At 39.1% G+C, this 64,528-nt stretch overlaps 5 protein-coding genes across 10 annotated transcripts; 3 read left to right on the top strand and 2 right to left on the bottom strand.

Annotated features, from left to right (window-relative positions):
• The first annotated feature begins 4,254 nt into the window (after positions 1 to 4,254).
• On the top strand, positions 4,255 to 6,879 carry LOC103708613 (leucine-rich repeat extensin-like protein 3). Of its 2 annotated transcripts, none has more exons than XM_039129221.1 (3): positions 4,255 to 4,710; positions 5,240 to 6,230; positions 6,339 to 6,879. In XM_039129221.1, exons 1-3 carry the CDS (start codon positions 4,284 to 4,286, stop codon positions 6,661 to 6,663), a joined length of 1,743 nt encoding a protein of 580 aa, XP_038985149.1. In that variant the 5' UTR covers positions 4,255 to 4,283; the 3' UTR covers positions 6,664 to 6,879. The 2 variants fall into 2 exon arrangements, with proteins under 2 accessions (XP_038985149.1, XP_038985150.1); XM_039129222.1 differs by having other exon boundaries at positions 4,256 to 4,695.
• A 4,265-nt stretch (positions 6,880 to 11,144) lies between these two features.
• Positions 11,145 to 13,230, bottom strand: LOC103708619. 2 transcript variants are annotated; one of them, XM_008793639.3, is made up of 2 exons: positions 13,099 to 13,230; positions 11,145 to 12,562 (listed from the first exon to the last, which is right to left on the bottom strand). In XM_008793639.3, the coding sequence occupies exons 1-2, from the start codon at positions 13,104 to 13,106 to the stop codon at positions 11,521 to 11,523; spliced, it is 1,050 nt and encodes a 349-aa protein (XP_008791861.1). In that variant the 5' UTR covers positions 13,107 to 13,230; the 3' UTR covers positions 11,145 to 11,520. The 2 variants fall into 2 exon arrangements, with proteins under 2 accessions (XP_008791861.1, XP_008791869.1); XM_008793647.3 differs by having other exon boundaries at positions 11,145 to 12,556.
• Positions 13,231 to 19,147: 5,917 nt separating this feature from the next.
• LOC103708634 (trifunctional UDP-glucose 4,6-dehydratase/UDP-4-keto-6-deoxy-D-glucose 3,5-epimerase/UDP-4-keto-L-rhamnose-reductase RHM1) lies at positions 19,148 to 23,006 on the top strand. Of its 2 annotated transcripts, none has more exons than XM_039129220.1 (3): positions 19,148 to 19,359; positions 20,419 to 22,016; positions 22,143 to 23,006. In XM_039129220.1, the coding sequence occupies exons 2-3, from the start codon at positions 20,442 to 20,444 to the stop codon at positions 22,614 to 22,616; spliced, it is 2,049 nt and encodes a 682-aa protein (XP_038985148.1). In that variant the 5' UTR covers positions 19,148 to 19,359; positions 20,419 to 20,441; the 3' UTR covers positions 22,617 to 23,006. The 2 variants fall into 2 exon arrangements, with proteins under 2 accessions (XP_038985148.1, XP_008791880.2); XM_008793658.4 differs by having other exon boundaries at positions 19,150 to 19,354.
• Positions 23,007 to 26,156: 3,150 nt separating this feature from the next.
• Positions 26,157 to 27,582, top strand: LOC103711026 (heat stress transcription factor C-2b-like). The gene is made up of 2 exons (XM_008796998.3): positions 26,157 to 26,555; positions 26,892 to 27,582. Exons 1-2 carry the CDS (start codon positions 26,334 to 26,336, stop codon positions 27,501 to 27,503), a joined length of 834 nt encoding a protein of 277 aa, XP_008795220.1. The 5' UTR covers positions 26,157 to 26,333; the 3' UTR covers positions 27,504 to 27,582.
• A 5,699-nt stretch (positions 27,583 to 33,281) lies between these two features.
• LOC103708647 (MADS-box transcription factor 3) lies at positions 33,282 to 46,787 on the bottom strand. Of its 3 annotated transcripts, none has more exons than XM_039129219.1 (9): positions 46,440 to 46,784; positions 45,966 to 46,247; positions 40,310 to 40,391; positions 34,467 to 34,528; positions 34,288 to 34,387; positions 34,145 to 34,186; positions 34,023 to 34,064; positions 33,741 to 33,901; positions 33,282 to 33,563 (listed from the first exon to the last, which is right to left on the bottom strand). In XM_039129219.1, exons 2-9 carry the CDS (start codon positions 46,145 to 46,147, stop codon positions 33,560 to 33,562), a joined length of 675 nt encoding a protein of 224 aa, XP_038985147.1. In that variant the 5' UTR covers positions 46,148 to 46,247; positions 46,440 to 46,784; the 3' UTR covers positions 33,282 to 33,559. The 3 variants fall into 3 exon arrangements, with proteins under 3 accessions (XP_038985147.1, XP_038985146.1, XP_008791911.1); XM_039129218.1 differs by having other exon boundaries at positions 33,285 to 33,563; positions 33,700 to 33,901; positions 46,440 to 46,787; XM_008793689.4 differs by lacking the exon at positions 46,440 to 46,784 and having other exon boundaries at positions 33,285 to 33,563; positions 33,700 to 33,901; positions 45,966 to 46,282.
• Positions 46,788 to 64,528: the final 17,741 nt, after the last annotated feature.

Raw genomic sequence — 64,528 nt, 5'->3', positions numbered from 1 at the left:
TGATGAAATGCTCCAGTTTCGAATACCTCCAAATATACCTTCTGAATTCATACTTTTAAATCTGTCGATGCTCAATCTTCATCTGAGAACACCGATTTACCTTTTCCTCGAGTAGGAGAAGACTTTGTGATTCCGTCGTAATAAAAAATAAAAAAATAAAAAAAGGAAGCATGCCGCTAACTCCCGGTGCGAAGGAAAAGTGTTCTCATTCCTCTTGCTTTAACCGATCACCAGCCTGCAGTTAGTCAGTCTCAGAAGAAGAAAGAAAGAAATGTGGATGAATGGAAATTAATTTCATTTTCATCAAAATGATAAAACCCCGTTTGATAATAAACTTTTTCCCGGAACAGGATAAAAGATTCACACTCTCCATTTATTAAACGAACTGAAAGAGAAGGGATCCAATGTAGCATTTTTCGCTAAATACAAAATCTAACAAGTTAGAAATCAACCTCATTCATAAGATGCATCGAATGAACTGCAAAAAGCGGCATTCAGGACAAAAGCCACCAGTCCTAGAGAAGCCCCTGAAACAATTGCCGAAACAGAGAGAGTGGAGGAAGAAGACGAGGGAGACGACGAGGGAAGACTCGGACTTGATGGCACAGTTGCCAGCGGCGTAGATGAAGTGGAGGATGGCGGTGGTGGCGGAGGAAAGGAAGGAGAAGGAGACGAGGGTGATGGCTGGGGGCTGTGTCTTGTTTCTATCTGCCATCGCCACCACGGTCAGCTTTTGTTCCTTCCTGCATCGGTCGGGAACGCCACCGATGAAAAAGAACGGACCCGACCGATCGACCTGGAACACCGAGCTGCCATCATCGAGTCTTTGGATAGGCTTGTTGGCGTTGCACGAGTCATAGTTCTCTTTCTTCACCCCCAGAACTGAATCCTCCCCCTGCTTGTACTTGAAAACTTAAAATACAACACCAGAACTGTTGAAGTCGGAGAAGCGCGCGCTTCTTGCAGACTGGGTATGGGATTAGCTCTTCTTGCAGTTTATTTTTAATTTTTTCGATAACGAAAGGAAATTAAAACAGCATCAAGATATCCAACACTGGTCCATGGCAGGTCGCGAAAGAAACTTAGAAGAAAGAAAGATGGAAAGCTATAAGGCAATGATCAATAATATAATGTCAAATTGTCTATGAATAAAGGATACAATTGAAGATTTTGGTTCGTACGGCATTCATCGAAATTTGCAGTCCAACAAGCATATATATATATCCATCACGTAGGTGTGCATGATCATGTATAAGATCATATTATATGTCTAGTAAGCATAGATCATGGTGCGATAGAAAAGATTCAAACACAACTTAAATTCCAAATATGATAACACAAGAGTATTTCTATGATAATTTGTTTTCCTTAGTAAAACTAAGAAAGTAAAAAGACAGTAGACCATTCCAAGATTAGTTGTTTGTTGTGATGCTGTGATTCGGCCATGTCCGTGTCGCTCTCTCCAAATGACTGAACCACTCCCAAAAGAGAAAATGGCTAAGCTCATGCATAATGGCACACTGTATTTTGTTTTTTCTTTTTGATATAAACGGAGCAGGAGACGTCTAAACATACAAGTAGTTATTTACCATCCTAAGTGCTCTCGTTCGCTGATCGATCCTCGACAATCCACCCTATTAGTGGTGTCACTGAGAGATATAATCTAGCTCTTTCCGCACAACATTAGTCTTGATTGCTATTTCTAATGTCTAAGAGGCCAACTAAGTTCTAAACTTGGCTTTTCATTGCACCCAATTATTTATCAAGCAAAGTCTGCGCCTAGGTTTACTAACTGCTTAGTCTCTGCAAACTTAAGTGCCTATTATTAATTATGTTGTTGCTGTTGTTGTTTCGCAAAATTGGTGGCACAACCTCCATGATGGTGATTATCATTTGATACACTTCTCAAATTGCTAATTGATCCCAAGAACTCGGTCTACTAATTCTTCACTCACACTGTTTAGATGCCATCCATGCAAGGGTGTTCTTAAACTGATCTGCTGTAGGAACCGTCTTTATTCATCATTCTAACGTAGTTTTTTAACCCAGAATAATCATGCTAATATAGTAAGGAGTTCTGGATGTGTGTGGGTGTGTGCGGGTGTGTTTGTGTGTGTGCGTGTGTGTGAGAGAGAGAGAGAGAGAGAGAGAGAGAGAGAGAGAGAGAGAGAGAGAATGTTTGAACACTGACAATGATACAACTAGAAAAACTCAATTCAAACAGAACAGTTTAACTGATGGAACTGAATGGTTTAACACTGACAATGCTACAACTAGAGAAACTCAATTCAAACAGAAGAACAGTTTAGCTGATGGAACTGGGAGCTCTTCCATTGGTCCGCCTAGTTGTCACCATTAGGATACTCGCCTAGTCTTATACCTCCAGATCAATGAAGTGTCGGTGGGCGAAGAAGAAGAATGCAAAGAAACTCTGATTCCTTCAACCCTCCAAGGCCTACTATTTCAGACCTGTCCTCGATCTTTTCCATTCTCTTCTGCCTAAATCATTATTCAATACAGTACCATACTAGAGCAAGATGGGCAGGCATCCAAGACCATCAGCCAACCAAAGACAGTAAATGCTACAGAGAATACCTTGACCTTTCCTATCTTTTAGGACAGTCATGTACTACTCCATAATTTCCTGAAAAGAATGGGGTACACACTTTTCGGATAGCAGGCGAGATGATCTGGCTGCTCAGCACTCATGTCATTTAAAGTGGACTTGATCTGAGTAGAAGGAGAAGGGGACGCCCTTGAGATCAAAAGAACACTCGGGAATTACTGCAGTCATTTGTTACTTCTCCTGCTGTAATATACTGGTGGAGAGCTCAGATCATATTATTCTTGCAAGAGGAACCTGGCACCTGATGCATCAACACCCTGCCATGCCAGTGCCATTCCATCCTTGTGCTCGTGCAGTAAAAAAGGGAAGTTATTCTGTAACAAAATGAGTGCCATACTGGGAGTATAACTAATCCACTGGGTGTATAAACAGAAGCTCACAGAGAAGGTTTCTCCCTGTTTCATGATTGTCCGCTTAACTACAAATTCACTTCATGCTAAAGTTTTTAACGCATTACGAAAATATCGAAAATATGGTAACAGAATGAAAATGGAGATGATGTGCAAGTCCTTCGCACCTTTTTCTTGATCATCAATGCTGTCAGATTGGCATCTTCAGAGGAGTCCTACCAATTTTTTCTCAAAGAAGAAACTGAGAAATATCTGATTGTTATTCAGTCTCTTGTGAAAGAAACTTCAATGTTTACTGCAAGCACCAGCACAGATTTTGTTCTGATCAAACTACTACTACTCTTACATGCCTAAGATCCATGCTGGAACTTCTCTCTCTCTCTCTCTCTCTCTCTCTCGATATATATATATATATATATATATATGCTCTCGAGAAATCTACAGTACGTTATGTGTCTGCACAACTTTAAATGCCTTAGGGGCATCAGATTGTTTTGAAGAAGTCACCGGCCACACCTGATCTTGTGGTGCAACTTAGCTATGAATGATGTGGCGTGCGTACTCCAAATAAAGGACATTTGGTCATTGAAGACTCATGCTTACGTTGAATGCGAGAAACAAGGTAATGAATCCTGAACCAGACTAGCTATTCACCTGCATTGTTTCCTCGTGAAGTGGGAGATTCCTATCTAACCATCAAAACAAGACAAGGGCAATAACTTGCGTCTATTAAAATCAGACTGGAGTTCTGATTTAAGTGGCTCAGAAACTCAGGCCGGTTAACTGGTATAAGGTGCTGTGGAAATACTTGGAAGATGTAGAAAATTCGTAATAAGGATTGATATAGGAATTAAACCAGAAACTGAGAAACTGGAAAAAGAATGACGATTAAATTGGACGACAACAAATTTTTGATATGTTTATGATCTTGACCACTCCATTTACAAGCTGGGATCGCCAACCAATTGCTTTTTGATGGCTGATTCAACTTTGAATTTGATAAATTTCATATAGATAAATGGGATATGTGAGTTTTAGAACAGCAGCGACTCAGTTTAGCTTTGATAGTTTAGGCCATAGATTGTTGTTCCTTCTAATAAATGCATTCTGGCTGGCATGGTTAGGTAACATCATGTTCGATAATTTTATGATTCTTTTAATACTTGTCCCGTTGATGGGAAGCATGCTTCTAAAGCTAATTTCATTGGTCGCATGTACTTAATTTCTGAAAAGATGGCATGCTTCCCATCACCTCATGCAAGAATCTTAAAAACAAATCGTAGCATTAAGCATGGATATAAATATTAATGGAATCTGGCCACTTAAGGAGGTCCAAGCGGATCGGTAGTATTTCGTTGGATGGTATGCAGGAAAATATTAAATGTCACCCAACAACTCCCTGTCCTGCCCTACCGGCAGCATTTATGTTCATGAATGCAATACTATCCTTCCAATCGCCCCTTCCTGTGTGTATTTATAGGCATGGCCACTCAACCGCGTCGTTGCAGGATCTTGTCTCCAGTACTTTCATTTTTGTTCCTTCTTTCTTCCCTTTGTTTGCAGCAAGATTGATAGAAATGGAGAGGGAGAGTAAGGCGAAGGCTCATCTCATGAGTTTTCTATTAGCAGGTTTAGTTTTCCAGACTGTGATCACTCCGGTTGTGTCTCGGAGCCTTGAGGAATTCTCAGACCAGAAGAACTACTACTCCACCCCACATAGTAGGACTCCGAAACGTAGTCTCTCTCTCTCTCTCTCTCTCTCTCTCTCTGCGCGCACGCATGTATGTGTGTTCAAGTGCATGCATGCGCGCTCGTGTTTTCTAAGTGTTCTAGTTTACAGTCATCAAATGTAGGAAGCCTGCAACTAACTAGATTTTGCTACCAACCTAGTGGCTTTCTGGAGGCATGTTAGTGTAGACTCATCTGTGTTTTATTGTCATGGCCACCTAATTAATGAGCATTAACTTGACAAAAATACCATGCTTTGAAAATACCAGAAAAACTAATGAAACATAAGTTGCCCATATTTGAAGATGGGCTTCTAGCTGCAACAACAACAACAAAAACAGAAAAAAGAAAAGAAGACAAAGGCCATCACCTAATGTAGTTCTAGGTGTTTTACTTTCACAAGATATTTTCAGGACTTGAACACCAACTTGCTACTCCTTGACTCTAGATTATTTGATTGTAGTAAAATCTCTCCCATCAAAATTTACAGAAAGCTATATAAGTTATGACAATGCCATGGCTTGCATTCTTGCAGACCCACATAAGGAACCGACATCATGTTCGACTCCATCAAATGGTGGCCCATCGACTCCCTCTCATGGAGCCGGAGGCGGCCATGGCTTGCCAACACCATCACATGGAAGCGGATGCGGCCATGGGTCACCATCGCCGTCACAAGGAGGTGAAGGCAGCTATGGGTCTCCGCCACCGTCACAAGGAGGCGGAGGCGGAGGCGGAGGCGGCCACGCATCGCCACCGCCATCACATGGAAGCGGAGGTAGCTACGATACACCATCACCTTCGCGTGGGAGTGGCGGCTACCACAATGCGCCACCATACAGTGGCGGCCATTCCTCGCCAGCAATAATTCCTCCTTCGTCTCCCCCTATGGTTGTGCCACCCGTCACCCCATCACCAGGAAATGGAGGGAGCTTTGGTACACCAACACCTCGAAGCAGTGGTGGCTCGCCGCCGCCCTTCCCTGTGGTTCAGTCACCAGTCACACCACCTGTAAGTGGAGGTATCTACGGTACACCAACACCCTCCCATGGAAGCGGTGGTTACTACAATTCACCTCCAACTCCAAGCAGCGGTGGCTCGCCGGCCATCATCCCCTCTCCGCCCTCCCCCATGGTTGAGTCACCGGTCACACCACCGGGAAGTACTGGAGGTGGCTACGGTACACCAACACCCTCACATGGAAGCGGTGGTTCCTACAACTCACCTCCAACTCCAAGCAGCGGTGGCTCGCCGGCCATCATCCCCTCCGCGCCCTCCCCTGTAGTTGAGTCACCGATCACACCACCTGGAAGTGGAGGTGGCTGCGGTGCACCAACACCCTCACATGGAAGCGGTGGTTACTATAATTCACCTCCAACTCCAAGCAATGATTGCTATAATTCACCTCCATCCTCCCCTACGATCGAGCCGCCTGTCACCCCGACTCCAACCATTCCGGACATCACACCGCCGTCGCCCTTGATCCCGGATCCAAACAGCCATCCATCCTTCACCGGCACTTGCAAGTAAGAGCAACCGCCCTCCATGATATATCCAAAATTTTTATAACTACTGTTTTATTTTTCTTCTTTGTTTTTTTAACGTAACTTCAATTCTTTCTTGATCTGTCAAAGCTACTGGAGGACACACCCTGAAGCCATATTGACTGTACTGGGATACTTGGGCAACATCAGCCAGCTCTTTGGGGCGGCATGCGGCTTGGCTTTTGGGAGAGACCTCAGCTTGCCTGAAGCCTTGGCAAACACCAGGGCCGATGGGATCGGCGCCCTCTACCGGGAAGGAACGGCTTCTTTGCTCAACTCTCTTGCTGATAGGAGATTCCCCTTCACCACCCAACAGGTCACGGATGCCTTTGCGGCTGCCGTCACCTCCGACGAGGCTGCGGCAACGCAGGCAGAGCTCTTCAAGCAAGCTAACGAAGGACGTCTCAAGTTTTAGAAGCATAAATAATCGTGTTTTTTTATATATGTGTGCTTTTTTTCTTGGTTCTCTAGTTAGTTCATGGGTGCACTCCTGCGTCGGTGTTTTGTCGCGTCTAGGCTTCGGTTGTGCCTTGTAAGTTGGTTGTTTCAGCTGAAACTCCTTGTATTAGTGTGGTTGCTGGGGAACCAGAGTTGAATGAAAAGCTAAAACCAGTACCAGAGCAGAAAAAGAGTATAGATGGTCGTGTTCGGTGTGTTTTTCTCTCTTTTTTTTTAATAAAATGAATGGATCATACATCTTTAGTATAAATATATCCAATAAAGCATAATCTAATTAGCTGACAAGCCGGTCCAAAGCACCTCCACTAGAATAGAAGCAACCCATCCAATAAGACCAGGTCTGGATCAGAATTTGGTTCGTCTCCGGAACAATCTGATCATATTTGGTCCTATATCTTGGGTAGTTCCATTACTCAACTCAAGCTAAACTTGATTGCTTGAATGGGTCTATATATAAATCCTGATCTCTAATCGAGATCTGGTTTAGGTTGCAGCATTGCCAGTGGCTTTGATTGGAGCCAATATGAGAACTGTCGCAACATATCTGGAATGCGACAGCTCCGATCCAAATCTAATGCTTAATTTGGAGAGATGAGTGTATTTGAAGGTCCTACTTTTGTAACCCAATGCTAACCAGGAGTCTATCTGACTCAAAAAGCTTGATGTATCAATCATTCAGGTTTCTTGCTAATATTTCCGAAGTTTCCTCTCCTGCATCCAGGCTGTCATAAGCCTTCGACTTGCCAGCAAATTCATTTTGCTATTCTTCTCGGAAGAATGTGCATATCATCTTCATTGTTCTTTTTGCCATACATATCTCAAGTAATTGCGCCGTCTTCATCGCCTTATAGTTGATATCACTCTAAATTGCGAGCCTTGTTGTGGAGAACACACCAAACTGTGAAATCCACTCTAATTCATTCATGTTGCCTAGGCTGAGCATATCTAGTCATCCTTCCAATAACTCAGGTTAGCGTAAGTATTGACACTACTCACATCTAGTTCGGTACATCATAAATACGGGACCCTAAACACCACACTCTTTTCTCCCAAATTTTAGTCTTTGCAGTCAATCTTGTTCAAGTCTCGTCAAGTCACAATAACACAAGTAAAGACATAGCCAATCAAGAAACAGCAAGGCATGGACGTTAATTATCTTTTCTTTCAGCTGCAACTTCGATTGTGACGGCCAGACGTTCATGGAGTACCAAGTCCTTGTTACACCGCAACAAAGGGTTAAAGAAGCTTCAATACCTCATCAGCAACCTATACAACCTTCCTCATGCAGTTGTGGATAAAAGAACAAAACAGTCACTTGAAAAAAATCGTGCGGTATAGATGATCCTGAGTGGAAATTTCATTCTAAAATCCTTCCTATGTACCTCTTACTCATGACTAAAGCAAAAAGAATCACCTCTGTCTTCTCCCAAGATAGACAGCTTTCAAATGCCAGGAAGAATGAGCCACAAAAATACATTCATTAGCACCAGAATCAATGGATAAATTGAAATACAGCCATCAGAGATGAGCTAATCGTTCGCTTTGGTTAGCCAAATTTAAGCTACCAAGGAACAACTGGGTTACTTAATGGCCGCAAAAGCTGAGGCTTTTTGCCTCTCTGTAGTTTTCTCATGCCTAAGCTCTAGATTGCCTTTCAGGGTTTTCAGTAATCAAAGTAATTAGGACGTTGGAAGCTCAGTTTGGAACCAGTTCCTTTTCGAAGGAGGGGAAAGATGATTTCTCTGCTCTGAACCAGTTTCACAACAGTCAGAGAGCATCTTCAGAAGTAAAGAATATACACTGCAATAAGCACATATCTGATTCAGTAACCGTAACCCATTTTGTCCAGTAAGTTTCTAACAGGCAGGGTTACCCGCTTACATCATCATTGCTTACCAGCAAGCTGATGGGTTGACAAACTGAGACACTTAGGTGCAGACATAGTGTACACAGGGTTTCTATGTCCGATGATCTATCTGAGAGAATTATGGGGACATATCAACTGTACATTTTTAGAATAATTAGGTCCCAGGCGAAGCATGCACTTTAATCTCGGCTGCCAACCTAATTAAAAACTATCTGCAATTTATAAAGTATTTCAGGACATGAGCACTAGCTCAATCAAAAATGTAGTTCAGAAGTTGGCCAAGCAGTAAATACCTTAAGAAAACATTTGCCAAGAGTATCAATTTGTTCCACAAATTTGCTGATTAAGAAATCATTGGAAGTTCGCAACATCTCCACTGGGATAATTCATGGGGCACCAGGAATAAGATGATAAAAATGACTCTTTTCTGGATTGGCTATAAATCTCACCTAATCAAACTTAATGATATGCCCACATCTTGGCTTATTTTGCCCTTGAGGAAAGTAAAAATAGTCAAGAAATGACATTTGACCTAGGTTTCCAAAATCAAAAGGTCAGAAACTGGGATGCCGAGCAGTTTAAATGAGCAACCGTCCTTATCGAAATAGTTCTGTTTGGAAAACTAACTACTTGCAATGTTGCAAAAGCCTGTCTGGTAGCATGTTGAATAGAAACACATAAGGGTTTCAAGGATGGATACCATTAGCATCATGACTAGAGATAGCTGAATTTGAATCAACGGAGCCCACATAATATCTGCCTAAAAACAACTTTGGCAGGTTGTTCTCAAATTTTTCAAGAATTCAATCCATCAGACGTGCCTTTTCCTCATGTCCACTCACCAAATTTCAGATTATACCCATGAACATGAGATTGGTTTAGATGATTAAGATGATGGACAGAGTGTGGAACAGCTAAAGCTTATTTAGAGCATGAGGTTGGGAAGATCAAAAGAGAATTCTTGGACAGATAAGTTAACAAGTAGTCCAATCCTATCTGCAATCGGATATATAGACATTCCCATGCATATATTCAGTTAAGCAGCAAACCATGTTACATATGGTAAGATTTTTGCCTTGATAGTCTTGTTCCAACCACCTTGGCTTGTATTGAAATACTTCAGGAAAAGATCCCATTTAAGGAGGATGCATTTGCCCCTAACTCAGTAGTTTAAACAATTTGACATAACGAAAAGAAATCACTTTTCATCTCATTACTCACAACTGATAATCAAGTATTTTAAATAACTATATCCTTACAATTCTTCGCAATCAATGAAAACTTGTAAATATCACTCTTTTGACATCCCAAGGACTACACTCCTCTTATTTGTCTCCTCCATCTTAACCATACTTCAGATTTTTTATTGTTTCCCTGTCCACATTCTCTAGCATCCTTTCCTATTATTCATTCTTTTCATATATCACCAAGGCATCTTTACACCATTTTTCATTCCCATACATTGCTATAACACTCAGATTGGAACCTTTCTGGCTGGGACACTGTTATCCACGTCTTCAAGATCTCCATCACTGTCTACTCATCCTAGGATACTTCATTTCAAAGAAGCAATATGACTTGGATCCACTGATTTGCACCCCTCTCCTGATTGCATGCACTAGGGAGAGGTTTTGGTGTTGAGCTCAGAAGGTGGCATGCCTAATCTGTTTCTCACAAAAAGGGACAAATAGTGCTAGTAACTTGAAATGAGATCGTCATTTTAAGTAAAGCTCCAGAACTAGTCTTGTCTTCCTAGCTTGTGATCTGTGACCTAATAACCTCTCCCTACAATGGGTTTTCCATGGCCGCTCATTCAGAATTTCATAACTAAGAAAATTTATTCTATAAAGACACGTCTAAACTAAGAAGATTTATTCTGTAAAGACAGGTCTAACTAGGGATTTAACTATATCATACCACGTTAATTTTAGTAACCGGTCAGAAATCTTATGCCATCCTGTGCAGACACGCCGCAAGCACTGGCGCAAAACAGAACAACAGACACAGTTCACATACTAAGTACAGAATAAACATATTCGTTTTGCATATGCACTACTTCTAATTCCATTTAAAGAAGTTCAAGATTTTAAGCTATACCAAAGGTGTGTTTGCTGCTAATAAAAAGAGCAATATACATATGCATTGCATTACTAATGGATTCTAGCACTGGCAAAACTAATATAAAATTAAATTAGAACAAAAAATAAAGAGAAGAATTTCAAAAAAGTATCAAAAGAATTGGCAGAGAATAGTAAGCAACCAAATTCATTCCAATAGGGTAGATTTGTCTATATCTTAGTCCTACCATATATCAAGTTATTGACAAGTACTGGCTTACATTGTAATACACCATTCAAATTTGATATATATGAAAAGATATGGGTCTGTACATACTTTACGAATAATATGCTCTCCATGTACTATGTTGGTAAATTTGTGGTACTATATTTATTAAATGACACGCTACTGTGTTTAAATTAATAACGTAAAAGTCATGTGAACCAGAACTGTAGATTTCTACACAATCATTATTTAATGTTTAAGCAAAGAAATTTTCAATACAATAGTCAAGTGAAAGCTTCTTGCATTTTTCCTCTTCAGATAAATAAGACAAATTGTACACAAACAGACACGTCAAAACAATTGTCATTCAAGTAGAATAACTGTCTAATATCAACAAGTAACCATTTTCAGCCTTTCTGTAAAGCATGTTAGACTCAGAAACACTGTCCTACCCAACAATCTGCGCATCTTACTTCTAGCTTCACTGGAGGTTTTACATTTGTCCAATAAATGTTCTGTAATTAAAAAAAAAAGGAACAAAGTCTATGATGCCTTTATCAAACATGGAGATCTTCTTATGGAAAATCCTATATCATGTCATGCCCAGTGGAAGGAGAGACAGCAGTGTGAAATACAGAAACTTTGAGGACTAAAAAACATTAGTCAATTCATGTGAGACTCAAACCAGTCAAAAATATCATCTGACTGCAAACTGGTCATCTCATGGTATGCAAATGCAAGATTTAGCTCCTCTTCAATGTGCTTGACCAATTCATGCTTCTTCAGTAACAAATTCCTTTGCATAAGAGCTTGCTTCCATGGAATGGCCCGCCCATCATTCCTCATGTATCCATTCTTGTCGATGAATCCTTTCTCATGGAAAACCTTAAACAACCTAACAGACAAGGTCTGGTCTAACCCTGGAATTTTATCAGATAATAGCTCTGGAGCTAAAGGAAACTGCATGCATCTAATCTCTTTGACAGGAATTCCCTTCTGCCTTAGAGCTTCCATGTTCATTAGTATCAACTCCGCTCTGATGCGGTCCTTAGGCATGTGGACAAAAAGGGTGGGTGGGTAGCTTTCTGGTATCGCCATAGAATCAAACCGCCCTTCTGCAATCATAATCGTAATGCTGCTAAATTTTATCTCAGCAGCAAGTGCAGAAACAAAATAACCACCAGAAGATGCCCCAAGTGCTGTAACAGGGAGCTTCTCGAGCTTATTTTTTTCAATCCACCATTTAATAATCCATTTGACGTTTTCTTTCTCCTTCCCAAAGGACCAGCATCTTCCCAAACTAGATACCGATAGGACTGCAAATCTTCGTTCAAGAGCATGGAGCACGATGAGCCTCTCTTCAGGCAATCCGACACAATTTTGGCAGCTAGGAGACTTGTCCCAAAAGTTGGCAGCTTGGCCATTGCAGCCATGAGCTAGGAAAAGAACAGCCTTGGGTGACTTGGGTATTTGCCATATCAAATTGGTACCATTCATGAACTCCACAGAAGGCTGGAACTGGATAGAAGTATGAAAGCTATTCGATTTTAGATTTGAAACACCAGATGGGGAGCTGGGTTTTCCTTTAATAATTATTGTGGAAGTAACCAAAACCAGAACTAAGGATGCCAGAGCAACTGCTCTCCATCTCTGGGTGTCATGGAATGGCTTGGTTGGTTTGTGCCCTCCCATCACATTACTGAAACTATTACAAACTGACTGAATTAGCAACATATACGAGGGGAATTTAAAGCAATTGGCTTTGGAAACAGACAACGAAGAAGGTAAAGGAAAATAAAATTTCTTGACAGACAACAAGGAGAACATAAATCAAAGTAGCAATTAAAATTTCGAAAATTCTAATTCTATCAGCAGAGTAACAAATAGATGCATTTACTAACCAGAAGAACACCTACATACATATAAATTCACAGCATAACAGAGCGAAGAAATGGGAAACTGGAACGATGATACAACTTTTCAGCCCTAAATCATGGGAAATAACAGGAAAATGAGTAGAAGACCTTCAATCGAGTTGATGATCCCTTTAAATAACAAAGCAAGGATAAGATTAGGTGTTAAATAAAGTGGGCGAGAAACCACTTGATCAAAAATAATAACAGCACTATAATTCACCGGATTTGCTTAATTAAAAGAGCGAGGGATGCAGAAGTCACACTGGGATTATATTAAAGATGAAATCTTGGTAAATAAATTCAGAAATAGTTCTTCAGCTTATACCTGGACATCGATCCGCTTTGTTCTATGTCTCGCTTTCTCGCTCGCTCGCCGCTCTCGCGAGTCTTCACCCGCTGTAGAAGCTATATCGAAGGGAGGATTCACGGATGAGTACCTTCTCGCAGGTAGCCTACCATCTCCAGATCAAAGACGCTCTCCCCAGTCAAAGTAGTCCTATATGGGCCCGGAAGGGCTGGACCGGGCCGGGCCGGCCCAACAATGGCTGGGTTCGGATATGATAGGGCCTGCCCAAAGTTTTACTAGGACGGGCTTGCGGTGCGTGCTAGGACATCATGGGCTCCATCTGATTTAAAATGGGTCCACGTCATGCATGGCCGATCAACCGGTCTAATCTAATCCGTTGACTCAATGGGTTGAATTCATATTTTTAGCTAGCCGGTTTAATCTGTTTTGATCTGTTTAATAGCTGGATTAGGTCAACCTGCTTAATCCATTTAACATGTTTAAGGCATGTTCAAAGATATGTATGATATATTTAAAATAAATTTGACCTATTAAATATGTTAAGCCGATCTAGTTGGTTTATTAAAAAGGTCCGACCCAAGTTTAGAATTTTGACTCATTTAATAAACAAATGATGTTTGCATTTGATCCGGACCAACTCGAAGTAATTGCCACCCCCCTCATCCATCTTGGACTATTATTTGATGTCAATTCATCCATTCTTCTCTCTATTTTGCAGTGAATAACATCATTATCAATAAAACAAAGGGTGGTAACACTACCTCCTCCCATTTCAAAAACTCACACACAAAAAAAAACTTTACTTTGAAGTGGGAAAAAAGAAGAAAACTCAACTTCGTAGTATAGTTTAAGTCATGTTGTGCCAACCATTACTTCAACTTTCATGAGGAGCATTGATCGAAAGCTTCCATAATACCATTTTGATCTCACCATTATTCACTCTCTATCATCTATACCGCATTGTGCTACATTCAAGCAACTCATTAAATTATCAAGAATGTTGCTGGCAAACTTAAATGTTTCTAGTTAAATTATTTCCGAGTATGCATATTTTTATTTTGATTGAATGTCAAAATGCGGCTGCTAAAAATTAGGAAAAAAAATAGTGGCTAGTAGTCTAAAGTTGAAATCACATATTATTATAAATCAAGGTCACCTTATCTAAAATGAGAGCAAACCAAAATGACTGTATTATCTCGTGATATCGAAACTTAATTAACGAAACAATTGGCCAGCCTTCGTGTATGCTATATCGTCAACACGTGTCCGACTTGTTTTATGGACATATCCTCTCTTCTTGGCTGCAGCTAATTGATTAAATGAGCCCAATTGAAACATGACCATAAGAAAAAAACAAATCTAATTTAGAAACTCTACATTAAGAGTAATGCAATGGCATGCACATCAATAATTCTCACACACTTTCCACGAGATAGATACAACTTGTTGTACTTGCAGGCAAACAAAAATTTTAATAAATTATAAAGTTATTTAAATAGTAATTATAGATCCAATAAACTTTTCTTCATGAATTTTTTGAAGAACTTTTTTTATAATACTTTCACCAATAAAAAAATATATTAAATAAATTTAGCTACTTTAATTATATTAGATAAATATTTAGACTATTTTAAATTTATACGATGCCTCGTCAGTTCCAGTCACATGCACGTTTTGATCACGTGAAGGCCCAAATTAATTATTGAACTGGTCCCAATTTGATGCGTTATCCCGTAACTGGCCCCACAAATCACCCATAACACCTACCCTGGGAGCAGGACACGTATACGCTGTTGCCAGGCTAATCAACGTACGATTTTGGCAGCTATCTTGCGTCCCTTGGCAATAATCTATGAGGATCCGCACCCACCGGCCCTCTCGGGAAAGGGTTCGTGTTGGAGACCGACGAGAAATTGCAACGCGTGGTTTGACGATTTACTATTAAAAGAAAAGGAATTTAGAAAAAAAAAAGTTATAACTTATGAATACCATCCAAGAATTTGTTTGGTTTGTAGAGAAAAAAAAAAGTTAAATAAGAAATAAAAAAATATCTTATTTGGTTTATAGGTGTAAATAAGTCAGATCGAACTGGATCATAAGCGATCATGATCCAATCCGATTTTTTATACGGATTTTAATTTTGCATCGAGGTCAAATTCAATAGAAGAGCAGATCAGATTGGTTCGAATATATGGCTATAATTTTTAACCCAAGAAGTAATTCAAGTTAGGTCGGATTCGTGTATAACCAGGATCCAACTTAAGAAATTCGAGTCTGGTTAAAATTTGGGTTGGGTCCGATTTGGAATTGGATCTTCGCGAAAAATTTCATATTATTTGTAACGATAACAACTATTATTGTAAAGGGGGAGTTTTGTAAAATGGAATGGAAGGGACAAAGGGAGTGATGCGATGGTAGTGAAGGAGACTAGACTACCAAGAGATGAATGCAGTGTATTGCGAATGGGATAGGTGAACTGGACAGCATTCTGGATATGCAACGGTCACCAGCCGGTGCATGTCCACGGTGTTTTCCTTAGAAATGGAAAAAACGTGGACCTTGAGAATACCATCCAGAGCAAAAGAAAATGTAAATTTGTAATTTAAATTTATAATATCCGGTCTACTTATATATATTTTTTTATTTTTTAAGAAGACAGTTGCAAGATTAAAATGGACAACCCGAAAGAGGAAGAAGAGTAATGGCAAGTACTGTAGAAGGAGAAGAAATATCAACATTTTGCTCGAATAGAGTGCCAGGAAAAGAACCAAAACAATGCTTTGCGGAGCATGACGAACTTGTTGGGAAACCCCTGTGAACTGCAAATCGATGGTCGCAAGATCACAATAGATCTATTTTCAGATGACCAAATCCAAAGATCTTTTAAGAAAGTAGGCCCTTCTCCATCTGAAGTTGCATCAAGTTTGATGAAGTTTCAGATGGCAGAAGGGAAAGAGCATCAATAGAGTCTAGTCCCCTGAGCATAAATGACAATAAAAAAATTATTAATATTAATTTTTTTAGTAAACCGGAATCATTAAATCAAGATAGAGTAAATACATCCGTGAGCATTTGAAAATAAAATGTCCAAATACTTTAGAAGAAATATCTTTTGCAACCATCATGAAGTAAGTCCCATGTGATCAGCAATATACTATAATTGGTTGCAGTATATAGTGGTGCAAATTATTCTTTTGTTTTAGAACTCATATTGCATGGTTAAATAGCCGCTCACTAGGAAATAATATGATGAAAATATAAAATAAATATCAAGGGCATGAGATTAAATTTACTAGATTTTGCCACTACCAAGTAACCAAAACTTGTAAAATAAGTTGGGGTTGTGAATATTCTCACCTATAAATTGGGATTATATTTATGTATTTCTATCCCTAGTTTCATGCTACATTTTAAACTCATTTCTTATTCTAGAAACTCTATCTGGAGACCCAGATGGAGGAATAAAAAAATTCCAAGTGGCCATCTCTTGTTATCTTTCCCTACCTACCCACCATATTTTTGGAGCTACTCTATTCACACGCGCCAAAATCACATGCATTGGTAAAGCGTTGTCGGTAGAATCAGCGACTCATTTTGTTTGCTCCACTGCATCGTGGCTGTGCCACTGTGTGGCCAAATGTGAACTGGGCCTTCATTTAATAATAGATGCCTGCTCGGTTTTGGATCTTTGACCTCTGACTCTCCGGGCATAATTTCAATTTTCATAGGGATACATAGCTTGGGTTGAGTCTTAATAGAACTTGTTTGCACTCCGTGAATCCAAATAATTTTACAGATTCAGATTAGGTTAGATCAGGACGGATCGTAGAATTAAAAATTCAAAATTATCCAATTTTAAATGAGTCGGATCTAAATTTAGCAAATACAGGTCCGATCCGAAAAATAGAACAAGTCCAATTTTATCCCATAGGTCCTCCAAAACAGTCGGGCGGGGTCTAAGCAGGTCGGGTCGGGTCACGAGTCAACCTGGCTCGTTTGCAGTGTTAATTTGGTTGAAGTTTTTTATAAAAAAATGAAAAAGTAACATTTTTATATAAATAAAATTTTCATGCTTCGTGAAAAAAAAATACATAAGAAAATTTTATCTTGGTATAAAGATATTTCACACAACTTTTCTATAAAAAAAACTATTCTGAAACGTACCTTTTTTTAATAGTTAATCAAATATGCTATAGCCATTTTTTTCAAATATTATATTTTTAAAAATTATTTTTTAAATATAATATTTTGATGAAAATTTTTTTCTCGCGGACCGAATGAGTTCTAGAAAATCTCTTATCAGTCTCATTAACCAATAGTAAGAAAAAAGAAACACGACAATAAATCAATAAACCCAGATGATACGATGGTCTTTATTTTTCATAAGATCCGATATCAGTAGCTATTACTAATTTAGAAAAAATATTAAATGTGGATAGAAGATTGCGAGAATCCATCCAGTCCCACTACCTGACAAGCGTGGGCAGAGGTACTACATGGGAATGGGTGCACCACGTGCTCCTCTTCGCCCTCCAATGAACCGGGAATGGCATCTTTCTCACCCACCGAGATCCCCAAAATCAACCATAATACATGTCGCACTAATTTTCATAAGAGATACCACTATCCGTTGCTCCGCATTGCTAACGAATCCACCATTAAAATTTATTCAGATGATTGGATAAAGAAGTTTGGAATGTACTGAGATATGCACGGCTAGGGCTGCAAATAAGTCGGATCGGATCCTGAGTGACTCCGCTTCGATCCGATTTCTTATTCGGATTCTAATTTTGGACCCAGACTCAACTCAGATGAAAACCAGATTAGATCCATGCCTATAAATTTTGACCTGACGGATCATTCGAATTAAGTCGGATTCGAATTTATGTATTTTTATATTTAAAGTTTCACTATATAATAGCAAAAAACTGACCAAAAAAAAAGAATCGAATCGGATCCAGATCCGGATCAAAATTGGGTGGACCCGGCCTGACCCGAAAATAGAACGGATCCAAATTTAGGATCCGATCTGGCTCCGCAGATCCTAAAATTTGGGTTGGATCGGATCTTATGCAGGTCAGGTCGGATCGAATCATGGATGGACCCGATCCATTTGCAGCCCTATGCACGGTAGATGAACCCATGTAAAAAAAAAGATTTTTTTTTTGCGCAAAATATATAACCCGATTTCTAGCAACATAGAACACTTCACTCCGGTTAGAGACTTGGTGCATATCCCTTACTATTACTAATCCAATCAATGCTATTAGCTGGTTGACATATATCCAATCATTATCAAGTTTTCATGAGAAACAATTATAGTAGCAGTCCTATTCATTCTTAGAAGGATAATATTGCTGGAAACAAGTTTAATCATCTTTTGAAACATAGCATTCCATTTTTGAAAGATAACTATAGTTGAGACAAATTTGATCACCTTTCTATGATGGTTGCAATTACCGTCCTATATTATCATTATATGATTTTCTATTGATATTGTAACTTTTTCGTATCTTTTTTTAGAAGTAAATTTTTATTTATTATTGGGATTTGATTCTAACAACTTGCATATAAATGCAGCATTTCAATAAATATAATGAGCCATTATAGCTTGCCAATAAAGTGGCATGCAGTTTAATGTGCAACAGCAACTTATACCAAATTCAGCTGAACCATCACATAACTTGTGTTAGAATCTCATAAATTCTTCAACTTAGGCACCTCATAGCAAATCCTCATCATAATTCTTCTTTTTTTTTTAAAAAAAAAAGTTATGGTGTCTCTCATCACCATCCATCTGAATTGCTAATTATCTATTAATCTTGTGGCACGAGCCATAATATAAGGTAGCACAAATTTTTTTATTTTAGTGTGGCTAATTAAAAAAAAGAGAGACTAAAAAAAAAAAACCAAAGACAGAAATAGAACTAGGAAAGAAATAGCAAAGAACCAACCCGCGCTCCCTCACACGTGTCTGAAAGGGGCTTTTAACCACCTCGTCTTCATCCCTTTCTCTCTCGGTCGATCGTTCTCCCCTTCTCTCTCTCTCCCTTCTCTGATGTGAGAGCGCGCGCAAGGCACGAATATCTCCCCCAGCTCTCATTAAAAAAAATAGAAGAAAAGAAAGGAAATCTCCCTCTTGCCCTTCGATTTAATTCATTCCCCTACCTACCACCCTTTCCCTCTTCTGCCCGCGCTCTTATATTCCCCGCTCCTGTCTGAAAGGAAAGATCACCGCTTCCTCCCGCGATCCTCTTCTCGTCTCTCGATCGCTGTAAGGTTTTCTTTTCTTATCTGTTCGATCTCTCCGTGGATGTTTAAAGCTATTCGCATTACGCTTCTTCATCTGTTTTTGCTTCGTCTAGTTTCGATCACCGCAAAAAGTTTCCTTTCTTTTAATGCCCTAGATCTGAGCATCGTTCTTTTCTTTTGAATCCATGTAACGCAATATTTCGTTCCTTTTCTTGGTGATTTTGCTTGTAAAGTGTGATTGAATATGGTAATCTTTTTGTATTTCTTGTTTACGTCACTTCTTACTTGGATCTGGTTTTCTTGGATGCTTTGATCCCAGAAGGCGACAAGGTAATTCCAGGGTTTGTATTTTTCCTCTTTTTCCTCATATATGGTTATCTTTTTATGTTCTTTAATTGGATTAGCTTTGGTTGGCTCGTGTGATATGTTTCGAACTGCTGTGCGGTGGTTTTTGATCTTGGTAGATGGGTTTGAGATTGTTGATTAGCGATAGAAACATCCGTGTTCTTGATTTTTTTTTTGTGCGGATTTCATGGATTTCTGGATCTTAGATTGGAGCGATACGATGTAGATACATAGATAGATTACTTGTTACGATGTTCATAAGCCATGCAGTTCCGGCACTCACGAATCCACTATTCAAAGTGGAGACTTGAGATAGAATCTCTGGACATTGGCTATTCTGACCTACGTTTCCTTATTATTTTACTTGCTTACAGAGTAGTATATTTTTGGGTCCCATATGACGAAACCTAATGTTAAGCTTTTTGAGGTTAGCTCATATATATCTCCCAACAGCTTCTGATTGAGATTCCCCCTTTTTTTTATTTTTTATGTCTGATTGTTATTGAAAGTTCAAAATATCAGTTTTTCAATCTCGCCAGCATAATGGATGATCTATCGGCTTCTTATGTTAACATAATGGATGAATAAAAGATCTGATTGAAATGTATGGTTTTTTTTCTTTTGGATATGCGTCCAAGGTTCATGGAATACTTGGAAAAGGTTTGTAAAACCTGTTTGTGCAGTGAATTTCGTGCTATATGAATAATGAATGCGCTGCTCTGCATGTTGTGATTTCTGCAGGATTGGTTTTGGCAACAAAAAAGATGGCGGCACATACACCTAAAAACATCCTCATCACTGGGGCGGCTGGCTTTATTGCGTCACATGTTGCCAACCGCCTCATCCGAAACTACCCCGATTACAAGATTGTGGTTCTTGATAAGCTTGACTACTGCTCTAATCTGAACAATTTCCTTCCTTCCCGTTCATCGCCCAACTTCAAGTTTGTCAAAGGTGATATTGCAAGTGCAGACCTCGTCAACTTCCTCCTCATCACTGAGTCCATTGATACCATTATGCACTTTGCGGCTCAGACGCATGTTGACAACTCCTTTGGCAACTCTTTTGAGTTCACAAAGAACAACATCTATGGTACCCATGTGCTCCTTGAGGCCTGCAAGCTCACTGGCCAGATCAGAAGGTTCATCCATGTTAGCACAGATGAGGTCTATGGTGAGACTGATGAGGATGCTGTGGTTGGAAATCATGAGGCATCTCAGCTGCTCCCAACAAACCCATATTCTGCTACCAAAGCTGGGGCTGAGATGCTTGTTATGGCATATGGAAGATCCTATGGTCTGCCTGTTATTACCACACGGGGAAACAACGTATATGGGCCCAATCAGTTTCCTGAGAAGCTTATTCCTAAGTTTCTCCTCTTGGCTATGAGAGGACAGCCGCTCCCAATTCATGGAGATGGATCTAATGTGAGGAGCTATCTCTACTGCGAGGATGTTGCAGAGGCATTTGAGGTCATCCTTCACCAGGGAGAAGTCGGGCATGTTTATAATATCGGGACAAAGAAAGAGAGGAGGGTGATTGATGTTGCGAAGGATATTTGTAAGCTTTTCTCATTGGACCCTGACGAAGTTATCAAGTTTGTGGACAATAGGCCCTTCAATGATCAAAGGTACTTTCTGGATGATCAGAAGCTGAAGAATTTGGGGTGGTCAGAGAGGACAACATGGGAAGAGGGCTTGAAAAAGACGATGGAATGGTATACAGCCAATCCTGATTGGTGGGGTGATGTCTCTGGTGCACTGTTGCCTCATCCAAGGATGCTGATGATGCCTGGAATTGGAAGACAATTTGATGGTTCTGAAAATACCAAGAACATGGTCTCCCAGATAACTAATACTTTTAGTCCGATGAAGATGGCAATTCCTGCTTCAAAGAACACTGGTGGTTCATCGCTGAAGCCATCTTTGAAGTTCTTGATTTATGGAAGGACTGGATGGATTGGTGGCCTTCTTGGGAAGATATGTGAGAAGCAAGGTATACCATTTGTGTATGGAAAGGGTCGCCTGGAAGAGCGTTTCTCGCTCATTTCGGATATTCAAACTGCAAAGCCAACACATGTTTTTAATGCTGCTGGTGTGACCGGAAGACCTAATGTTGACTGGTGTGAGTCTCACAAGCCTGAGACGATTCGAACCAATGTCGTGGGTACTTTGACTCTAGCTGATATTTGCAGGGAGCATGGGTTGTTAATGATGAATTATGCTACTGGGTGTATATTTGAGTATGATGCAGTACATCCAGAAGGGTCAGGCATTGGCTTCAGGGAGGAAGACAAGCCAAATTTTATTGGATCATTTTATTCAAAGACTAAAGCAATGGTAACTACTAGAAGACCCTGGACAAGCTTAGGATTTGATCCTTTATTTTTACGAAGTGTCTATGCAGTTATAATTAGTTATATGTATTAAGTAGCTAATTTGAATTCTCCTTTATGTACAATGCAGGTTGAAGAACTTTTGAAAGAATACGACAACGTTTGCACTCTAAGAGTCCGCATGCCAATATCTTCTGATCTTAATAATCCACGCAACTTCATTACAAAGATCTCTCGCTATAACAAAGTGGTGAACATTCCAAACAGCATGACTGTCTTAGACGAGCTTCTACCAATATCAGTGGAGATGGCAAAGAGAAACTGTAGGGGCATATGGAATTTCACCAATCCTGGTGTCATCAGCCATAATGAGATCTTAGAGATGTACAAGACCTATATGGATTCTAGCTTTAAGTGGGTCAATTTTACACTTGAAGAGCAGGCCAAAGTTATTGTTGCACCTCGAAGCAACAATGAGATGGATGCGTCAAAGCTGAAGAATGAGTTTCCTGAATTGCTGTCCATCAAAGATTCACTTATTAAGTATGTTTTTGAACCTAACAGGAAGGTTCCTGTAGGTGTAGCTAAGTCAAGCTTTGAGTGACAGCAGAGTTCAGTTACTAACCTTCGCATTCTGCATTAGCTAGTACAACCTTCTCCATCATTTTGTGGGCAGTTTTAGTTATTATATGTCAGGATGTTCATCAGTGTGAGTTCTATTATTATTGCATTGCAGTTAGGGCAATTTGTTAGGTTGCCACGAAGCTTTTGTCTCCCGTTTTTTTTAATAGTCCTGTATTATTTATGGGTTCTTTGTTTCTATGAGGGCATTTAGTTTACCTTAGAATGGATGTCCTGTCCAATTAGGCCTGCATGGTATCTATTGAACTTTTATAAGTGAAGGTTTATCTCCTGAAATACTTAAATTCCCTGCTGCTGTCATCAAGTTCTCTACTGTTACTATGATCAGCTGAACGAATTCTCATTTGATTAATTTTTTGTTCCATTTGGTATTTTGGTTTTCCTGGAAGCCCAGTGGCTGCTTTTAATCCTCAAAACTGAGCATGACATGTTAATTTGTGGGTATTTTTGGTATGAGCCTGTGGATGTGTGAGTATTAGCTTATTCTTGTTCATCTATCTTGTCTTATTTATAGTAATTCATTTTTATTCCTTTTAATTTGTTTAATTGGTCTTCCATTAGTCCACGTTACTTTCATCGATGTGCTATGAAATTCACTTTTGATTTATCTTGATAACTTGATTTATGGGCAAAGGAGGATTGAAAGTTATGTCTAGATGAAGCAGGTTGAGGGTGGAAGACTCGTGCACTTCCAATAATAGCATACTTGCATGTGCAGGGTTTCTAAGCAAGTCATTCATTTAGTAGTGGGCTAAGTGAAAATGTCTGGTGTTTTGACCCACCCTTTTTTAATCTCACCTTCTAGTTGCAGAGGAAGAGTTCATTATATATGATTTTTTATGAGATGTTTGTGTCTCAGTTGTAATACTTCCATTCAAAATCTTTAGCTGCTTTTATTAAGTAAAATAATAACGTGAGGGAAGTAGTCAGTGACAAATAGGATAAAGTAGGAAGTTGAAAAGTTTGTTTCCTAATTTCTGCTGGGGCTAGGGGGAATTACCTAACTAAATTTGGAAGAGTAACACAGGTTAGCTCCAAGTTCAGAATTTGGTGGGGTTATGGGGTTTTTTGCCAAACGGATGGAGATTTGGTGCCCAAATAGAAATAGACAGTTCATAGAGGTTAATGATGGTCTTTAAGTTCAAAATTTGAGTGGAGGATTGGGACTATTACTTTTTTTGCGCTACCCAATCTGTACATACCTTACTTGCACTTGGCTCCAGTATACCTAATGCATCAAATCTTGTTGTGAGATGTAATGCATGTATTTTTCTCATTCTTTGTGAGTTTGATGGTGAGAGAAGACTCCTTTTCTTACTTATACAAAAAATATCCATAAATTCTCGTACTGGTAGAAACTAGGATTTGCCGACTTTCTCTGTTTCTGTTTTCAAGCACCTCTTGACTACGGTCTGATTTGGTTATTTTTCTCAGCAAAACAATAAAGTTTAAATTGAAACTAGCTAATCGACCATTGGGGAGATGCTTTCTCAAAAGCTTCCTCAATCAGCACTTTGCAGTTTGTGTACTTCCCAGACTTTATATTGTTCTCTTGAATAAATTTGATTTCATGAGTTTTCATGTTGAGCATCTATGTTTTGATTCATATTCACTAAATTTTTGGCAGATTATAGAGTTTCTAAAACGTTCATCTAGTTGACTAGGTCTGTATGAATAATGGGTATCTGATTTTCATGAGATTCTTTTCTTGAGTTGAATGGAGGTTAAGGAGGTCGACCTCCATTAACCACCCAAGTTTATTAATCATAAGGGCAATTTACAGCAGAAAACAACATAAGGTTTGCGAATGTAGAGGGATAATATACAGATCAAAGGTGTATGGGGGAAAAAAGAAAAGAACCTCCATCAATGCCACCAGAAATCAGAAAGGAAAAGGAGATTAGACCAAAGATGGTTCCTCCGAGGTTGAATAGAAGTCTCTGATCTTCTCCCAGACCTTGCCATAAGCCCATAACCTGCTTTGTTCCTTCTGACTGCAAAGAAGAGACCAGTCAACTAAAAGGTGAATTCCTTTGAGACCATTGGCAGCGGGAGGCCAATCATGACATTTATGAACTGGGCTGCAATCAAGGATCTCATGCCTACTCCTCCATTCGATATTTTAAGTTGTGCTGGTGAATGATTATTTCTAGAACATTGGTTAAGAATATTTGACTCTTTTTTTTTTATTATTTTTATATGAACTACTTGTGTTCAACTCAATCTGCCACACATGATTGCTCTCTGCCATATAACATGTTATTTTTGGCGTGAATTCCCACCTCTTTTTTTTCTTTAATGAGGGAGACCTGCCCTTCATTCCTTTACTCACTTTCAGTTTCTATATGATGTGGTTGACATGAAAAGATGATTGGCGTGGCCACAATCTAGCCTCTCAATGCTGGAAAAATTTCGGCCAGAAGTCTTGCTTGTTTTTTAAAAAAAATAGAATAAGAAGAAATGTGGCCAAGATGAATCAGAAATTCGTGTCACTCGTAACTAGCTTTATCAACTCAAGAAGTTCTATCGATTAAATATTGTTATCTTATATTCACCAACGGACAATTTTTTGTGGTCAAAAGAGAAGTCTGCAAGTTGGCATTCCTCTTCGATTTTTAGAACAAATCAGACCTGTGTAGAGATAAAAGTGAAAAATCCACGATTTAACTATTCTTGGAAATTAATAGAAGAAGAGCAAGGAAAGCTTCGAGCTTTTCCAGTCACACCCATTAGATCCGATGGTCCCACGAAATCGCACTAACGCTCCAGCTACGTGGGAGAAGCACTCCAAAAAATAGAAAGTACCAATCAACCGTAACATCAAAGCAGAACCGTGACGCTCATAAAATAATATCTTAATGTTAAGCTATACAATAATCCCATCGTAAGCAGCCAGCCCCTAATCTCAGTCGTCCAAAACAGCGGTCGTCCGTGACGCCACGTGCCTCCCAAACCCAACCGAATCCTGCTCTCTTTTTAACGTACGCGAACGGCTATGACATAAAACGGAAGAAAAGGAATTTCCACTGGGAGACATCTGCGACTCCAGTGGCTGGTACGACTTTCAATGCCCGGTTGTAGAAAGCTGAACCGTTGAACACAGTGTTCTGTGTTCGATGCGCCAAAGCTGGGCCTTCCAGGTAAAGGCGGTGGGGATTGCTCCATACCCCGGCCCATGACGTAGTGGGCCAACCAGGTTGCACCACCTCGCCTCTGACACTCCCCGTATCGATGTGACGCCTGGACCGGGCCACCGAACCCAAAGGCCGAACATAAATATATACTGGTTTATCGTGTTCGATGACGTGTCTATCTTCTGTAGGAATGCCAAGTCGGACCCACCGTTAGTTTCCAGCAGCCAAGTGTAGCAAAAGGTCAAACGGATTTCACCAAGGAGTGAAAAATGTTTTTTTTTTTTTTTTTTGTTTTTAAATTCGTTTTACGTGGGCGAGACTTGTCCCGAAGAGTCCAGAGGCGACACGGGTCCAGATGGGCTTGGCGCCCGTTCCAACTTCTTTCGCGCGAAAGGCATCCCATCCCCCGCCACCGCGCATCATTTTTTTTTTATTTAAAAAAAGCGACCCAGTTCACAACCTTGCATCATCTATTTCTTACTGCCTTTGTAAGCCCGGGAAGCGGGCAGCGATTTCCCCATTGCCCCCAGTTCGCTTATTTGGAGATGGAAGACGGCAGCAGTAACGGAGGCGTCCAGGTGGCCTCTCCCTTCGTAGTGAAGACGTACAGGATGGTGAACGACCCGGCGACGGACTCCGTGATCTCATGGGGGAAGGACAACAACAGCTTCGTGGTGGCCGACCCCTTCGTCTTCTCCCAGACCCTCCTCTCCGCCCACTTCAAGCACAACAACTTCTCTAGCTTCATCCGCCAGCTCAACACCTATGTAAGTTAGGTTGAAAATTATGGAGGAATCGGATCTTTTGGGCTATATATCTAGCGTATATTTTCTAAAAACATGTCCAAATCCAGTTCAGTTCTTAGTTTTTAGGCTGCAGGAAAAACAAAATCTATCCATATATAGAATTTGGGCTGAGTAGGATTTAGTTGATACAGGACCATGCTTGGATCGACGGTTCCATTCTTGAATCCTATAAAATTTTCGGCCAATCCTATGGAAATAGCCAAACATGCCACTATATGGCAACAAGTTCCTGTCTTCGAAGTTCTTCCGACATCTTTCAGATCCGTATATATTGGCTAAAGTTGGTCTTGTTGACAGGGGTTTCGGAAGGTGGATCCGGATCGATGGGAGTTCGCCCATGCATCGTTTCTCAGAGGACAAACGCATCTTCTCCCGCGAATCGTCCGGCGGAAGAGTAGCAACTCGAAGGGCGGCGGCAGAGAAGGAGGGGGAAGGGGGGAGGAGGAGGAGGAGGAGGAGGAGGAGAGGGTGGCGATGGAGGTGGTAAGGCTGAAGGAGGAGCAGAGGAAGATCGAAGAGAAGGTGCAGCGGATGCGGCGGCGGGTGCAGGAGACGGAGCGCCGGCCGCAGCAGATGCTGGCGTTCTTGGTGAAGGTGGCGGGGGACCCGCTCGTGCTCCACCGTTTTATGGGGACGAGCGAGGGAGGGAAGAAGAGGGCCAGGCTTCGGCTGGAGGGGAACAGGGGAGAGTTGGAGGCGGCGCCGGTGGAGGTGGGGATGGACGGCCGTTTTCAGTCGCTTCCGGTTGAGTTCGATGGGGGTTTCCTCGCTGTGGATGGCGTGGACTCGTTCTTCAACACCGTTGACTCGGTGGGAGTTTACGGCAGTCCGGCGTCCGGTGTCGGAGGGGTGGAGGTGGGCCGTGGAGGGCCTTATCCTTACTCTTTCCTGGACGGGAATGGGTTTTAATTTTTCGTATTTCTACACGCTCTTTTAACGTTTTCTTTTCCTCAGTTTCTTATCTTTTTCCCTGTTTCCTCTTTCTTCACGGTTTAGTTCCTTTTTTTTTTTTTGAAGAAAGGGTGGGGGGGGGTGGGGGGGGGGGGGGGGGGGGGGGGGGGGGGGGGGGGGTGGGGGGCTCTCCTTTTGAAGTAATTATGTAAATATATGTAGTTTTCTTGTCAATTAAATAAGAAACTTTCTAAGTTGAATTTTTGCTTGCCGTTTGAATGATGCGAGAAGGAGCAATTTTATGGTAACTCGGAAAAAAAATCATTTTGAAATTCGATAAAACTTTATAATAATTATATATCAAAATAATAATAATAATAAAGAGAGATGGGGTGACGAGGGCGGAGTTAGAGATGGGTCCTGGTCAAACCCATTCCCCAATACGTGAGTTCGGGAGGAGAGCGGCGGAATCTGCAAGCAATCGCCATGGGCGATGCACTCCACCTGAAGTGCTAATTTCAAAGCATAAATGAGGCCTGACGCCCGGGCAATTCTGATAGCCTGACAAACCGCAATCGGTTGCTGCATGGGCTGATAAAAAATCCATCGTGGATTCGTGGGACCAACTTGGGAGAATAAGTGAGTTGAATTTTATAAAGCGAATCAAGTGTTAGCCTGTCCTTAGATTCTTTGTGTTATTCGCTCCTTTGTAAGCTGGGCTATGAGGGGTCGGCTGGCTGACCACAGCTCGGAGAGAAGATTGGATCAATCGTCCGTCACATCTTGAATCAAAAGCGTAATAGGTGCCATATGTAAAACTGTACGAATATGTAAATCTATATAAATAACAAAATTTATTATTTTACAATAATTTTAAATTAATAATAAGATATTTTTTAATTTTTAAAAATTTATATCTAAATGCCCCAAATAATCTAATCCACTTTTCAATACTCAAAATCAATTATAGATCACAATATGAAAAAGAAGTAAACAGTATAACACTTAAAAGTGAATTAGAGTATGATAAATTAAATACAATAATATATCACTAAGTCAAATTTCATTCTTATCAAATTTTAGAGAATATAGGATTTTGCTATGGCTACGTAAATTAGTGGTATGAATTAGATAATGAATAATACATAACAAATAATAGTGCCGAAGTACTATTAGTCTGATCATCGATGATGTGATGTCGAAATTTCTTTCTTATATTATAAGTCAGCAAGATCAACATATAATCCCATAAACGGAGTTAGATTAGTTCTTAGCTATTCTGAATATAGACATATAAAAATATTTTCATAAGTTACCTAGCTAAATTTTTCAAGACATGTTATGCTTCAGAAAAACTCATTTTCTAGAATATAAAGTATATATTTTATTCTTATATCATTTTCAAAAATAAAATATAACATGCTCAACAGAAATAGAAATCAAAAAAATTATTTTATCAAATAATATAAATTATATATTTTTTTAACGCTCTTTTAAAAAAATATACCGTAAAATATTAGGTTACTTGCCCCATGGATATCAATAGCCGAAGTATCTCACCATAATTCTTTAGCATCTAATAATTCAAAACTACACATAGGTACAGAATTGATGGCATGCTGATATTTAAAAATAAATTATAATTTTTTCTAAAATTCTAAAAATTCTACTTTTCACACCAATGCTTGTTGTACCTGAAAAATAGGCCATTAGCGTCATCTTTGTTTCCTGACGGGAGATGGCACAACAGAAGCCCCTCTGGGCTTGGTCACACAGAGAGAGAGAGAGAGAGAGAGAGTATTAGGGAATAAGAGAATGTGGAAAAGGAATTGGCACTGGATGGGGCAGCCGACTGGGTGGCTGCCTTCGCGGCTCATCATTCAGGGTACACTTTTTGGATGGGGGAGGGAGAGCTGCTACTGGCTCTCCGTGAGCTAGTGTTTTTTGACTTTATTGGGTGTATTCATACAAGTACTGTATGAGAACCCGTTCTCAGCAAAAAAAAAAAAAAAAAAAAAAGAAGGAGGAATTGGCACCCTTTTCCCTCTTTCTTTCTTAACAGAGAGTGGGAGAAAGGCCCTTTTCTTAACAAAGAAGACAGTGGAAAAGAAGAGCAGAGCTCTCTCACTTTCTCTACGAGAGAAAAGAGAGCCGCCGGATGGGAGGCCACTGGATGGAAGAGCGGAGGAGAGCCATAGGATGTAAGAGAAAGAGAAGAAGAGAGAGAGAAAAGATGGGAGACGTTGGCTTAGGGTGGACGCACGAGAAAGAGAAGGAGGTGTGCCGCTGGGTGGAGTGGAGAGCTGGGCACAGTCTCGATGGGAGAAACGGGACGCGTGCGGGAAGAAGGATGGGCCCGGATTCGGATGGGCCTGGTCCATGGGCCCGGGTATCACATCTTCACTCCCATTTCCGGGTTTAAGTGGACTTTGCCGTAGGTTCTTTTATAATAAATAAATCCATATGTAGATCATGAAATATAAAAAGGGATAAAAAAGATTGTATACCGCTTCACTAGACAAATATTTGCTTAAATCTATTCAAACAGTGTTGATCAATTGGATCATCAATGTTGGTCCCATCTTTTTGAATAAACGACATGCACTAGTAACTTCTGGGAAAGCCAATCACTTGCACGTAGTTGGACGGAAGGAGGGAAGGAGCTGAAGAGGGATTCTTTCTGTTGTTCAAACACAAAATAGTGGAGGCCATGTTTTGGGATGAAATTTTTAAAGGGGGAGGTTCACTTAAAAACAGTTCAAGCAATCCGATTTGGTTTGGTGAAAGCGTGTATGTCGTGAAGAAGAGGAACCTTTCTCCAGTACCAAAGAAAATAGGAGTTCACGTTGAGAGATCTGATCAAAGTAGACACCCTAATTTGCTCCTCTTTTAAGCAAATGCTGCAGGAGGCACGCCGTCAACATGCATGATGGGACTCCCAACAGAACGAACATGGTAACTGGCCCCCATGATGGCACCCATGTAGTGTTGGAGTTTTAAATTCTAAATTTTAGTTGATTTTAATATTTTAAAATATTATTTTTTTTAGACTTTTTTTTTCCAGATAAGTTGTGACTGTTCGGAAGAGAATGTTGGTTTCCGAATGGAATGTGATATTTACTCTTCGAAAGAGAACGCCAGTTTCTGACTGAGATGTGATGTTTCCAAAATATCACGTACCTCAGAAACACAACATCTTATCGGTCACTCTCCACTCTCTTCTTTATTTTCTCTGTTTTATTTATTCCATTGAGATAGAATTCTTCACATTTTTTTCGATGTTTCTTCTTCCATTCTTTTTTCGGGCATTTGAAAAAGTCATTTAGGTCAAGCCTCTCAACGACCGTTCTGGTTAGAGGAAGATCGGGCTGAGCCGGATTATTGTATGCTGGGAATGAGATCGCCGCAGACCCACATGTAGCAAGCGAATTATGTTTTTAAAGTAGTATTGTTCACATGTCTCGATCCAGATAAGCTTTCTACAAATTAATTTTCAAAAAGTTTTGTAGACAAAGTTTTATTTATATTTATTATTTCAAATCACATGCAGCAATTTCTAGGTGCATCACAATTTAATTCGCATCATGAAGGAACCCGCAAGCTTCTTCTAGACATTATTCATAGGCTTATGACCTGCGAGTAAGCAAAATTCTAAGATTTCAACTAATGTGATGTGTAAGTAAGATATTAGGGAACTCCTCACAAGATCAAGAAACATAGTGAAGCTTTTATCCAAAAAGAACCAAATATTGGTGGGCAATAGTCAATAGATAAATGTGGTTGGAAGCAAGATTGAGTAAATAGCGGAGCGCAAGCTCACAAATTTGCAGCATTATGGGTATTTAGAGGTAGACTGCCGCCAAAAGAATACTGTACTAACCATTAAAAATAATAAAAAATACTGGACTAGGCGAAAATTTTAAAGGGTTGGTAATGAGAATAGAGTTCGGCTACTCTCGAGTTTAAGCTGAACCTAGAGGTGGCCATGGTTGGGTTGGATGAGGTTTGGGTTGGGTCAAAAAATTCCTTAATTCATAACTAACCATTTAACCAAGTTGAAAATTACAATCCAAAATGCAAGCTATTTGTTTTATATGGATCCGTATTCGATCTACCAATTCATTTACTGCAACACATATCAATTATATACTTCATAATGAATAAAAAATATAGCAAAAGATGAGAGATTTAGGCATCCAAATAACATAAAAAGGAGAAAAATTGAAGTGCAGAAGAATATATGATAAATTCTAAAAATAAAATTCTTCCTATTTTCCTGTTCATGGTTACGGTGCAACCATACTTGATCGATATATAATTGATTTGCTCTCGTGTTACTCATATCCAACCTATTTAGAATAAGCCCTCACACAAAAATGCATCTTGGACGTGTTGTGAGAGCTAAGTCAAAAATTTCCTATCTTTAGTTGAATCCAAGTATTTGAACTTGCAACCATGACAATCCCTATAAAAAGGACATCCATAATTGGCTACCCAAGCATATTAGATGCAATAGCATGCTGCATACGCCACAATGAGGCATATGTAATCATAGACATTGTACGATACAAAGAACAATCATGATTGTAAGAGTGGTTCTCTCTAGTTTAATCTCCAAATAGAAGGAATCTCGACGTATTGAAATTTATATAGTTAAATTTTCAGAAAAATAAGATCGACTTTTGGACCCACCTAAATCAAATATTTAACATTTTAGGATCAAGATGGTAGCAATTAGGCCCTCTTCTTACTTAATTTTTATTTCAAAAATTAAAATATTTTTAAAAAATTATATTACCAAATAGAAATACAAAACACTAGTGATGTTGATACATGCATTTATATATTCACTATCGTACATTATAAGGATACCAGAATAATATGTCAACTATATCATATTAATATGGTTTAAATTCAAAAACCACAGACATGTTCCACAAAAAAAAAGGTTTATTTTGCTCAAATAGAAATATAGATCTTTTATCAAAAACTCTATGTGAAGCTTGACAAAGGAACAATTTTACATAAGGAAAAGTTGCAAGATTACAGTGATGAGCAACACACAGACCTAGTATCTCATATCTCCACCCATCTTTCTGCCGGATTGGTAAAAGTTTCACATTCAGGCATTTAGATATGTGCATCACCTAAGCCAGAAAGTCTTCCTATGACTGAATAATCGATTACCACAAGCACCCGTTCGTCTCCATCTGAAATTTCTACTGTTCCACATCAAAAAAACTCGCTGAGGGCAAGAATATATAGTCTTAGCACTGCTTGCCTCATCTATTTTCTCTCTCGTTTCCCTTGAGACCCATTCCTAAACTGCTTGAAAACTTTCAACTAAACGTACAATAGTTATCTTCATCATTGGCAAAACCAAAACAATAAGATCAACAACATTCTCTAAGCTTTGGAGGAAGCCTAATCTCACACCATACAATGCAGTCATTAGTTGTGTGCAATACTTTAACCTAGCAACATGCATACGTTAACCCAAGGGGATGTTGAACTTCTGAAGTCTGTAGTGAGGTATCATCACATTATATATCTTTGGTCCTATCACCTTATCCTGGTAGCAATATCTCCATCCACGGCCATTAGTAAAACCTATCGAGTCAACATTTGCACCTAATTTTACTGAAACCACCTACATTCTCGTCCATATATATAGCTTCAAAAACTTGACTAGCATAAAAATATGTCATCCACCTCGGTACTCAGACCTCACTTATTCCGGGCACAACAAAAACTCCATCATCCAGATTTCTAGAAATTAAGATTACTAATATCCCATCATTATCCTGCAACAGTAGTAATAGCAATAAAATAACATTATCTTCGATGACCACGACAAATAAGAAAAACACCAGTCATTTATGTTGCAATTTGAAGTGAAAAGGCATACAGTTAGAGCATACAACTAAGTGAAAATGTTTATATGTAGCACTCTGCAAACAATAGTCTTATGAGTCAATTTTGGAGGAGAGAGCGTGACTTGCCATAAACTACTCTCAAACATTCCAACTCTACACCAACGGGCTTGACATTGCAGAACCACCAAACATGGAGTCTCATCTACCCAAAAAACAAAGGAAATGAAATGGATCGATGTTAGTTCTTGTTAACAGAATCAACAAATGATTGAGGAGAAAATAAATGGAATGATATAGTAGTATACAGAGGGTATGCATGAGCCAGTGCATGTGCGTGCTTATTTGCTATGAAATTTGGTGATGCAGGAAAGGTCCGTACCCCAGTTGGAGAGCTGTCTGCTGCTGATGAGGGTAATGCTGATTGCTTTGCATGAGATTCACTTGAAGGAAGTTCCTTGAATCATATGGAGCCATGACTTCATATTCAGTTGTCGGGTGTAACATATTCATCTGTTGCTGTGTTCTCTCGTTCTCAGCAATCTGTTTCCACATAAGTTGCTTCTCAATTTATTGAGGTCACAAATTGGAGAGAGAGAGAGAGAGAGAGAGAGAGAGAGAGAGAGAGAGAGAGAGAGAGAGAGAGAGAGAGAGAGAGAGAGACCTTGTTCCTTAGGTACATGTTGTCATTTTGCAGCTCCATCTCCTAAGAAGTAAACGAAATCAGACTATAAGACAACCAAACAAAATAATGAGAAATCAAAATGCTTTAGACTCAACATGTACCCTTTTCTGCATGTATTCAATTTCAGCAAACAGCAACTCATTCTGGCACAATAAGAAACAATCAATAAGGAGAGAGAGATGTGCAAAGTAGAAGCAGATACATGTAGAAGATTTTATTGGCAATGCTCTTTCTAGATGACTACCTTTTTAGTTCTTATTTTGTTTATGCCCTTTTCCAACCTACCCTCCAGTTGCTTCAGGTCCCTAAGGTTCATAGAGCCAAGAGACTCTCCCATCAAATTCCTACAAATCAAAGACATGTTAGAACTAATTAACTCCAAAACTTGAGAAGAAATGATGCTAGCTCAAGTGTGCATGTTACCTGTTTGAATTCTGAAGGTTGATTATTTGCTGGCGCAGTTTTGTTGATTCTTGTTGATAATACTACAAATTACAAATCAGAAAGCGTTAAGGTCGTTCTTTGAGGAAATCTATATGAAAACATGAAACAAATTTTAACTGCCAATTTGGAATAATAACAGGAACCAGCTTTTGTAAGTTTGGAATTCAAAAGATAGTGCTCCAAAAAATTTGATTCCCTAATAAAATGCATGTTAAGCATACAAAGAATAATCAATTATGCAAACGGAATTTTATATGTCAGTATTACTAGCTATTGGATTGTTCGAAATCAAGCAGAAGGTAGAAGTTCTAACGACTCCATATTGGCTGAAAAAGCAGACTTCGAATAATATTAGAGAGCCAAGATTTTTTTCTTTCTTCTTCCTAAATGCACTAAAGAAGCTAAGATGATCGACTCTATCAGTATGTCTGGTAAGTCTTGCTTCATTAAGTCGACATACATGCAGTCTATCATCAAGCAACCAGATGCCCTTCTTTTTTTTTATACATGGACTTCATTAAGACCACCATTGTGATTAAGCACAATAAGATCAGAAGAAAGTGCTTTCCATGAAAAAATACATCACGTGCTATAAGTAGATTGCTTTGAGAAATATCCATGCATTGCCTAGTTTTCCTTTGAGAGATGGTAAGCACCAATATCACGAAAGCTATGTGTATTGTTGTAAAAAGATAAAAGTTTAGTTGGCCTCCATTTGTCTAATTGAACTTTAAACTAGTTAAGCATGATAGGTTTGTAAGAAAAATGATAGATAGAGAGAAGGAAGAACTTATCAGTTGAGGCGTGATTTCACTGTCCTTAAGAATAGATCGCGCCCCTCGGAGAATGAATCTCGGTGTAACAGGTAATGGCGGCCTATCCTCCAGGATACAACAACTGGATCACTCCAAGCGCGGCTTTTTTTTGATTGATTAACTCTATCGGATCTGATAGGGTTTAAAAAGAAATGAAGAGGCGTATTTAAAAGACATGTCGTTTTACGAAAGAGGTGCGACGTTTTATCAAAACAATTCAAAAAATAAAACGGCAAAAAGAAACCTGACTCAAGCCCACACCCGCGGGGGGGGGGGTCCCCCCTGCGCGTGATAATCGCAACGCGTCCGGATCGGATTCGCCAATTTTGGCTTGGACCTCCATTGGGCTCATGTGCGCGTGGGCTACTTTCTTTCTTTGCTTCACCAAGTTAAAAGGTTGAATACTATATAAAGATTTTTTGAGTTTTGTTCCTTTCCAATGTGGGACTAAAGAAAGTACACTAGACAAAAAGACAAAAGACAAAGAAGGACAGACTCGGAATTTTGAAATATTCCAACAAGGTTTAACTTGCAATAACCAAATTAATTGTGCATGCCATGTGCAGATGTCGAGGACAAAGATCCTTCCATGCGCTGGTCCCAAAATGGACCAAAATAGAGAAAAAGAGAAGGAGATGACAGGCAGAGACCAAAATGATCTCGTACTCCACTTCTGGTCCCAAAATGGCCCTTCATAACTCTTTACATAAATGCATTATAATTTCCTAAAGGACAGAAGACATGGAGACTTCGATGAGTTCTAGGAGGAGACACTACCACAACTCCAAAAAGGGCATCTTCTGTAACCTTCTCATCTCTGAACAGACCTGTAAGTGTTTGTACTTTATAGATAAAATAAATTGGTTTAATTTCAGATGTCACAAAGAATTGGGGTTTGGGAGTTGGGACGATAAGGTGCCTGGTGAGCTTAGGTGATCATATAGAGGAAACCAATAAAATTGATAGGAGCATGATCAAATCCACAAAAAGTTTTTAAAGAGAAATTAGATTAGTGTTTGAACCTCTAATGCGAGAAAGTACCATCTAAGGCTGCAAATTTTTGTCATGAAGAGGTTGGTGGCAGCAAATGTAAGGACAAGGTGGATTAAGATCTCTAGTTATGGACAAGCAATAATCAGTAAATTTTCATATTAAGGCTCATATTATATGTTCTCATGAATACCATTTTCAAAAATTGGATGATAGAGAGGCTTAGGGCTCAAAAGGACGAGCTGGTGTGAGAACCCTGGATGGCTAAAGTGTCAGAAAAAGAGGTTGGTCTTTGCATGTTAACTTTTGTAAACAAAAGTTATGGCATGATTTTGTAATCCAATTGAAATCATTCCTTGTTGCTATGAGGGCGGATCTTCCATATTGCATGTAGGGGTGTTTCCAGAGTAAAAAGGATAGAATCATGACATTACATGATAAATTAAATTTTGAGTCTTCTTGTGAGAAAGTAGATCACTGTGGCTTTCACTGAAATTTCCACAGTAGATGGACAATGCAGACGAACCTACTTCACATTAAGCATAATTCTGCAGTACATCAGTAATTTTTGGATCGCTGTTGAAGTAGCCAAACTTAGGGAAGAAGAATCAATTTGATTCTTGTTACTCCCAAAATTGCTAACAGTTGTTAGCAAAAAGAAAGAAAGAAAGAAAGAAAAGCAGAACCTGCCAATAACATAATTGAAGGTTGTCTGCTAGAAGGGATGCAATAATCATCTTCATCAACAGTCCCTTGATGATATCATTAGCACTATATATATTCATGAGTTTATTTATTATAGATTTGAGAATATGGGCTTATTGTTAATTAAGCTAGGAATCTCAAGAATTTTGAGTTGATAATCATTTCAGTTTCCAATTATATGTTTTGCTCAAAAGAAAATTTGCCAACATATATAGTATCACATACCATGTACTCAAGCAAAACCATTATAGCATTGGGCTCCAATATATATATATATATATATATATTTAATGACAAAGGATAAGCCGGGCAAAAGAGAATGTACTAATTTATGCACTTCCCCGTTGGAATCTAGTTCTTCATTGTACTTCCATTTACTTAATTTATTCTTACGTGTGCCCTCATAAAATAATTATTGTATTACCTTTAGCAGCATAGCATCACCCATAACACTAGCTAACTAGAAGATGTATTCAATCAAAAGAATAATAGATGACAGCACCATCTTAAAATACGTAAAAAATAATATAGAGCAGGAGAAGAATAAAAATCAAGTTGGGCTGCATGGCAAGTAGATGAAATTAACCTTTCACAGAATATGGAACTGAAAATGGCTAGGATGATGATGAAATGTCATAATAAACGTTGTTCAAATATTATCATCATGGAAGACTGATTTTTCTTCTAGAAATTATAATGAATTTCCTTTTGAAGTGGGCTTATAACTTTGAGAAGTGTTTTAGGATAGGCAGATACCAAGGGGACGATCTTACTACTTATTTTTGCTTGTGTGGAAGAAACTAGATCTAGATTTCCTGACTTATTTTATTCAGATTAGAATGATAAAGAATTGGTGGGTGACCAATCTGACTGGGTCGACGATCAATCTGTACTGTGACTTTGCTTTGGAAAGACTGCCAAATGACCACCTACCGCTTCGATTTCACTAGGGTAGATTGATATAGAATGGTTGAAAGGAAATGGATGGTCGATTTCTCAGAAAAATTTCCTCCTTGGAAGAATGTAGGATATGAAACTGCCCATAACTTCTTTAGGATTAGTATCGTATGGTTCAGTCCTGACAATTTTATTTGAAATATGTGGCTTTTGTAAAAGAAATGAAGAACTTTAACAAATTTGTTGATAAAAAAACCCTTAAATTGTGGAAATTAAAAAAAGGGGATGTAGCACTTGTCTTAATATTGTTTAGCAGTGTTTCATAATTCTAGATTTGTTTATCCTGGGGCCAGTTTTTAGTTTCCATTCAGGATGATGTTATTCATAGATGCTAAGAAGTGTTAACTTGTCAAATGTTGTGCCCATGCATCCAAGAAAATATCTAAAGAAATTTATAATGGGAAAACTATTAAGACAGTGGACAACGATATTCAAAAGAGAACTATTAAATTTTTTTGTCGACTTGAACAACACAGGTTCTGCATGAGGAGATGTTTTTTGCTTCCCTAATAATAAGTTGGGATGGTGAAGACAAGTGTAGATAGTCTGGTTAGTCTACAAAATGAGCCTTCATGAAGGTTAAGCTTTAAGACTTTTTTTTTCTTGGAAAATAAGCTCTAGGTTTTCACTTCATAGAGATGAACTAATTATTTGTATGAACAAAAAAGACCCTTTGTAGTCATAGGTATCTTGATTTGCTTTTTGTTGGCAAAGATTTTGCATGTTGCTAACGCCAGTCTTTCTTAAGTTTCTTGCTCTTACACAAGTAACTCATGGAGGGAAATCAGTATCCTAAAACTAACCAAGCTACTCATCTTTTTGAGGAGACTAAGGTGGCTGATAACAATCTAAAATTCATGAAGCATTAGGCTTTTGACATTCTCTAAATTATCTTCAGATGTTATCTTGATAAACATTTGTTATCCTTTTACTATTCTATAGAATTATTGAAAGATCATGATGAGTGGAAAGTTAAGAATACCCTTGCCCCACTCTACAGTTTAGAATTCCCTTGAAGGCTGATTTAGCACACCACATAGAGCCTAGAAAGGTGGAGTCTAACTTTAAAACTGAGGCCTTCACGTAAGATCACCATGCTTCATATTAAGAAGAAAAATTAAAACCCTAAATCATAGATCTATTTTCTTTGACTGCGCTCAGATTACATTGCAAATAGATTCTTTAAGATCCACACTAATATAAGAAGGAATACTTCTTTGGAAGCATTTCATCTTCAAAGGAAAAAGTTGACCATACCTTATGATAACAGCCTAGTGCACTTCTTTGGTTTACATGATAACAGCCTAGTGCACTTCTTTGGTTTACAGGTTTATATTTCTGGTTTCAAAATCCCCAAGAGATTACACACTCAAGTCAAGCATATTCTCAACTATTAGTTGTGGTTAAGAAGTGAAAATGAACAAGTTCATTGTCGAGCTGATACAACCATTACTTTCATGACTTGTATCTCTGGCTTTGGCTGTGACTATATTGGACCTTATTCCTGTGGAGATATTCAGAGTTCTATATTATTCAGTTGATTCAATGAACGGCCCTTCAACATCTCGAAGAAGATACCTTAACATGAGTAGATTTTATGGACATTTAATAAGAATCACTAACAAGGGATACTTTCAAGAGAGCTCTATGAAGTTATAGCTCACTCATTATGGTGCTTGAGGTTTTATATTCTTCAAAGGTGCAAAAACTGAAAAATATGCTCAAGAAGAATTAAGCTACAGAAACTATGTTCTCCCTTTTTAATATGTTTTCTGTTTCTTTGTTCTGTACATAAACTGTGTATATACCTTTGATCAAATAAACCAGTGGCAACTCACTTCCCTTTCATTCAAAAAAAGAAGAATTAAGCTGCATAAATTAGTAAATTGTATGTGGACTATATCATTCTAAGGGCACAAGCTATTAGGGCATGATACATATAATTCAAAATAATAAAGACTACAAGGGAGAACAGTTGAATTAAAGAACAAATCAGAGAAGACTAAACCGGAACATTAGTGTCCATAATACTATTTTTTCCTTCTAGCACTCAAGTGACATTTAGAGTTGGGATCAACATAACAAGAACTATGCAAATTTGCTAGGAAAAAAAGTATGAACCGGTTAGTTTGTGCCCCAGTTGTTGAATATCCAGATGATGACGCATAGAGAGGGCTTAGCTAATATAGATGCATAATATATTGATTTAAATGTCATCTGCCTAGAAAGAACTCATCCATTGCTCGTGCGTACAAGATGAACCATGCACTTGGACAAACACATCTCTCCGAAATGGATTCTTGCAAAATGAAATAAAGGTAAATATGTGGATTAACCATGACAAAAAGATATTACCTGGGAATTAGCTTCAAAAACAGATCCAGGGTTGGAGGTATCAGTGCATGCTTTTTTATACCTCTCGATGGTAGCTTTCACACTGCACACAGAATAGTATGTTTATTAAAACATTAGAAGTCGTGTGTTCCAAAACCTTTCACTTCACTAGGTCATATTTTGTCATATTTAGTTTAATTGATTGGTTGATTAGAAGTATTCCTCCAGAATCTTTCTTAGGTTGCATTTAGAGATTGTTCAATCAGTTTTATCAACAATTCATCAGCTTATAAATAAAGCAAAAAAAAAATTATCTGCTACGATTGGATAATTTTGGCAACATAACCAATGCATCTTCCTTCCTATTTTCAGCTCCCATACTTGATCTAACACCATTAAGCATCAGTTGCAGCATTCCAAGAGGGTCATTTGTTGGCTAATAAATGTGGGTTTTCACCTTTTTCTACATGATTAAAGATTTAATATATGTGGAGCTTTCATAAAACTAATAATCATTCTCTTGTGACAAATTACATTACTTAATGACAGAATATAGTAACTACATATTATTTCCAATTTCTATTTTGAATACTATGATTACTTTTAAAGTTGAAATAAACACTTCTAGAAAAGGATATGCCCTTTTGTTTGTAAGTATCTTGTGAGATGAGGCATGCTGTGAAATAAAATCTTTCTTTGGAGAAAAAAAAAGCCCTTAGAAATTATCTTCTTCACGATCTACTAGAACATGATTGTAGTTCTGAGACTGCCCACTTCAGCAACCACATGATCCTGTCGTCTTCCATTTCAGATCATTGATCTTGAGTAATTGTTTTTTTCTCCCAAAAGTTCTCATGTTCCACTTTTGGAATTTATCAAATATATATTAGAACATTTTATTTCTTTTTATGAGGACATGCAAAAACTGAGATGATCTAAAATCACTGGTTATATTGAAAAGGTTAACATCGGAAAGAGCCAGATCATTCAAGGCATTATTGCATGCAAATCATAAATCTTCCATTTTATAGGAATGATTCATTGTCAAACTGTGATCTGTTGAAACCTAATGCATAATAAGTCTTAGAGTCCAAGACATGGTCAAAAGAGTCTTGTGGGATCCATTGATCTAGAAAAATACAGAAGCATAAAGAAACTTGCACAAAAAGAAGTTGGGAGTGCAGGTGCCTAAGAAACCCATTATCACAACTTAAGGTCGTATACAAAAAGGTTAGCCTGAAGATGTTATTTGGAGTCTTTAGCTCTATATATATATTCAACATCTACTTAATGCATACCTGATGTTGAACTAACCAGTACAAGTCCTCACAGTCATCGTAGAAGTAATGTTAGATTAACATGAAAGAAATGCAGAAGGCTTTGCAATTGTCTCCGCTGAGAAGTTTCCATAATGATTTGCCATAATGATAATTTACATTCTTGAAAGGATTTGATGGGACCAATCGGCCAAGTTGGTAAAGTCTTGTAATGGTACGAGAGACTTGGGTTTGGTTCTATCCTTGCTCTGATAATTTGCTGGACCTTTAGTGATCCTAGCTCTTAAAAGAAGATATCTTGAATTGTTTCTGAAAAATTTCAAAAAAATATGCAAGAAAGTTATCACATATTCTTGATGATCTATTAGCATCCTAAATACCATTAAAAAAAACAACTGGTAATTTTGAAGGCCCCCGATCAACCACCAAAAACAATATAAATTTCTCATCAATTTAAAATCCAGTACGGGCAACCCAGGAGTAGAAAGTAAGGAAATCCATCGAATATGCAGAAAGTTCAAGGAATTCCCGTCGTTCGCCCATCACATTATTTCAAATTCCAAAAAAAATTCGATTTTCAATATTCCTATTTATTTACGAGCAGGTTGACATTATTTTAGCAGTAGAAGGTATATGTAAAGTAACATCTTAACATGTCGTTTTCAGAAACTTGATTTCATGTATGAAAAATTTTATGGAAGACTTGGACGGCAGTAGTTTAATGCTAACTTTTCTTTGACATGGACTAGGCATCATTGTGGAACAAGAGAAGCGGAAATTGTATGTGAAGAAATCTGTTAAATGGTTGAGCACTACAAGTACTATGATTTTTTTGGTCGGTGTTGTTACAGTTGTCCATGCCAATATTGGCTTGAAATAAAGTCAGAATTAGCCAGCAGCATGCTTCCCTATCTAAAAAGAAAATGCTTCACTTTGCAAAAATCTTTATTGTGGTGGTTTTCTTACAATAAACACTTCACTAAAGACAAGAAAAGAACAAAAATCTGGAAATATAATGATCACCAGAATCCTTTATGAAGAAACACAAGTTTAGCAAATTTAAAAAATATTGACAGTTTGTGTTTAGTTATCCATGCCCCTTCATAATGCAGATGATCATAAATTTATTAACAATTCTTTAAGGGTGTTCCAGCAAGCAAGAGATATCAATGAATAGAACAGCGGCATATTGGAAAAAAACAAATGATAAGCAAGAAACAAGCCTGAAAGAGCCAAACAAAAAAATAAACTTTTGCATTATTTAGCATCTATCTTTGCTATTTCTACTAATGCTTCATCAAATTTATATGCATGGCAAATTCTAGCTGAACTTAGGGGAAAAAATCAGAACTATGGTTTTTTATGCTTTGTGAAATAATTCCTGGTAATGTTAATCAAATAAGCAGCAGTTTCCAGGGCTGTAGTTGGATAAGGAATGACCTTACACTGATTCAAAAAATAGTGATTCGTCTATCATCAAATTTACAATGGCACTGTTTTCTTGGGAGAGTAGCCTTGGGTAACCTTATATGCATTCATTTTAATCATAACTATATTTCATTCTGAGAATCTGAAAGTTAGCACAACACTGGCAAGCTCCCTTTGACAAGGCTGCTCAAAGAAGTGATAGTATCTGTAACGTTATTCATGAAGAGAATGGCAAAGAAAGTCTTCATTGATGTGGCCGTGATTGCTTTGTAGTAGTAAAAGGACAGTCTTTTTGGTGCCAAAGGGGGAAAGAAAAAGAGAGAGAAAGAAAGAAACTAGAGGTGTTTTTCTCAAAATAAATAGAAGGTTTGTGTATCAGACTTCATTTCCCAGTTTGAATCATAAATCAAGAAAATGATAGGATATATAACACTAGGTACTATAGCTAATTTCCAGTAACCCAATATGTTGTATTACTTTATCAAACTTTTGTTATATATTCGTAACATAGAAATATTAGCAAAAAAAGAACATCCTGCCACATAAGGAGAGTTTGGATGCAGATGTTTGCTCTCTAATACTGACATATAAGATGTCAGTTTATGATAGATTATTGAAAAAGAAATTTATCTTTGACCCCACCTAATAAATCGTCAGAGAACTTTTTAGACCGAATCACATATTTCTTCCTTCCATTTGGTAAAGAAACTCTCATTCAGCGTGCCCTCAAAAGACTAAAACAAAATCAGAGTGAAAGGAAACCTAATAATAAATTATGGGAAAAAATGAATTGTTATACTTGAGTGGCTTTTAGCGGAGAAATGGTCTTACTTGTGCGAAAGCCATACTTTGTCTGTCCTAAATCCTATGGCTTCAGTTGCTTAACAGCAACACAGATCTTAAGAATGTTCAAAGGACTATTCAAAAAAAAAGCATGTTATAAGGGTTAGAAAAAAAGAAAGAAGCGATTGTTGATTTTCTAATGGGGATTACTATTATTCTTTTCAGAAAAAACCAAAGAAACTCTGCCACAGGTATAATTATATTTTTTCGAAATATCTTACTAGTCAGCTAATATGTTGCTATTGAACTCAGGTCCTCAGTGCACCGTTTTAAGCCCTTTATACCCACAACCTCAAATCAAAATACGCTAATATTATGCATTTTAATATATCTCAAATCCAACTAAAGAACATCCAAAAGATTTTCTCACTCAAGTGAATCATACTGATTTGAAGACTCAAATCAGATGCCATCAGAGGTCTTTTCAAATATGCATTTAATATCATCTACTTTCCAACGTTTTCTTATTTCCAGTTCCAACTAGGTTTAACCCTGCCTCATATCTTCAACCATAAAATAATGTAGTGCTGAGAGATTATTGCAAGCACCAACAGAGTGGATATATCAAACACTTCCTGTTAAACAAGACGAATAATAAGAAGAAAGGATGGATGGCACCTGTCGATAAATAAAATAATAAATTTCCGATTCCCAAAGCCCCAGGTCTTGTCTTCCGCCACCGGACCTTTCTCCAACCTTAGTTTCCTCGAGGATCCGATTGGCTACTCTCTGCCACGCTGGCACGCGATCCCACGATATGATTGGCCCGACCGCCTCCGCCCTAGAGACCGCGACGCTTGGCCCTCCCACGCCGTCGCCGCTTCCTTTACCCGCGGTGCAATCACCGTCGCCCCACTCCTTTGCCCGCCTCGATCACCTCCACCCCCTGTCCTCGCGTCCTTCTTCTGACGCTCTCGGCCTTTGTAGCCTTTCCATGCCAAAACCCCCGGAGTACAATCACCCCATTGGCTCCAGTTCTCCTCCGTATTCCCTCGGCTCCCACAGAATATTAATTTTCTGATGGAGAGATGGGAGGAGAGAGAGAGGTTTGGGGGAGGGTGGCAGAGATGGTGTCAGAATGGGAAGAGCTGGGGAGATCTCGTGAAGGGTTCCCTCCAAAGATTCGTAGTAGCTAGCAACTTGTAACATACGTAGAGAGAGAAAGAAAGAGGGGGTAGAATGGGAAAGCAGAGTTTCAGTGAAACCCTAATCCGCACCGGAGAAACCCTAACCGGCCATTGGGTAACTAAAGAGGAATAAAGGAGTGACGTGTGAAGGGAGGAGTACTTTGGCCGAGGAATGGGCTAATGGGAGCGTGACAGCTTCTTATCAGGCTGATGGGTGACGTGAAGAGAGAGAGAGAGAGAGAGTTTTGAGAGAGGAAGGAAGGATGAGAGGAGCACAGCAGGAGGGGGTTGGGGAATAAAGAAGGGAGGAAAAGAGAGAGGAAGTGGCAAGGCTGAGATCCTAAAGGAGGCCGGGGGTGGGACTTCTTTCCTCCAATACCAATACCCCAACCACTAGCAGCCCCCATCCTTAACCTCACCTTTCTATTCCGACCACTTCTCCCAACTGCTGCGGCCTTGCACAGATCTATGCTTCCACTCAACAAAGCAAGGAAAGGGAACAAAAGAGAAAAAAGAGATTTTTATAATACCAGATGGATCTCTAAACAGGAAGCTCACACAATAACACCACCCCATCAGAGAGAAAGGAAAGAGCATAAATACAGAAAGAAAAGAAGAGGACCAGCAGTCTAGCAAATACAAGCTCAGCACCGCTCTGTACTAAATCTATCTAAACATCCCACCGCCCACACTGTTAGATCTATCACCAGTTCAGATCTAACTACAGAAAACCAAAAGGAACAAACAAGAAAAATCAGCTCCAGCTAACAATCCAACAAGTCTCACAAGAAATAATTCCCCCTTTTTTTGTTCCTTTCAAAAAAAAGTAGAAACATCTCTAATGATCCATGCCTCCAAACCTACAAGGAGTAGCTATAGCAGACTGTTTTACCCAACAAAGGAAAAAGAGGAGGAAAAGAAGGTAAAAGAGCGCCTCCTTATGGCATGGAACTGAAGCAAGAGGGAAGCAGGTAGTTGTAGTTGATCATCGAAGAACATCACCTGTTGTTGGCGTACTCGTAGAGGCGGCCGCGGCTCGAGAAGACGATAAGGGCGACCTCCGCGTCGCAGAGCACGGACAACTCGTAGGCCTTTTTGAGCAGGCCGTTGCGGCGCTTGCAGAAGGTCACCTGCCGGTTCGTCGTGTTCTCTATCCTCTTGATCTCGATCTTTCCCCGGCCCATCTTCTCCGGCCGCTCCAGTGCTTCTTCCTCTTGGCTCCTCCCTTCACCCGAACGAAACAAAGAAATTGGAAGCCGATCGAGGTGGCTTCTTATAGTACAGCTGGTAACATCAAATGGGTAAGGGATGGAATTGGGATGTGAATGGAGAAACGAACATTTTAGCGGTCATACTTTTATATATATATATATATATATATATATATATATATATATATATATATATATATATATATATGTATGTATGTGTGTATATATATATATGTAATCGCTTTTTTTTTTTTGTTTAGCTTACCGGTACAAGATGGGAAAGTGGAGAAAAGAGGGAGGTGAGGTGAAGAAGAAGGCTGAGGACAGAAAAGGAGAGAAATTCTAGCTGGGGGCTGTCCTTGCCCTCTTTCTATCCTCTCTAGAAAGAGAGATGCAAAGAGCGTAGTGGGGTTTGCTTTTGGAAACAGGAGAGGTTATTTATAGACTTAGAGAACCAACTCTCCTTCCTTCCACTTCTCCTTCCTCTACTCCACTCTATTATTTCTTTTCTCTCGATCTATGTGTTCGCATCTGTCTAGCAGCAAATGCGAAGCAAGGACTAGTTATTTAGTGAGCCATCCCTGACCATCAGTTTCATGGATAAGATGATGGGTGGGGACTAGAGAGTAGAGATAGATAGATAGATAGAGAGAGAGAGAGAGAGAGAGAGAGAGAGAGAGAGAGAGGGTCTTTGAGAAAGTGATTACTAATGGGCTGCGAATAAGAAAGTAAAACGAAGGGTGGTCTTGATTTCGGTTTTTCGCTATCATCTAAGTAAGATACAGCTGATGTTAGTATGAGTGAGATTTTAATTTGGGGAATGCTTGCGACATCGAGCTCTACAGCACTAACCAACCTCCTCCCATCTGCTCAAGTTTCTTCGTATACTTCTACCATCTCAAATAGTAAAAGAGCCTTGTGACACGAGAGAAGGCAACTCCCATGTGCTTCCTGCCCTCCATCTCCCCCCCAAATCTTGCCTCATTTATGTTGATATTGAGAGGGTGCACTAGGTATTCTAAGGTGCCACTTATTCACCCCTCCTTTAAGGCATGGACCCTAGCTCCTCAAATGTGATGCTGACGTGCTGCTCGATCTCCATCGCACGGTCGAGCTCCGGCCTTGCTCATCTGACTCGAGTGCTGCGAGGCTTTTTCTGTTCACGTTTGCTTGCGGTGGGGTTCACTTTCACCACCCTCGGCCCCCAAGGGTCCCTCTGTGATTCTCGCTTCGATCTCAGAGAACCTAATCAAAGGCTCGACAGCAGATTGATAACCAACAGGCTCTAATTGCGCCCGCTCGACTTGTTGCAGCGATGGCAATGACATGTCGTTGTTGGATACCGACACCCTTGATGATGATGCTACAGCACCATTGCAGAAACCGCCATGACATATTATTGTACAATGCCAACCTATTTCTCTTTCGCTTAACCCATCAATGGGACCATCAGTGTGCAAGGGAAATACGTTGCGAAGAAGAGGAAACGGCAGCACACCTATTTCATATGCAGATTCTCGAAGGAAATTTGGCAGTTGGTAATGCGGAAAATGCAAATCCCGACCTTTTCTCAAAAACTTTGGAGGAGCTATGGACTATATGGCGACAACAGCTCTCAAAGAATATAACGAACAAGGCTTGGGATTGCTGGGTTCTGTGGATTTTTAGATTCGAGAAAGGCCTAACACTAATTAAGAGCTGAACATCAGTATACAAAGGAAAATGGGAGACAGCATTGACGAAGTTTATCGAAGAACTTGGCGAGCAATAGAGCTGGGAATATCCAGGATCCTTTTTGATTCGCATTTTGGTCGCCTGGCTAACTTCACTTGTGAGGGATAAATATTGTTACGTGGTCACCTCGAGGAGAGGTTGAAACCAATGTTTGCTGAGGCCAGACCCGCCTTACATGTAGAACAATCACCTTTACTTTCATCTTTATATTGTAAATAACTTCTCTACAAATAAAACCTGGGTGGGTTTTCATACCCTCCCTTTACATCAACAACTAAAAAAAACATCAATGGGACCATCTACCTCACCTCCATTCTTCAAACTTACTCATACGAGTGCTTTAGCTACCTTGTCTCTAAAGTGGATGATTTGGAACAATGATTTGAGATTTTCACTAGGATAACAATTTCCAAAATTTCAATGGAACCATCTTCCAAGAGTCTTGCCTATTGCTACAAACTAAGCAATTAACACGCTATCATGTCATACTGTCCATACTTATGCTTGCATTACATCTCAACCACCCAGAAACCAGCTACGAGCAGGCACCATGTAGACAGAGTTGGACAAAGTCAAGCAAATGAAAGCTTCGTGATCCTTGTCAGGTTTGATGGATTTTGGTCATGATAAATTTCATGAATTGTATGGAGCGATAAGCTAAAGGAGGAAGATTTGGCTATAATATTGACAAGAAGGCCAAAAGATTAAAATGACAATAGTCAACCATAAGGATGATTGGATAGGTCTCAGGGGTGTTCCAAGGTATAGAACAACATATTGCAGAGACAGCCAGCACAAGCCGAAGGTAGATTAATGATGGACCAAGATCGATACAGTATCGGTCTATCAGTTGATATAACTTGACTATCCTAATGGTCGAAAAGTAGTGAGAAAGCAACTGGCACCAAATATCAGAAACATTAGGAATGGAGAATGTGGATAACAACAATCTGAGTAGACAAATATTATGTATTAGTATTAATTATGAACTTATACTCTGTATGAGGAACTCTTTGACAATCAACTCAATAAATCTTTAATTTTTATCTTAGTTTTAATATACCTTTTATCCTAGAAGTAGGTGTAACTGAACTTTCTACTATAGGCCAATACTACACCCCTTATCTACCTTCAAATGGTGGTATGATGGTGGCGAAAGTTTTTTAAAATTAAGGCACCTAAATTCATATTACTTTTCATTCTCCCTCCGATCCCTGTCACCATCTTTCTGCCTAATCAGACACCAGTGGCACACCTATGCATATCAACCTCATTGTCGTTGAAGACTCGGCACCTTCCTCCGCCAACCAAGAGAGTTCCTTGGGACTCGAACTCCCTAGTGCTCATCAAGATGGGATGGAAAGAATGCCAACAACTTGATACCACATTTTGACGTCATTCATTGATCATTCACATCGGGTCTTGTACACACTAACTAGTTTAGTGGTAAAGGCTCTCATCCGTTTTCCTTTTACAACTACGTAAATGTCCCTATAACTTTAGAGTTCATCCCACTTATGACCACACATATTGAAAATCATCATTTTATTTAGAGTGGCCGCCATGTGACATCGAGGAAATTCCACTTCATGGCAAGAGAGAAATCATGTGGGACCGCCAAGTGAAATATTTGCTATCATGTTAGCATCCTACATTAAGGATGCTAAGGACTCTTCATTCACTAACCGGATCTTGCATAACGTTTTCTTAGAAGACTACGATATAAAGTCTGTGGAGGTTTACCATTAATCCACTTTCGTGCTTGTGAAATTGCAAGCTAAACTATATAGGAAATCTACAACTTTGAGCCTCTTTATCTTGTTGGAGATGAAGAGCAACCAAATGACAGCAAAAATGCATGCAGGTACTCTTTCCTAAAATCTTAAAAGCGGTGCTTTCATTGAGAGAACATGGCCAGTACAACCAAGATTTCAATTCAAAGTGTACAACCTAAAGCTGGGGGATTGCAATAGATATATAAGATCCAATTTGAAGCTATGAAGATGCAAAATAAATTAAACAAGTTCTATTCATGATAAAAAAGTTTAGCAGACAGTTCCTATATTCTATACCGCTCTCGCATTTTGAAGTAGAAGATATCGACTTCTATTTGTTCTATCACACTTTTATATTTCATTTGAGAGTATTATATGAGAGAACAAAAAAGAACCAAATCATATTGAGAGTATTCAGTTTAATGTCAACTGAATGTTGTAGCACCATAAGTTGTCCTCTCAAAAATACTTGATTAAGAACTTAAGTTGAGATATGTCTTGTTTTTTTGCAGAGGACAACTCATAGTGCTACTGTCACGCCGTGAACTTAGAGTGGAACAAACGCTGCATACCTATATAGCGGACCATACAAGCATGCAAGGCTACAGATCATATCAAAGCAATAATAATTTCTAAAAATTTATTTAATCAAGAACTTATTCAAATGATTCTTACAATAGTTTCAAAGTGACATAAGTCAGCAATTGCTAACTACTAACATAAATCAAATAAAATATTCTAACTAGATTGAGTAAAACTTCAATAACTGAAAGTATCTTTAAAAGAACTAGCACACTCTTCAAGTCTCGAGCAATCATGTATTCTGATCTGAAAAATAGAGAAACCATAATAATAAGCTACATTAGCCTAATAAACAAACATAACACTCCAAAATGGGTCAAAGCATGCCAAATAATTAGTTAAAAGCATAAAATATTGACTGAAAAATAAATTATTTCTCGAATAATGCATATTTCTTTTTGAAGTATACTAGCTATGTAATTCTGTGGCCCAGGTTAGAATGCACAAAGTGCCAAAAACTTTATTAACCATCGGTGGCACGATATCCCAAATACCACTGCTCCTAATCACCGGTGGTATAATGTCAAAATCAATTTCTCATAAATTACAAGTCGAGAGGGCCAATGAATAATTCCATTGGCGGGGCAAAATCAAATTATAACTGTGCTGAGAATGTATACTTATAAAATAGGTTTTTCATGATTTACCGCGTCATATTTTTTCAAATTTTATAGCATAGCATATTACATATTTTAAAATAATCGTAACATTAGCATGCCTGACCCATTTAACTAATTATAAAGTAGATATCATAATTAATATTTAATCAAATTATTATTATTTTACCAAAAAATTAGAAAGTACATATTGAAGCATTAGGTTACTTATCTCTTATCACTTCAAAATTCTACTTCAGTTAAATGGGTCATGTGCACCTTTTTTTAATATAATTAAAATATCATAAATTTCATCATCATTTCAGAAGTCAAACGAAGTCAAAATTAAATACTATTGGAGAACGATCTCATACCCCCAAATCAGGTTGGTTAAGTGATAGTGCCCAATTGCTTAGGTCGGTCCGAGTAAGAAGAATTTAACTAGTTAGGTAAAGTTTAAAAGTGGTCAAATTTCAAAAGATCTAACTGGGACTGAAATAATAGGCCGATCTATCTCCAAGTACCAGAGCAGTTCAGGGCCTCCACAATGGAGTCAACTGGAATTCGAACAAAGAGAGACAGGACTTTATGCTCAATAAGAATGAAGAAGGATAGGGCTAATTAAGTGGTAAGTGCCTGACACCCTAATCGGTTCGATCAAAGTAGAATTCATCTGACCACATCCGCACTAAGATGCAGGAGTTTAGATAGATATCAGGGTGACCAATTCTAACAATATCCGAAATAACCAAGGAATAAGAAGGAAGAGGGTGGCTACAAGTGGGCTTGGTGTTAGGAACCCACGGCCGGCCAACGGCGGCTGGCGGCGACTAGTGGCCAAAAGCACTAGTTTCACTCAAAGCAAGGGTTTTCGACCCCTTTAAGCCGAGGAATAGAGCATCCTGGTGGCCAGAACTTCGGCCATGGTATCCTACCACTAAGAGGAACTAGGGGAAGACCCCGATGACGAGTGCTAGCGGTGGATAAAGATCGAAGAAAGAGAAGATGGCTCGACATCTGAAAATAGGAAAAAACAGGGCTGCCCTTCTTAGCTAAAATCTAGCAACCACCAGCCAGTCATCGGGCTCCAAAGAATTCAGAGAAAGGGAGAGAGGGTAACTCGAGGGAGGCCGAGCCCTTACCTAGTTTTCCGGCGAGAATTGGCCGCGACGATGATGAGAATGTGATCGGCCTTCAGCGAGGAAAAATTGGACCAGGCCCAATTTGCTTGAAGGGTCGGGTCTTACAGGTACATCATTCACTAGTGATTAAACTGAATTTTTAGTGATCATATAGTTCAATATGATGTTGAGTGTTTCATAATTCACATCCAATGGTGCATGAAGGACTTGGAGGTACAGATCGTAGAGTGCCCAAAGCTTCTGCTCTTCCAATTATCTACCTCTCGCATCTCAAAAGTTACTGCAGACGACTATCTTGGAATAAATATCAAGAATGTTCAGTTCGACCATATATATGAAGAGTTAGGCTTGGAAGAGTCAAACAACGGTCCCTACATGCATGTGAATCAGATGATGGAAATGCCCACCACTGACTTTTGTTGGGATTTTAGACATTTAGCCTACGGATAGCAATGCTCAGCCTTCCAAAACAGAACTCCAAAGAGCAACGGAACTCCATAATTTGTATGGGAGGTTAGTGAATGCTTCGAGCTGTTTGTGAAATTAACTGATGGTGATGGTAAATGACTTTTGGCCCATCCAGGTCGTACTCTGTTGAAAATATCGGCCGGAATGCTTCTCGCACAGGAGAATTCAAAGTTCTTGAAATAATAAATAAATTACGGTGCAGCTCGGTTGATTTATTAATCTTGTGGATGGATGCTCATGAAACATGAATTTGAGGTTCCAATTCCCATCAAGATGGACTCTGTATCGATAGACTATGATAATTAAGTGTTTATAACAATGTATTAACCTATCGGTCAGCAAGACTATATAAATATATATAGATATATATGTACTTTACAGGGAAGCCACAACCCTGGTGCGAGAGGACCACCTCTCTGACGAGAAGGTAGGCTATCCATTTGGCTACCGAAACAAATCAGGGAGCTCAATGCCCCAATAATTGCTCATGGGCATCGGTCTAGCCTTCTCGAAACAAGACAAGAATGGTGCATTAAGGTCGAAGTCAAGCTTTTAGGGAGATAAAAGAAGAAAAAGTAGTTCCTCGGAGAGAAGGGAAGATAGATTTACATTTGAGGGTGGCACAAGCCAGGATGACGGCCCACCGAACTGTTGACCCATCTTGGAGGAGATGGCCCTTTGTTCGGCTCACGCAAGTGGCGCGCGCTTCTTGTTGGTGATGCACCTGTGCAGGGTTTGAGTTGTATCTTTCGTGCGAAACAAAATGATCGATCAACCTATGCAGGGTTTGATGCACCTGTCATGTAAACTATAGAATTGGGAATGAACGTGAGATTTGATATCTATGATTGAATACGTGAATATAAGTCAATTTTTGATAGAAATTTATATTATAAATTTTAATTTGGTAAAAATGTATCATATTACTATGTAAGTTAGTTGATTTAAATTTCTTATACAACTTACTGACATGCCAAAATCTATCCAACATGCCACATACAAATTAGCAACAAAGCATCGGAAGCCGACAAGGCAATAACATTCTCAAAACCGACAAAAAAATCATCAAATGGGGAAGGGAATTATATTGTGGTCTGAAGGTAGAATTCAAGGTAGCACGACTTCAAAATGTTCGACATCATGCAGTGTTGGTCGATTATTTTTATAATTAATGTACTTCATAAGATATACTGTATTTACATAGCATTGAGCTGTTTTTCCTTTCCCTACCTTCTGGCGGCAGGTTCCTGCCCTAAAATATATAAAGTTACAATTAATAAGGTCCAATATTAGGCTTACGTGACCAGAAGGATATCCATCTGAGTCAACCAAAAATCTAATTCGACTAAAGATTGTCCTGTCCATAGACTTTCTTGCTGTATAGAAGTTTCCATGTGAGCTACAACTTTTAGATGATACTAAATATGTGATATCTTTAGACGTATTAAAAGTGTTTCAGTGCTGATTGTTTATTATCAGGCTGTGATTTATTGTTTGGATGAGGGAAAGTCAAGCGTGCCAATAATTAATGCGAACGGACGTTCATACATGGCATGGTATCGTGTGCTCTTTTGGAAGTGAATATATTCCCCTCCATCTTGGAAGGATTGTTCTAAACGTTGCAACTTAATCCCGAGAGGAATTAATATTTTGCTTTATCTATTTTCATAATGGTCTCTGCAGGGGTGATACTTCTTCCTTTTATAGCTTCTATCTTGTTTTAAATTTAATTTTTTAACATTCGAGATAAGAATTGGGAATAATAAATATTCCTTATTTATAGGGAAGTGAAAAATGAGAATAAATACTGTGGCATTTCTAGAAGAGAGGTTCGTTCAACTCACTTTCAGGTCTTCTTGTCATGATCCAGAATCTCATCAAAAAAGACTAGCCAAAAAGTATAAGAATCAAAGATCTATTCAGTGCGTAATTGATGTGGGATTAAACATATACCTATACAAATCTTTACATACTCTCTTCATTTAAGCTCTAACTCCCTCGCCAGCTTAAGGATTCAAATCCATTTAATTCCGATAACAAATACTACGATCAACACGTGATCAACCCAAATAGGTATGTGCTACAATATCCCTTAATCTATATAGGTGATGAACCGAGTCTACTCTAATATCATTTGTCACGACTTAGGGTCTCATCCATAAAGGCTAACCAGAAGATGTTGGGTTCTTTGGTCCTGTGTAAATATCCAAGGTCTACTTAGTGCATAACCGATGTAGTACTAAACACATATCTGCACAAGTTCTCACACTTCTTAAAAAAGAATATCTGCTCTCATGTACTAGAGACTCTGTAGCTCCACCCAAAAGCTACAAAAACCTTATTTTGGAAAAGCCAATATTCTTTGATTATAAGGAAGAAAATTATTTCAATTTCTTTATTAGCATGATCTTGTATCAGCTTTTATTATTTTTATTTATTAGCATGATCTTGTTAGCGTTATTTTATGGATCACACAACCTATATCAACTCGTGATATCTTTCTTTGTTAGCATGATTCTGCTACAGTCTATATTATTTTTCTTGTTTAAAGTCCATACACTAATATATATAATCCTTAAGATATACCAAATGTGATAAGACAAAAATAGAAATTCCTTTCTCTCTTTCTCTTATTTCTTTTCTCTAACAATAAGGATGAAAATTGTTCTAATTCCAAGCAGCTTACTAAATTTATTCTGCGTTCTTTCAACCTTCATCGTTCAAGTTTTCAGAAGATATCCTGTTCCGAAAAAAGCAAATGCTACAAGCTTTGATCACCCCGAATTCGATTTCTCATGCGAGACGGAGGTAGACGATATAAAGATCAATCGTGGGTTAACCATTTATTGGATTTGAAAGACCCATTGACGGTTATTCTGCTCGCTCTCTGGCCCTTGAGTAGACCGTTCGTTCAACTCGCCTGAAGAAGACTAGACTTCCTTAGATGGAAAAACTCGTTTCGATCTACGAAAAGAAATTTATACTGATATCTGCTATGCTCACGCATGAAAGGAGGTTCATGAAACATTATTTTTCTCTCCAGATTGACAGCCCTCTGAAAGCATCCGAGCCATACTGTCCAATTCCCCACTCCGACTTTCAGCTGGTATCCAGGTTCATCAGTTTGCAGCATCCTTCTCTTCTCCTCCTGGTAAGTCAATCTCGTGCGACCTCAGCCTTAAATTGGTTACGTAAAACTACTTCATGGATTTAGGCAGATCCTTGTGAATCATAGCACCAGCCAGGTATAGAATGTGATTTTGATGCAAGGGCAAGGAATATGCTATACGCCGGTGACGACAATCAAATACTCCTATATTTCTTTCTTCTCTCATCGCCACATAAGATGACAGTGTTTGTAATTTGCTAGTATGGGATCGCATTAAGATAGATCATTAATTCCAACACGAGAGCTTGAAAGGCATGATTAGTCAGCGGATCACTCAATACGTTGGCAGTAATTAATTATCCAAGGTAAGATGCTTGAGAATTATTTGCCTTGACACGGATCAGATCATCTTCTTGCATACGTGGGGGTAATGTGGCTGCTATAGCTTCCCGTATAAGAAGTACAAAGAAAGAGAGGCCTTTGTAAAGAAATATCATAGTTAATCCAGGCACTCTGCCACTTGCAATGGATTGGCTGTACAGTGGAGTTCAGATACATAACTCTCAGCCATGATGTTCACTGCACACAAAGATGTCAGGAAGAGTAAGCATACATCCACTTTAAAAGAATTCGAGGAATGGACTGAAGGCCAAGGTGATCCAGTGAATTCAAGAAAGAAAATCCGCAGTACGGCAATTGGGTCCAGTTTCCAGTAGTGTCAAAACTCTAAGAAGTAAACTCATGGTAGAAGGCCGCAGGGTCTTTGAATTCTAAACATTGCGAGCCATCTTGTTCGGTGGGTCTATCAATCTGCCTCGAAAACAGGTGCAGGTTTATGTGTGACCCTACAAACTCAAGGTGGATGGAAATCATGAGATTGGATCACTTCAGCTGGATTGTTTGATGATCAGTCAAAGGCAAATGCAGAATTTTTTCAAAGGTGACGTTGAACGGGGAAAAAACTTTGAGGTTGTTCACACACATGCATACACAAAGTCCGAGCCACTTGTACGTGACGCGCGATCTGATGTCTTGACTCGTTCGGTCCGTTTAGAAAGTTGGGCCATGTCGTACCGGTTTCGGAATGGTTTCATGTCTTGTAGTTCAATTCCTCTTTGTGTTGTAAAACAAAAAGTAAAAGGGTTGGAGGCAATAAACTAAATAAGACATAGAAATTATAAAAAAATAAATTTTTATGAACTAATATTAATTCTTTAAAAATTGGTATTTTTTTTAAGCTTTTTTTTTTTTTTTACTTGTGTACATTTTATCCTCCTTAAGATATCCTTTAATAGACCTAGGATTATAATGAGTAGATATGATAGTCATAATGACAAAACACCTAAAGCCAAAAGAAGGTGAAAATGTGGATGAATGTAGACATCCCCAAAGAATAAGAGGTACATTTAGGAGTTACAAAAAGTGGAAAACCCAAAAGATGGAGAAACTCAAGAGGTGAAAGCTAAGTGGTCATCCATCCAAATATAGTGGATTCATAACACTTTGAAAATTTTGGGTCTTTTCACTCCGTGCTCAAGCAATTAGCTGTCACTAAGTGATTAGGAGGCCCCTTACTGTTAGTTAAATTACATTTATCTGATGACAGAATGCCTATTTTTCCTTTGAACTTGTAGCGTTGCTGTCAAATGCACAGTCAGGATATTGCTGAAGGAATCTGTCTTCATTTGAAGTTATGTAGTAGAAAGTTGATGACTTCTCATGAATTCTAATATTTCGAAATGGATTTTTTTTTCTTTTTTTTTTTCCCACATTGTGGTTTGTGACCTTCAGACTCATCCGTTGTCTTGTGGGTAAATCCCATTGTTAGATAAGCCTTCTTGAGAAAGACCCCTATTCTTCAAGGAAATGTATGTCAGATATTTCGGATGTAACTAACATGATTCATTCCATGATAGTTGGACCCATTGATTGATGTTCAATAAATTTCAGTTCCTAGTCACACTTGTATTGACTTTTTTTTTTGGATGAAAAGTTGTATTGGCTTTTAGCTTTCGAGCTTTTAGCTGGACGACGCTGACAAGATGATATCCTCAGCCGTGGCTGCTGACCCACAGGTAAAGTTCTCTCTCAAAAATTACACTTTATCTGCTACTATTTCAACTAATTAGTCAAATTAGTTGAATCAGACTCCCGACTCGGGAAGATTAAGAGACTCCATTTCACAAGTCATGATGACGTCCACTTGACGGCAGAACATCATAAGCCAACTAGCACAAGGATAGCATGGTGGTTCAAGTGCATGGTTCAGACATCAGCTTCAAACAAGATGGATAGCATATGACACCTGCATACTTAATTCGTACTATTGGAGCCAAAGCATCACCGTACATGTCTGGACTTCCGAGGAAACAAATGTATTGAGTGGCTTCCAGCCCTTCAAAACAGTAGCAGAAGCACATGCATGGCCACAAAACATCCACCTTTTCAGATAGCCCCATTATATGTAGCGTAAGATAAAACTTTCTTCTCTGATGTTTGTCCTTGTGAGGGGAAAATTGAACAGAAGACGCTTAAAGAACGAAGATGGCATTACGGTTTCGTAGTAGTATTTTAGCAGGCATCGGACTATTTCTTTGCACTGTTATGCATCATAATTACTCACATTCACGGAATGGTGGCATGTATGGCCTTCAGTTACATCTAAAGAAACAGAAGAAAACATCTTAGCAAGGAAGATTGTTCGCTGTCACATCCGCTAGTCCTGCAACTTCGGGCCATGTAACGTCTCTGGGAGCAGCAACCACCCCTTTTATTGATCCGGACATCTTGCTCATTGGATACAAGGAATAAACAGAGCTTAGATGCACCGCATTACAAAGCAAAGAAGAAAAATTTCAGAGTGTGATGAAAAGTTTGCAGATTGATTTGCTACTCGTGCACCTTTTCATACCAACCCCGGATAAACAATCTGATCAACCAGATGGAGACAGCTGTCTAGCTCACATATAAATTGCTTATAAACGGGCTTTTTATAACTAGTTGCTTGTCATCTATAGAACCTCTTAGTAAATGAACATCTTGCTTAGTTTAATTGTAACTAAAAAACCTAAACTAATTCTATATTGGAAGAACTAGCACCGTGAATACAGTAACTATTTTGGATAATGAGTATATCATTAATACTCTTAACATGAAGAACTGTATATCAGTCGTGTTCTGGATTCAAATCCCTTTCTAATGGAAAAAAAAAAACAATAAGAGAAATGTCCTTATTAAATTATACCAACAAGCGCAAAGAGGATCTCTCTTTCTATACCCAAGCAAACCAATGTTTTTACTAAGCCTTGTGAATTAATGTCATTCTCCTCTAGCGGTTTTTCTCCTAATATTCACATTACATTTCAAGCAGCAGAAGACATCCCTCATAAAGGTTGAACATGTCAGAACATTAGCATAGCAGCAAAAATATATTACAAGCGAAATATAAACATCACTGAGGAAGTTAGGAACTGATATTTTTGCCGTGAAACTAATTATAAGAACATTTCAGTGGTAGATCATCAAAATATCCAATTGTGGCAACTACTGCAGTATCATACTCTAGTTCAGCCCCTAAAGTGGTGAAGTATGATCTCTGTATGTAGATGTCTGTAATACCTATTATACAAAGTAAGTCAAAGTGACTCCTAAAGTTAACATATTCACTAGTTTAGCCCCTCAACACGGCATGATCTTGCCCCATACAATACAAAGAGTATTTACATAACATAGCTCCTAAAGGTTCTTTATGCCCTCAGCGCTTCTACAACAAAAACATCTTTTTTGTTTGTTCAAACATTTTAATATACATTAATTTGTTTTTATTAATGTGGATCTTACTTAGCTCGGTAATTTATCAAGGTGAAGTTTGGGAATGAGCACTCCCTAAGAATCTTGAAATTTAGATATTCTAGAAATATTATAAGATGTATTCAAGACCTATTGAAGCCATCATAAGGGCTATTGCATTTTTTCTAAAAAGTATAATAAATCTAATTAACCACCTTTGCTTCTTTTTTTTTTTTTTTTGGTACAACGGCGGCTCACACACAACGGGTATAAGTGCAGCCCATAAAATCAAAAAGGATCCGAGACATGGTTGTCCCAAATAAAACCTCAGAATGCTGAGCTGCAAAGGATGCCACCCAGTCCGCTGCACTATTTGCCTCTCTGTAGGTATGAGTGGCCCGATGGGAGGCGCACTCATCCAGAAGTCTGCGGATGTCCGTGAATCAACCGCATCCCACCGACCCCACGGCTCGGCTTCTAGATCTACTCGAACACTATGGCTAAGTCCCTTTCAAAAATGATGCGGTCCGCGCCCAGCACTCTCCCCGCATAGGAGACTCCCTCCCACTGACTCTGGCCTCGACCCCGATCACCCACTACAAGAAAAAGGAGCTTTGGCGACGCTTTTGAAGACTTTTACCGACGCTTATAAGCGTCGGTAATTTTCTTCCCGACGCTTTTCAAAGCGTCACCAAAGCGTCGGCTATGTCGGAGTGGAAAAAAAATTGCTGACGCATTTGAAAAGCGTCGCTAAAGTTATTTTTAGCGACGCTTTTAAGCGTCGCTAAAATTCCTCAACCAGTTCAATTAGCGACGCTTTAAAGCGTCGTCAAAAATTTTAGCGACGCTTTTAAGCGTCGCTAAAATTCCTCAACCAGTTCAATTAGCGACGCTTTAAAGCGTCGTCATAAATTTTTTTTACAGAAAAAAAAAATAACGATGCTTTTGGTTCCATTCGAATCTGGGGTGTTCCCAGTTGGGCTTCAAGATTTCCACCATATTGACGATGCTTTTGATCATGTCTTGGCAGTGACAGTTCACAATCCCTCGAGGGCTTGGCTTTAATTCCGATCGAGCGATCCGGCGAGCGATCGTGGTGGGAGGAACGTCGGCGGGGCCATGGAGTCGGGATCGATGAAGCCCTCGCCGCTGGATCTGTTGTCGGCGATCCTCACCGGGAAGTTTGGCGTTGAAGGGATGTCGCAGGAGACGGGGGCAGCGTTGATCGCCGAGAACCGGCAGCTGCTGATGATACTGACAACCTCGATCGCGGTGCTCGTGGGGTGCGCCATCGTGTTCGTGTGGCGGCGGTCGACCGGGAAGAAGGCGAGCCGGCCGGTGGAGCCGCCGAGGCCGCTGGTGGTGAAGACGGACTTGGAGCCGGAGGTGGATGACGGGAAGAAAAAGGTCACCATATTCTTCGGCACGCAGACTGGCACCGCAGAAGGGTTCGCCAGGGTTCACAATCCCTGGTGCGATTGGTACCTTGGCGGAGGAGAAGGAGGAGGGATCGGGGGCTTGGGTGGCCTGAGAAGGCATGAAGCCGACGCCGGAGAAGAGGGAGGAGCTCCATCGAACTCCATCGACGCCGGAGAAGAGGGATCGGGGGCCTGGGTGGCCGCTCTCTCTCTCTCTCTCGCGCTTCTTGGAAGGATGGGTTTGAGGGATCGGGAGAGGGGAGGGGATTTGTAGAGAGGAGGGGGGAGTGGGCGAGCGGCGGAGAGAGAAGGGGAGGGGGGCGGCTGGATGGGTTAGGGATCGGGAGGAGGGGAGGGGGGATAATGGCCTCCGACGACGCTTTCTAAAGCGTCGTTGGGAGGAAAAAAATAAAAAAAAAAGGATTTTTGCTTCCGCCGACACTTAAAAGCGTCGGCCTAAGCCACGGATTGCGACGACGCTTATAAGCGTCGGCGGAAGCCAGACTTCCTGGGAGAAAAAATAAAAAACAAGGATTTTTGCTTCCGCCGATGCTTAAAAGCGTCGGCCCAAGCCACGGGGTGCGACGACGCTTATAAGCGTCGGCGGAAGCCAGACTTCCAAAAACCTTACCGACGCTTCTACTTAGCGTCGGCAGAAAAAAGTCGGGAAAGATAGTTATTTTTGTAGTGACCGTATGATCGAAGATCCGTCGACCCCCAACCGCCACCAATCTGGCCTCCTGATCTCTGATGACAAACCCGGCGTCACCGCTGCCACCTTCCTCACTGATGCGACCATCGAAGTTCACCTTGAAAAAACCAGAGGGTGGGAGCTCCCAGGAGATGGGATTAGCCTTGGACACTACGAGAGCAGAATGAGATCCATCTTTGCCTTTGGAAGGCGGAATTATAGTAGTAATTGTGAAAAACATGGCCTTGTCCTTTTACTCCATTTGTTATATTTCTATCTGATTTTTAAATTTCATATTTCTTCACACCTGTCAAGATCCATCTAGTATATAAAGATATTTAAAGCTAAGGCCTTGTATTAATATTGCAGAGATGAGATATCGACATGGTGAGAATCAACGGGGAAGGGAAAATTTTTTTTGCATGAGAAGACTTTGATCTTTGACTCACCAGTGTTGTACATGACATTATAAGTTAAAACATGCAACAATGATTAATGAAGACAAAGGGCCTGCTTGGCATCACTGCAAGTTTCTTATTTTTGATTTTGATTTCAGGAAACACACAAACTGAGGCTAGAAACTCATTTCGTTACCTTTTTTGCTTTTTGATTTTTTGAAAACACTTCCAGAATTTCTCAAAAAAGTGAAAGCTCTAAGGAGTAACTTTCACTTTTTGAAAGCATCGTCCATAACCATCACCATCTCTGTGCCATTGCCGCTGCCACCCCCGCTATAGCCACCATCACTCACCGTCCACCTATCGCCACCACCACCACTGTAATCGCTACAACCCAAGTGACTACCAAACAAGGTTTGGATTTTAGTTTTCAGGAAAACAAAAAACAAACTAGTTTTATTTTTCATGAAAACTAAAAACTAGAAATGATGCCGCACAGAACCTAAATGTTTGTATAAGACTAGGCCAGGTCCTGTATCACAGTAAAGGATCTAGATGAAATTTTGAAATTTAATTTTAAGCTCTCTCATGATGAACACATTTGAACATATCTAAATCTGACTAACTCTGAACAATAGTCTCACACAACTAGATATACCAAATAACACATTCTAGATGGCTTAGAGTATCAATTTTTCAAGAAACGCCAATAGATTATCAAAACCACATACCATCTTTTAGGTTTTTATGCTGACATATAGAATAATATAAAACCATACTCCAACTAACTATGCTGCTGTTATGAGCAAAGTTTTTTTTTTTGTTATTGTTACACAATAAGATAGAAATAATATCAAAGATTTTCTACATTCTTTTACATCGCATGTATGATGTCTGCATCAGTAAGAGGGATCATAGAGGGAAAACAATATGAGTCAATGCAACTGATCGAAATCAAGTAAGAAAGAGGATAACAATAAACTGAATTGATGCTACAATAAGAATAAAAGGGCACATAATGTGGAAAACTTGAGGCAACAGGAAAGGAAACTTCTTCATATGGTAGGAAGCACAATTGAAAATTGAAATCAATGTAATATAATTTGTCAATAATTATAAATAAGGAATATCCATATATGGGAATATTCGGTTTTCGCAATTCCTATCATCTGTGCTTCAACTTACTAAGTGCAGGTCTATTAATAATAGTATCATCCTCAGAAAAAAAAGGGTGATTCTACTGAAAAAAGGAAAAAATATAGAGAGGATAATCAATAAAAACTTGTGCTATTAGTTTGATAGGATATGTCAAATTCCCAAACAATAAAAAAATCTGTCTTCTTGATAGTATAGATTGCACCAGTCATAAGCACATGAAAAGGTAACTTATGGTCAAAAAGGTATAGAAAGTCTAGAAATGATCATACACATGTCAAGAACATATCTGTTGTTTGGGGGGGGGGGGGGGGGGGGGGGGCAAAACCGTGAGGGCACCAGTCTCCCCCCTTTTGCGCTGGACGCGCGAGCCGGAGCGCCCAAAGCGGACAATACCTCGGGAGGAACGCAGTCCTCTTTCTCTGCTAGCTTAATGTGGGCTATGCTGTTGTGTGAGGCTCCGGCCAAAAGCCGTCCCCGCAACAATATCAGTTAACAAAATACTTGATGGATCTGTCATAGTAGAATTCCTACTATATCATAGTGGAAAGAAAGAAAATAAAAAAGAAAAAAAGGGAGGAGGGGGGCCGGGGGAGAAGGACTTAGTTATCAGAGATAATTCAATACTCCAACACCATTTATTTATTCTCATTAAGGGCAGACTTGAGGAAAAAATCTCTCCTGCAACATAAGAAACAGCAAACATTCTCACATAATGTAAAGTAAATTCTGCAATAATCCAATTGAACTCAAGGAAGATTCTTTATCTAACTCATCGCAGTTGATAGGTATCTTCATTAGGGAACTAATTTTATGAGTAAACATGCAAGTTAGGCAAGTCAAACACTTTAATACTGTCATTACGTCTATATGGGTTGATAAACAATCTTAGTTTGTTCCCTAGACATAAGAAGTACACCAGGAATCAGTATATGTTCTATCTCTGTACTTGATAGCACTAATAAATGAAGATGGAATAATCCAATAGACTCCACCATAATCCAAGTCAAAGTAGTACAGTAAGCCATGATTATTTATTTATTATGCTGTTAGTGTTGCTCAGCAGGTTTAGACCATGAAACCGAATCAGTAGTATCCTGCTTCTAACTAATAATTGGTCTATTGATTAATAATGATAGACATCCATCAACAGTAAGTCAAAGTAGTACAGTAAGCCATGAATTTTTATTTATTTATTTATTATGCTGTTTGTATTGCTCAGCAGGCTTAGACCATGAAACCGAATCAGTAGTATCCTGCTTCTAACTAATAATTTGTCTATTGATTAATAATGATAGACATTCCATCAACAGCATGCAAGATATATTCAGTTGTTTAGAAGTCGTGAAGATTTGCACCTCGCGTGCAAGTGTGCACTTACATGAGAAATAAAATATCTTTGATAACAAAGTAGAGATAAGATTCGTTTCTCCATGTAAGTAAACAAAGTTCTGGTGCCTGCAAGAAGTTCATGGAACAATCTAGCTGAGAACGGTA

This window comes from Phoenix dactylifera, chromosome 8 (assembly GCF_009389715.1).
Source record: "Phoenix dactylifera cultivar Barhee BC4 chromosome 8, palm_55x_up_171113_PBpolish2nd_filt_p, whole genome shotgun sequence".
Taxonomy (NCBI): Eukaryota; Viridiplantae; Streptophyta; class Magnoliopsida; order Arecales; family Arecaceae; genus Phoenix; species Phoenix dactylifera.
The sequence above is the reverse complement of the archived record's forward strand: the minus strand, read 5'-3'. Positions and strand labels throughout refer to the sequence as shown.

Excerpts from the sequence above, each read along its gene's own strand:
- LOC103708634 (XM_039129220.1), top strand. The coding sequence starts at position 20,442 with ATGGCGGCACATACACCTAAAAACATCCTCATCACTGGGGCGGCTGGC. Across the intron at positions 22,017-22,142 it reads ATTCAAAGACTAAAGCAATG|GTTGAAGAACTTTTGAAAGA; the intron begins GTAACTACTAGA and ends TGTACAATGCAG.
- LOC103708613 (XM_039129221.1), top strand. The coding sequence starts at position 4,284 with ATGGAATCTGGCCACTTAAGGAGGTCCAAGCGGATCGGTAGTATTTCG. Across the intron at positions 4,711-5,239 it reads ACATAGTAGGACTCCGAAAC|ACCCACATAAGGAACCGACA; the intron begins GTAGTCTCTCTC and ends GCATTCTTGCAG. Across the intron at positions 6,231-6,338 it reads TCCTTCACCGGCACTTGCAA|CTACTGGAGGACACACCCTG; the intron begins GTAAGAGCAACC and ends GATCTGTCAAAG.
- LOC103711026 (XM_008796998.3), top strand. The coding sequence starts at position 26,334 with ATGGAAGACGGCAGCAGTAACGGAGGCGTCCAGGTGGCCTCTCCCTTC. Across the intron at positions 26,556-26,891 it reads TCCGCCAGCTCAACACCTAT|GGGTTTCGGAAGGTGGATCC; the intron begins GTAAGTTAGGTT and ends TCTTGTTGACAG.
- LOC103708647 (XM_039129218.1), bottom strand. The coding sequence starts at position 46,147 with ATGGGCCGGGGAAAGATCGAGATCAAGAGGATAGAGAACACGACGAAC. Across the intron at positions 40,392-45,965 it reads TACGAGTACGCCAACAACAG|TGTGAAAGCTACCATCGAGA; the intron begins GTGATGTTCTTC and ends TTCTGTGTGCAG. Across the intron at positions 34,388-34,466 it reads AACCTTCAGAATTCAAACAG|GAATTTGATGGGAGAGTCTC; the intron begins GTAACATGCACA and ends TTTGATTTGTAG.